This window comes from Phoca vitulina, unplaced genomic scaffold (genome assembly GCF_004348235.1).
Source record: "Phoca vitulina isolate PV1807 unplaced genomic scaffold, GSC_HSeal_1.0 scaffold53, whole genome shotgun sequence".
NCBI classification, from domain to species: domain Eukaryota; kingdom Metazoa; phylum Chordata; class Mammalia; order Carnivora; family Phocidae; genus Phoca; species Phoca vitulina.
In genome coordinates this window covers 7,593,444-7,665,052 of record NW_022589756.1, presented here as the reverse complement: position 1 = coordinate 7,665,052, position 71,609 = coordinate 7,593,444, and the positions used below count along the sequence as shown (strand labels likewise).

Sequence of the window (71,609 nt, the reverse complement as noted above, 5' to 3'; positions counted from 1 at the left end):
CTGATCTAGCTACCTTGTAAAGAGAAAGTACCTCTTTTCTAATATTTCCACTGAAAGTGTGGAGGCTGACACTCTTTGGTTAATTGGTCCTGCCTGGGTAACTTGTCCATTCCTGCACTGAGTGTGGACAGAGCTGTGGTATTCCCACCGGTCAGACCTGAGTCATTGGTCTGCTTCTGAGGGAATGTGGGTACCGGGGTCAACCCTATTTGAACCACATGGAGCCATTAGAGGTGTTTATCCAAAGGCATGGACAGATGGGCGTTGTTACTTGAAGAGTGAGTGGGGGTTCACTCACTCCAACAGCCATCTGCTAGAGTAGCAGGTGAGCTGGGGGTGCAGGATAGGCAGGACTTAGATCTGGAAAGACAAGCACAAAAGGAATTCTTCTGGGAGGAAGAAATGGTATAAGCAAAAGCCATGGAGGTGTGCTGGGGACCAGCAGCCTGGTCTCCCTGGGAGGCTCCGTGATGGCAAAGGAAGAGCAGGGCCTCTTGCCTTTTTTGTTTTCTTTTTAAAATAACATTTGTTGTTGTTACCATCATCGGCATTATTTGTCTTTTAAGTTGTTATTATAGAGGGTTTCCAACAAAGGCAAAGAGACTAGATAATGTACCCCCATGTACCCATGTACCACCCATCACCCAATTTTATAATTATCAATGTTTTGCCAAGTGTTTTATTTGTCTTATCTCATGGCACATTTTAAAGCAAATCCCAGACATCAAATCATTTCAGCTCTAAATATTTTAAGGTATGTATCTTTAACATATAGAGGTTTTTTTGGTTTTGTTTTTTTAAAGATTTTATTTTTTTATTTGATAGAGAGAGAGCACACAAGCAGGCAGAATGGCAGGCAGAGGGAGAGGGAGGCTCCCCACTGGGCAGGGAGCCCGATGTGGGGTTCAATCCCAAGACCCTGAGATCATGACCTGAGCCGAAGACAGACGCTTCACTGACTGAGCCACCCAGGCGCCCCCATATAGAGGTTTTTTTTTTTTTAAAGTAATCACAATACATTATTACACTTAATAATGTCTTAATATGGCCTAATAACAAATCTGTGTTCAAATTTCCATGATTTTCTCAAAAAATGTCTTTATAAATTGATTTGTTTGAATTAAAATCCAAAGTCCAAACATTGCACTTGGTTGATACATTTAAGCCTCTCTCTTTAATAAACTTTTACTTGAAGATTAATTTTAAACCTCTTTTAATCTGTAACATCCCCTCCACTTTACTTTTCCCGTGCCATTTATTTGTTGAAAAAATGAGTCATTCTGGGTTGACAACTCAAGATCATGAAGATGGCAGGTGTTTGTCTCTTTGGAGCTGCCATAGGTTGACTGGAAGATAGATCTAGGGGCGCCTGGGTGGCTCAGTCGTTAAGCGTCTGCCTTTGGCTCAGGTCATGATCCCAGGGTCCTGGGATGGAGCCCCGCATCGGGCTCCCTGTTCAGTGGAAGCCTGCTTCTCCCTCTCCCTCTCCCCCTGCTTGTGATCCTGCTCTCACTGTGTCTCTCTCTGTCAAATAAATAAATAAAATCTTTAAAAAAAAAAAAAAAGATAGATCTAGAGGCTTGATTACAATTAGGAGCAATTTTCTTTTTCTTTCTTTATTTTGGCAAGTCAACTTAATAGGTGGTGCCGTGTATAGTCTATTATATCATGTCAGGAGGTATGCGATGTCTGGTTCTCTTAAAGGGAACAGCTTCCATTTTTCACTTTTATGAAAGGTGTTTGCTGTGAACTTTTTTGATAGATACTACATTTTAGGTTTAAAAGTTCCCATTTTGGGGAGCCTGAGGGCTCAGTCAGTTAAGCATCTCAGGGTCATGATCTCAGGGTCCTGGGATGAAGCCCCCTGTCGGGCTCCCTGCTCAGCGAGAGCCTGCTTCTCCCTCTCCCTCTCCCCTCCCCCTGCTTGTGCTCTCTCTCTCAAATAAATAAGTAAAAAATCTTAAAAAAAAATTTCCATAGTTTGATTTCTTAAAAGTCATGAGTGGATGCCTTATTTATGAAATACTTTCTCTGTATCTATTCATCTATTCCCTTTTCTGATTCTGGTAACAAACTTTTCTATCCTCATGGAATAGGATAAAATTTCCCTATTTTATCTGTTCTCTGGAAGGGTTTGTGTTGGATTAGAATTGTCTTTGAATGTTTTGGTAGAATTTGCCTGTAAGTCTTTCCCCATGGGCCTGGTGTTTTCTTTGTGGGGATATTTTAAACATGGATTCAATGTCTCTAATGGCTTCAGAATATTCAGGTTTTCTACTTCTTGAGTCAGTTTTGATGAGTTACATTTTCCTGTGAATTTGTTTGGTCCATCTAAGTTTTCAAAGGGACTGGCACTAAACGTTCATAACATTTCCGTTTAATGTCATCTTTTTTATTCCTAGTATCTTTTATTGATGCTTTCTTGCATTTGTCTTGATAAATATTGCTTACAGTTTATCAGTTGTATTAGTCTTTTAAAAGAACCAACTTTTGGGGCGCCTGGATGGCTCAATTGGTTGAACATGTGACTCTTGATCTTGGCTCAGGTTATGATCTCTGGGTGGCGAGATCGAGTCTTGCGTGGGGCTCATGCTCAGCACAGAGTCTGCTTGTCCTTCTCCCTCCCCCTCTGCCCCACTGTGCTCTCTCTATCTAAAATATATAAGTAAAATCCTAAAAAAAAGAATCAACTTTTGGCTTTGTCAGTCCTCCCCATTCAAATCTTCTTTTTCCCATTTCATTAATTTCGGGCCTTCATTATTTCCTTCTTTCCACTTGATGTGTGTTCTGGCATACCTCAAACTTTTCAAGTGGGACATGTAGCTCATTTATTTTAGCCCTTCTTCTTTTTCTAATATAAGTATTTAAGAGCATCAATTTTCTCTTCAAGTATTCCCTTGACTACATACCTGAACTTCTGAGATTTAGACATTTCATTATAAAATAGCTTTGAAATATTTTCTATGTCTATTTCAACCTAATTTTTACTATAATTTCCTTTTTCTTGTTTTTTTTTTTTTAAGTAAGCTCCACACCCAAAGTGAAGCTTGAACTCACGACCCCAAGATCACGAGCTGTGTACTCTACTAATAAAGCCCCTATAATTTCTCTTTTGACTCATGAGCTTTTGGAAGTGAATTTCTATTTTTTTGAATAATTTTTTAAAATTTAGTGTTAATTTACATTCCTTCAGTTGAAATGCACAGATCACGTGTATAGTTTGATGAGTTTTTCCAAGTGCGTCCATCTGTGTAAGTCACACAACTGTCATGACACAGAGCATTTCCATGACAGTGGAAACTTGTCTTACAGTCTCTCCATCAGTCCCTGCTCTTGCCCTGCACACCTTGAGGCTGCAACTATTCTGACCTCTAGCATCACAGAGTAGCTTTGCCTCTCCCAAAATTTAATAGAAATGAAACCATACTATATGTACTCTTTGGTGTGTAGCTTTTCTTCAGTATAGTATTTTTGAGTGTTTTTTTTAATGTTGCTTGTATTTTTTGGTTGTTGCTTTCTTTCTTCTTCTTCAACCTCATCCTCCTCCCCTTCTTCTCTTTCTTCTTTTGAATGGCTCATAGTCCATTGCATGAAAATACAACAATTTATTCATTCCTCTGTTGATGGATATTTGGGCTCTTTCCAGCTTGGGGCAATTATGATGAAAGCTGCTGTGAATGTTTTTGTACAAGTCTTTTTGTGGAATATGTTTTTATCTCTCTTGGGTAAATACCTAGGGGTGGAAGTGTTGAGTCATAGCGTAAGTGCATGTTTACCTTTACAAGAAACTGCCAAACTAGTTTTCCAAAGAGGCTCTACCACTCATACTCCATTATTGCTGGATATTTAAGTCTTTTCAACTTTAATTATTCTAGTGAATAAAATATGGTATCTTAGTTGCTTTTTAAAATCAATTTTATCGATGTATAATTTAAATGCAATAAAATGCACACATTTTAAGTGTGTGATTTCTTGAGTTTTGACAGATGTACACACCTGTGTAATCACCATCCCTAATCAAGATATAGAACAATTCCATCACCTTGGAAAACTCTCATGCCCCTTTCTAGTCAATTACACTCCACTTCTGCCCCAGTAACCACTAATCTTATTTCTATAATTTTTTATTTGTTTTGCCTATTCTGGAATTTCATATAAATGGAATTATATACTATGTACTCTTTTTTGTGTGGCTTCTTTTACTTAGCATAATTACTTTAAGATTCATATTTTTGTGTCCAACATTAACATTTCCCTTTTCATTGCTGAGTAACATTCCATTGTATGGCTCTACCACAACTTACTTATCCATCGTCCTGATGATGGACATTTGGATTGTTTTCACTTTTTGGCTATTACGAATAAATGTATATTTTATACATGTTTTTATTTCTTTTGGATAAATTCCTAGGAGTGGAATGGCTGAACCATATGATAAGTGTATGTCTAACTTTTTAAGAAACTACCAAACTATTTTCCAAAGTGGTGTATTATTTTATATTCTGCCAGCAGTGTATGAGAGTTTCATCCTCACCATAATCTCACCAACACTTGGCATGGTCAATCTTTTTAATTTTAGCTATTCTAATAGGTTTGTGGTGATATCTCATTGTGGTTTTAATTTCTATTTCCCTGATCACTTATGATGTTGACCATCTTTTCATGCACAAATGTCTTTTGGAAGTCTGCTGAAATATTTCACCCATTTTTATGGGTTATTTATCTTCTTATTACTGAGTTGCAAGAGATATTTATATATTCTATTTGTAAATTATTTGTCAAATATTTTCTCCTAATGTGTAACATGTCTGATCATTTACGTGCCTGGATCTCTTAATGTGCAGATTTTAATTTCATGAAATTTAATTTGTCAAGGTTTTCTTTTATGGTTAATGTTTTTCTTGTTCTAGCTAAGAAATCTTTGCCACCCAAATATCATGAAGGTATTTTTCTGTGTTTTATTCTAGAAGTGCTATAATTTTTAACATTTATATTTGGTCTTCATCTATCTTGAATTAATTTTTATGTTTAGTATGAGTTAGAGGTCAAGATATATCTTCCCCTATGAATATTCAATTGTCCCAGTACCATTTTTGAAGAATCTTTCTTTTTTTTCATTGATTTCTTTTGGCTCCTTTGTCAAAAAAAATCAGTTGACTATTTAATATTGAGCTCATTTCTGACTTTGTTCTGTTCCATTTGTCTGTTCGTCTTTGTGCCAATACCATACTATCTTAAATACTAAATCTTCATAGTAATCACTGAAATCAGACTATGTATGTCCTCCAAATTGGTTCTTTTGTCAAGAATTTTTTCTTTTTTGCTATTTTGTGTCATTTATATTGCTATATACATTTTATTGAGATTTTATTTATTTATTTGAGGTGGGGGAGAGGATGTGCAAGTAAGGGAAGGGGCAGGGGGTAAGGAGAGAGAAAGGGAGAGAATCCCAAGTAGACTCCACACTGAGTGTGGAGCCTGATGCTGGGCTTGATCTCACCACCCTGAGATCATGACATGAGATGAAACCGAGAGTCTGATGCTTAGCCAACTGAGCCACCCAGGTGTCCCACCATATACATTTTAGCATCTGCTTCTCAATTTCTACAAAAAGATATGCAGGAACTTTGTTTGGGATTTCACTGATTATAGATCAATTGGGGAGAATGTCCAACATTAAGGCTTCCAGTGTGTGAACATGTATATGTCTCCATTTATTTTGGTCTTTTAAATTTTCTCTTAGCAACATTTTATAATATTATATGTAAAGATTTCACACAAATTTTGTTAAAGTTATTCCTAATTATTTTATGTTCTTTGATGTATTGTGATATTTTTTAAATTTCATTTTTTAATTCTTTGTAGCTAGTATATAGAGACATGACTGATTTTTATATTTTGCTCTTTGAACTTGATAAGTTGTGTTTTGGTAAAAGTAAGGGTTTTTTTTTATTGGATTCATTAGGAATTTCTATGTATACAATTATTTTGTTTGTAAACAGAGACAATTTTACTTCTTTCCCATGCTTTATATTTTCTCTGCTTGCCTTATTTCACTGGCTAAGACCTCCAGTATAATGCTGAATGCAAATGGTGAGTCAACACCCTTGCCTTGTTCTTGATTTTAGAGAGAAAGCATTTGGTCTTCCATGTTTAAGTATGATGTTAGTTGAAAGATTTTCATAAGAAAACTTTATCAAACTTTGATTCATAGTCTGTTGAGAGTTTTGATTAGAAAACGTTGAATTTTGGGGTGCCTGGGTGGCTCAGTTGGTTAAGCATCTGCCTTCAGCTCAGGTCATGATCCCTGGGTCCCAGGATCAAGTTCTGCATGGGGGGGGGGGGTCCCTGCTCAGCAGGGAGTCTGCATCTCCCTCTGCCCTTCACCCTGCTCATGCTCTCTCTCTCTTTCTCTGTCTCTCTCCCTCAAATAAATAAAATCTTAAAAAAAAAGAAAATGTTGAATTTTAACAGTTGATTTTTTGCATCTGTTGAGATGATCAAATGGTTTTTCTCCTTTATTCTGTATATATGATGAACTATATTAACTGATTTTCAAAATGTAAACTAAACTAGCATTACTGTGATAAACCCCACTCAGTCACAGTGAATTATCTTTTTTTATATATGGCTAGATTTGATTAGCTAATACTTTAATTCAATTTGTTAAGAATTTTTGTATTCATATTCATGAAGATTATTGGTCTATGATTTTATTTTCTTGTACTTTACTGGTTCCCTCCTTATCTTTTGAAAGAGTTTATGTAAGATTGGTATTTATTTTTTAAATGTTTAAAATAAATTGTCTTTAGGAAAAAGTTTTTGATTATTAGTTCAATTTTTTAAATGTATATATGGGGTTATGGAGATTTTTGATTATTTTATATTAGTTTCTGTAATTTTTGTCTTTCAAGAAATTTTTTCATTTCATCTAGATTTTTGAATTTGGTGGTATAACCTTGTTCACAATATTACTTTATTATCCTTCACTGTCTGTAGGATCCATAGTGATGTCTTCTCTTTCATTTCTGATATTGGTAATTTATTTTTTCTTCCTTTGTTTTTCCTGATCAATTTAGTTGGAGCATATCAATTTTATTCATATTTTCAAAGAACTAACTTTTGGCCGTGTTAATTTTCCTTATTGTTTGTCTGTTTTTATTGATTTTGGCTTTAATATTTATTATTGTCTTTCTTTATCTTACTTTGTGTTTACATTTGTTTTCTTTTTCCAGCTTCTCAATGTAGAAACATAAATCAATGATTTAAAAATTGTTTTTCAGGCACCTGGGTGGATCAGTCATTAAGTGTCTGCCTTCGGCTCAGGTCATGATCCCAGGGTCCTGGGATCGAGCCCCGCATCGGGCTCCCTGCTCCGCGGGAAGACTGCTTCTCCCTCTTCTACTCCCCCTGCTTGTGTTTCCTCTCTCACTGTCTCTCTCTCTCTGTCAAATAAATAAATAAAATCTTTAAAAAATAATAATAAAAAATAAATAAATAAAAATTGTTTTTCTTTTCTTATATAGTCATTTAAAGCTCTAATTTTTTTTTCTAAGCACTACTTTATCTGCATCCAACAAATTTTGGTATGTTGTATTTACTATATCAGTTAAAAATATTTTCTAATTATCTTTGTGAATTTTTTTCTCTGACCTATAGTTATTTAGAAGTGTGGGGTTAGAAGCATCTCTCTTTCAAACAGCATATCATTAAGTCTTACTTTTTAAAAAATCTAGTCTGACATTCTCTGCCTTTTGAGCATCTAGTTCATGTACATCTAATGTAATTATTATATAATTTGTTTAAGCCCATATCTTCTTTTTGTTTTTTATTTGTCCTATTTTTTGTTCATTAACTCCTCTTTCCCATCTATTTTTAGATCAATTAAGTATTTTTAGTATTTCATTTTACCTCTTCTATTTGCTTTTCTGCTATACCTCGGTTTTATTTTTTAGTGGTTGCTATAAAAGTTACAATATACATCCTTACTTATCACAGCCTACCTTGAATTAATTTTTTTCACTCACATATAACGTAAGAACGTTCCACTTATCTACCTCCCTTTCATTGTTCCACTAATATCACTCATTTTGCTCTTCTGTTTGTAATAACTTCACAATGCATTGTGATGATTTTCCCTTTAACAATACATTTTCTTTTAAAGAAATCAAGAAATAAAAAGAAAACGTATTTTATATACATAAACTTAGCACTTATGGTATCCCTCATTGGGTAAGGGAGTGTTACGTGTGGAACTTAGGTTTCTAACTGCTTTCAGCCCAAAGATCTTCCCTTAATATTTCTTTTTTGTGCAGGTCTACTGGTTATGAAATTGCTCAGCTTCATTTATATGAAAATGTCTTTTATAGTCCACGTTCGTGTGCTTTTACATGTTGACATGGTTTTAATATCATATTTAAGAAATTGTTGCTTAACTTACTAAGATTTTTCTATGCTTTTTTGATATTTTATATTTTAACTTTTACATTTAGGTCTATAATCCATTTTGAGTTAATTTTTATGTATGTTATGAGACAAGGGTCAAGATTCATATTTTGTATATTACTATAATACTATTGTTCCAGTACCATTTGTTGTAAAGATTATCCTTTCTCCATTGAATTGCTTTGGCATTTTTGTTGAAAATCAATAGACAATATATAAGTAGATCTATTTCTGAATTCTCTATTCTGTCCCATTGATCTATGAGCCTATCTCTATGCAAATACTACATTATTTTGATTATCATAGCTTTGTAAGTCTTGAGATCAGGCAGTATGAGTCTTTCAACTTTGTTCTTATTTTTAAAAATAATTTTGGCTCTTCTAGGTCCTTTGCATTTCCAAACAAATCGTTGAACAAATTTATCAACTTCCTTAAAAATTCCTCATGGGATTTTTGTTAGGATTACATTGAAGCTGTATAGAAATATGGAGTAAATTCATATTGTAACAATATTGAGTCTTCTGATCCATGAACATTGTATATGTACACATTTCTTTAGGTCTTCTTTAAGTTCTCACAGTAATATTATGTGATTTTCCATTTTCTAAATTTTAGGTATTACATGTATTTTGCCGAATTTATTACTGAATATTTCACATTTTGATACTATTGTGTTATTATTTTTTATTTCAACTTCTAATTTTGCCTTGCTAGTATATAGAAATATAATTGATATTTGTATATTGACCTTGTGTTCTGAAATTTTATTTACTCATAATTATTATGAATCACTTTTTTTGGTAAATCCTTAGTATTCTTTACATAGACAATCAAACTATCCTCAAATAAAGACATTTTTCCTTTTTCCTTTTTAACCTGGATATCTTCTCTTTTCTTTTACTTCCTTTATTGCATTGGATAGGATTGCCAATACATGGTTAACTCAAAGTGGTAAAAGTATGCATCCTTGACTCTTCTCAGATCTTAGGGGAAAGCATTAAGTCTTTTATCATGAAGTATGATGTTAACTGCAGGTTGTTTGTTTATTTGTTTCTTTGTCTTAGGATATTTTTTTATCAGATTGAGAGAGGTCCATTCAATTCCTAGTGTGATGTGAGGTTTTTCTTAATTAATGAATTTTGGATTTTTTTCAAATGCTTTTTCTGCATCTACAGAGATGATCATATTGGCTTATTTTCTATTAATGTGGTGAATTATCTTGATTTTGAGAGTTAAAACAACTTTGTATTCCTGGGATAAAACATTCATGATATATTATCCTTCTTATATATTGTTGGATTCAATTTACTAAAATTTTGTTAAGAAATTTTGCTTCTATATTCTAAGGATATTGATCTGCAGTTTTCTTTTTGTATAATGGTTTTCTTTTCCTGTAATATGTATTAGGTTTTGTTATCAAGGTAATGCTGGATTCATAGAATGAGTTAGCAAGTGTTTCCTCCTCTTCTATTTTCTGAAAGAGTTTGTGCAGAATTTGTATTATTTTTTTTCTTTAAATGTTTGGCAGAATTCATCGGTGAGCCCAGTTGAGTCTTGGGTTTTCTTTGTGGGAAGGTTTTTTTAACTAAAATTGTATTTATTTAATAGTAACAGAGTTATTCACATTTATTATTATTGATTTCTTCTTGAGTGAGCTGTAGTAGTTTATGTTTTTCAAGACATTTGTTTATTTCATCTAAGTTTTGACGTTATTGGCTTAAATTGGCTTAAAATTGTTCATAATATGTCCTTATTATTATTGTAATGTCTTTATGATCTGTAGTGATGGCCCCACTACTGTTGCTGATATTAGTTATTTGTGTCTTATTTCTGATCCGTATGATTAGAGGCTTATTCATTTCTTGATCTTCTCAAAGAACCAGTTTTTTTGTTTTATGAACTTTTCTCTGTATTTTTTCTTTTACTTTTTATCTTTATTATCTCTTTTCTTCTGTTTACTTAATTTTCTTTTCTTTTCCTAGTTTCTTAAGGTCAAAGTTTAGGTCATTGAATTGAGAACTTTCTTCTTTTCTTTTCTTTTTTTCTTTCTTTCTTTCTTTTTTTTTTTTTTTAAGTAGGCTCCATGCTCAGCGTGGAGCCCAACACACGGCTTGAACTCATGACCCTGAGATCAAGACCTAAGCTGAGATCAAGAGTTGAACACTTAACCGACTGAGCCACCTAGGCACCCCGAAAGCTTTCTTCTTTTCTAATATAAGTATTTAATGTTACAGATTTCCCTCCAAGCACTGCTTTAGTTATGTCACATGAATTCTGTTATGTTCTGTTTTCATTTTTATGAAGTTCAAAATATTTTCTAATTTCTCTCGCAATATTTTTCTTTGACTCCTGGGCAATTAAAAGTGTATTGTTTAGTTTCCATTTATTTGGAGACTTAGCTATCTTTCTGTGTTCATTTCTAATTTAATCCCATGTGGTCAGAGGATATACTCTGAGCTGTTTCAATTCTTTTGAGTTTGTTGATACTTGTTTTATGGCCTACAGTATGCTCTGTCTTAGTAAATGTTTTATCTCCCTTTGAAAAGAACAAATATTCACTGTTGTTGGGTGCAGTGTTCTTGTCTTATCATTAGCTCAAGTTAGTTGATAGTATTGTTCAAATTTTCTATATCCTTATTGCTTTCCTGTTTACTTATTCCATCAATCATTGAGAAAGGCTTGTTACTGTGTGTCTAAAATCAGTTCACAGTCAGCTCACAAACCCTGGGATTTTTGCCCTACACATTCAAGGAAAATCTGTGCCCAGCTTCTTCCTGCCCAGTACCCTGTCTCGTACCCAATTCCAACTGCCTTGGCAGCCCCAAAGTCTGACCTCTACTACTTCCAGCCAGTGAGACCACTACTCTCTCTTTGGGCCCCACCTCTCTGTGAGGTGCTTTGGAAAGTGTTCCTGGGCAGGAAGCTAAAATGAATCTGGAGCTCACCTCTTTTTTTTTTTTTTTTTTTTTAATTTTATTTACCAAGTACAGTATGTGACAGCTACTTGCAGCTCAAGAACTATTTGTTGAATGAGTGAACAACTTCAGTGGGATCTCCATACTACCTATTCCATTTTTTAAATGTTTCCATGTATGGAAGAAGGGAGTTCTATGAAGCTAAAATAAGGACAATGATGGATGATGGGGAGCAAGCAAATTTCAAGTTGTAAACTTAGGAATCTGGCTTGTCTAGGGCATTTAGAAGTTCTTGAAGTTCAGAAGAAGAAGGAACCATCAGACTACAAATCCAAAATCATCACATGGAGATTCTTTCTTTCTAAGTCAAGAGCTCTGCTTTATCACAAGGGAGAATGTCAGAAGCAACAGAGCTGACTTAGGACAGTTGGTTTCAAATATTTTTATCACACCCCCTTTAGTGAAAAAAAATTTTGAATTTTTAAAAATTTCCCAATATATGTAAATATATTTATTTGTAAATTATTTTTTATGTTTTATTATTGGCTAATGTCTCAAGGCATAATTGCACTTAGGGCACTGTTTATTATTAAAGATAGTGAATATGAATTCATTTTCAGATCATATTCTTGGTCACTCCAAACTTCCTGGCTGACTTCATGTCAGACCTGATTTCATGGAAACAAACTGTGACTTAGAATAGATGAAACACAATTAGTAGACATTTTAATATTTAATAGTTTGTTCCTCACCCCCGAGGATTTAGTTGGGTGCCCATTTTGGAGACCTTGGGCTTAGGGAGAAGGCCATAGGGAGGTGGGTGGCCTGGCTGAGGGTGGGCACCTGGCTTCCTTTGCAAAGCCTCCAGCTTTCACAGCAGAAAGCCTGCTCCTGTCTCTAACTCCTGCACTGCTCTTCCTAATCCCCAGATGTGTTTAGTGACAAGGCAGCTGGGACAGAGAGGCCTGGCAGCCCTGAGATCTGGGGCCTTATTACAGCTTTGTCAATAGCTTGCTCTGGGGCCTCGAACAAGTTTGTTTCTGCGGATCTCAGCTTTCTCAGCTGCAAAGCACAGGCCCAACTAAATTCCCGATCCTATCATTCTGTAAGAAGTATCTCACTATAGCTGGCTTCCGTAAATGCTGGGTTCAAAGCCACATAACGTCTACATGCCTTAAGTGAATTATTTGACTTTTCTGTGCCTTGTTTTCTGATGTATAAAATCAAATACTTCTAGTTTGTGAGACTTGGATGAGATGTTATACATAAATTTAAAAAAAAACATAGTTCACTTTCTGTATCTCTTACACATGTGGTTCTCAAATTTTATTTGGGGCATCAGAATTTCCTGGGGATTGCTCCTCGTCACTCCTCCTTTGATGCCACCCAATCTGTGCTTCTGGAGCAGTGGTGGAGCTTAGCAGTCTGCATTTCCATGGCCTCCTGGGTAGTTGTCCCTGCTAAGAACACTGCCCTCATCTTTGTGCATCTCCTACCACATCAAACACAGAGCCTTGCACTTTGGAAGTGTTCAAAAGAAAACAGAGGGACTGGACAGGTGATGGCAAGGAAAACAAACAACCGGTGCTTCTGCAGGTCAAGCCATCCCCTGGGAGGCTGCACGCTGAGCAGCCTGCCTGTGTGTCCCTCTAGTCCTTCCCCAGCCCAGGCCAGCCCAGCCCAGCCCTGCTGGAAAGCACGGCATGGTCAGACCATGTTTGTCAGTTCCCTGCTCGCCTCTCCTGCGGCTCTGTTTTGACAGGTGTGTCCAAGGCTGGCAAGCACACATAGCCAGCTCAGCCCTGGCCAGGGAAGAGGAGCCAGGCAAAGTTCTGGAGGCTCTGCTTAGGCCATGTCCTACCCCAGCTGGAGGGGCCGTGAGGCGGCGGCCCTCGCTGAGGAATGGTGGGCAGGCCTGGGGGGGGTTTAGACATATCCCAGTCCTGTGGCCTCCAGGAAACCCCTTTGCTCTCCTTAGAAGGAAGCCCAGAAGTTCCTTCAAGGCTTTGCAAATCTGGTGGGGATTAAAACAACCTGATGGCAAAGGCCATGATTCTAATCCAGTGACTGAGATCTCACAGGCTGTCACCTCTCCATCTGGGTTCAGACTTTAATGCCTTAGCCCTGGCAAGTTCCAGGAAGGCAACTAAGCAGGGCAGGAGGAAGAACACTTGGTTAGAATTGCAAGATAGAGGAATCCAGCATATTCCAGGTGACTCCCTGATGAAATGTCAAGACTGGACCACTCTCTTTGTTTCCTAGCAGAGGAACCAAAAGTCAGAGAGGGGCTTTGTCAGCCTGCAGTCTCACCATGAATGGAGAGCCCAGCGGGGCAGAAGTATGACCTGCTCCAGTTCCACGTCCGTGAAGGAACTCCATCATGGAGTCCACCCAGTCATCCCACTATGAAGTGGGTGGATCCATCTCACACAGTGTTTGCACAGAACAGTGTACTGATTCAGAGTGTTTGCTACACGCTTGATGGTTCCAGCCCCACCCCACTGCCCCCCCGCCCACCGTCACCTGCGGCCAGCTCTTGGGCTTCCCAGCAGCACCTAAAATGGTCTGGATACTATGAAGGGTCACATTAGTAGTAGGGGCCATTTGATGAGAGAAAGGGACTAGGGGGTACTTCCTGGGGAATGTGCATCAGGAGGTGCTCAATGGTTGTGACCAACAGCAAAGGGGCCCAAGAAGTAGAGTTGCAGCACAACCAGAGATGTGAGAAGTTGCGGGGACCAGGACCCGAGAGGCCTGAGTTCTAGTCCCAGATGGTGACAAACTCCTCACCTCTAGCAGTCTTTGCTTTCTGTCTTGGAAAGTAGAGAGGCTGAGCCTGGTGATGCACCAGATCACTCTTGGATCTAACAATGCAGAGAATGTGGGAGTGGGAGTTGCAGGGGCTGGAGTTCTGGCTGGTCATCTGCAGAGGACAGTGGTGAGTGCCACTGCTATTCAGGAAGCTCTGGATCTGTATAATGACCCTCGTGACAATGGCTAGTAGCATAATCACCACCGCCATGTATTCTACGGACTGGATTGTGTCTACACAAAATCCACATGCTGAAGCCCTAACCCCCAATGCAACTGTATCTGGAGATAGGATACTAGGAGGTAACTGGGGTTAAATGAGATCATAAGGTGGGGCCTTAATCTGTTAGGACCGTGGCCTTATAAGAAAAGGAAAAGTGTTCTCTCTCTCACTCCTTTTCTCTCCTCCCAGATACTTCTCTCCCCACCCCCGACCCTGGAACCAGATGACACAACAAGTCAGGAAGATCTGGCATCTTGCCCTTCGACTTCCTAGCCTCCAGAACCCTGAGAAAATTCATTTGTATTGGTTGCGCCACCCAGCCTGTGGTACTTTGTTATGGCAGCCTGAGCTGACTAATGTACCAGGCAACTGGCCAAGTGCATTGTTAAAAAGAAAACCATGGGCCCCAAATGGAGGTACTTGGGCCAGGCCAGGTCATCAAACCTGGGCTTCATACCTAACCTAACTGCAGTTTCAATCTCCCCCAGAAATGTAGGTCTCAAACCTGTCAGTCAGGAATTTTCTGATAAGCGCCAATGAGATTATCTGTGGACATGGGTCTTCTCCCTTCCCCAAAGGAAGATGAGGTAATCTGCGTCATAAAACCCCTGCTCTTCCCACCATGGGAAGGTGATTTTGCCAGCAATAATCCTTTCTTTTCTTTTGCTTGTAATTTTTTGCCCCCTCCATAAAAACTCTCCATTTTGTACAATTCCTCCGAGTGCCCCTCTATTTGCCAGATGGGGCGCTGCTTGATTCATGAATCATTTAATGAATCCAATTAGATCTTCCAACTTAGTCAGCTGAAATTTTTTTTTTTTTACAGTATCCTCTTACTTAATCCCCTCAATGACCTCAGGAGGTAGGTACAATTATAACCCCCATTTTACAGGAAGGGAACAGAAGCTCAGAGAGGGTAACTCGCCCAAGGCTGAGTTTCAATAGAGGTACATCTAAAAACTCATTATCTGTGTGACTTTGGGAAGTTAATCTCTCCAAACCTCAGTTTTCCCATGTGTAAAGTGGGAATAATAATAGTACATATGGACATAATAGCTACATTCTAAATTGTAGTGAGGATTAGATGTGTTATGATATGTAAAGTCTTTAGAATGGTCTTCTGTTGCATAGTAAATCCTCCACTGGGGTCTGTTACTATTAATGTCGTTATGATTCTCTTATTCCTTTATTACCAACCACAGACTTAATGGCCAGCTTTGCTCATAGTCAATCTTGCTCTCGTGTCTCTAATTTTACCACATGACCCCCTCCCTGTGTACCCCCCTCCAAACCACACGGCCAGAGAGGCTGGTGACAGTTGTCCAGGACACATGAGTTTTTCTTATGTGTTTGCTTCTATGCTCTCGAATCGCTCGGTTTTTGATCCTTGGAGCCTTGTCTCTCATTTTGGATCCCAACTCATCCCTTGGAATGGATCGCAGATCTAACTTTTCCAGACTTTGACTCCAGGACATTGGCTTGCCCTCGGGCTTGGGCTCCCCCAGCTCCCGGGACCCCTGGCTCATGCTGGGGAGCATGGCCCCTGCCAGACATGCCATCAACCCCACCCTGGACAGTGATTGTCTGGAATTTCCTGGAGGTGTTCTTGGGGACCCAGGCTGTAAAATGACACCACTGGATGGTCCCCACTGCTTCCTTCAAGGCCCACCAACTCTGCCACGGCCTGGGTGACGCCTTCCCTGGCCTACTCAGCCTCACCTGTCACTCTTGTCCCCAGGGCCCCCTTCTTCTCCCACCCTTGGCCTGCCTCATGTGCGGCTTGAGGTGGAGACCTATCATTCACTCTGTTCCACCCTCCCCTCCTAGAGGTGACCCCCACAGCACAAGGCCTCTGTGCTAAACATTATTTCTAGGTGTGTCTGTGAGGATGTTTCCAGAAGAGATTCGCATTTGAATGGGTAGATTGAGTAAAGAAGATCAGCTTCTCTAAAGTGGGTAGGTATCAATCATCCCATCTGCAGAGGGTGAGAGAGTAGAACAAAAAGGTGAAGAAAGGGAGAATTCTATCTCTGCCTGGCTGTGTGAGCTAGGACATGGGTCTTCTCCTGCCTTGGACTGGAATTTACACTGCGGACTCTCCTGGTTCCCTGGTCTTTGGACTCAGACTAGAACTACACCATTGATGCTCCTGGATCTACAGCCTGCAGACAGAAGATCATGGGACTTCTCAGTCTCTGCATCTCCCTCTGCCCCGCCTCCCCACCCCAATATATACACACACACACATATGTATACAGTAGTCTGCCCTTAACCAGAATTTTGCTTTCCAAGTTTATAGTTACCACTGTCAACCACAGTCCGGAAGCTGATGATCCTCCTTCTGACCCACAGGCAGAAGGTCAATAGTAGCCCAACACGTAGGTCCTAATGCCTACGTCCGTCACCTCACGTCATCCTATCACGTGGGCATTTTATCATCTCACATCCCTACAAGAAGGGTGAGTACAGTACAATAAGATATTTTGAGAGGAAAGAAAAAGAGACCACATTCACAGAACTTTTATTACAGTATATTGTTATAATTGTTCTATTTATTATTGTTGTTGTTAACCTCTTAACTGTGCCTAATTTATAAATTAAACTTTATCACAGGTATGTATATTTGGGGAAAAAAGCATAATATATATAAGGCCTAGTACTATCTGTGGTTTCAGGCATCCACTGGGGGTCTTGGAACATATCCTTCACAGATAACGGGGGGCTACTGTATGGTCTATTTGTTTTGTTTCTCTGGTGAAAATACAAAAACACAAAAGTACAAAATACAAAAGCAAAACAGGGCATAGGACTTACCCTAGGCCATGTTTTACCAGCAAATGAATACACTATGCTACCATACTGAATATTTGTGTCTTCCCCAAATTTATATGTTGAAACCCTAACCCCCAGTGGGATGGTATTAGGACGTGGAACTTTTGGAAGGTGTTTAGGTCTTGAGGGTGCAGCCCTCACGAATGGGATTAGTGCCTTTATAAAAGGGACCCCAGAGAGCTTCCTCCCCCGTCCTGCCATGTGAGGGCAGGGTGAGAATATGGCCAGCTGTGAGCCAGGAAGCAAGGCCTCACCAGACCCTAAAATCTGCCAGCACCTTGAGCATGGACTTTTGGCCTCCAGAACCTCGAGAAAGAAATATCTGCTGTTTATAAGTCAGCAGGCTGTGGTGTTCTGTGATAGAGGCCCAAATGGACTAAGACATTAGCCTGGTCCATCAGCCTGGCTGATTCACAGGGGACCCAGCTGTGCTCTGTTTCCTGTGGATCCTGGAGAGCCAGGCCCTCAGGGGAAGGTCTAGCCTGGTCTCTTCCTCCTTTTCTCTTTTATCCGCCAATTTTAGAGGCGGCAGAGGGAAGCCTCGGGAAGGTATCACTCAGATGTCCAGCTCACCTTGTTTCTCACTGGGTTCCTGCTCGTTGTGGGTAATTCCCCCACATGCTCTTGGTCCCTGGCCCCAACAGGACCACCATGAATTCCTGGCAGAGCTCAGTGTTTCTAGATGGAGGGGAAGGGGGTGAGACCCAAACTCCACAGTGAGTATCTAGGGGACCCCTCGTCCACTGGTTTCCCTTCGAGGGCAGGTGAGGCATTATGACCCTGCTGGGGCCGAAAGGACCAGAAGACACCTCCCTCCTGGAAAGAGCTCTTTACTGAGTCAGTAATACTACGTCGCATGATATCATATGTAGACAGGATTACACGGCAGTGGGGGCGGGCGGGAGTGCAAACCAGTTGCACACCTATTATGAGAAGGGAGGTGGCATGAAGGCTTTCGGAAGGCGGAAAGGGGCTGGTGTCTGAGTCGGGCCGGGGAGGAGACAGCTCCGTGCCCCGGCCCAGGAGTGGTCGGAATCTGTTGAACACAAAGGAGGGCAGCTCCACAACCAGTTTAGCCTGTGGGCTGCCTTCACCTTGCCGGGGGAGCTTCCCAGGACTCCGCCGTGCCTGTGCACGTAGGAAGCTGGAGGTGGTGAGGGGTGATGTCAAAGTGAGCCTCTTGTGCACGTTCAGGCCCTTCTGTCCTCACGTCCAGTCTTGCTGCCCATGCAGAGAGGCCTCGGGCCATTCTGAGTCATGGTAGGGTGAGGTCAGCGGGCACCTGTGGGCAGGAGAGCTGGGTGCAGGAGGGGAGAGCTGTTGTTACCCGGCTTGGCCTCCATCAGCCGCCACAGAGGGGCTCGTCCCAGGAGTGGAGCAGGCTGGCCTGGGGCAGAGCAAGGGAGCCAACTCCACAGACAGCCCGCTGACCCCGGCCTCTTCACACTTGCTTCTGTCCCCCCACCCCACCTTCCTCCAGCGTCCCAGCTGCTGGGCACCACTCTGGGAGAATGTTCCAGGGCCTAGATAGCCTTCCCATGCAGATGAGACTCCTCCTTGGATTTCTTCTAGGAAGCTCCTGGGAGAAGGAGGCAAGGATGAGGTGAGGAATTTTCTGGAGACATGAAAAAATTGCTGAACTCATGGGAGCACGGTGCGCAGAGCCTGGGGACGGCAGCCCAGGTGGAGTCCCTCTGGCCCGGGTGAGGCAGGGGCAGCTCCCGGGACTCCATTCCCACGGTTAGGAGGAGAATGTTTTGGTCGCCAAATCCCCCTTGTCCCTAGAGTTTGAACTACATCCCCTGCAAAGGTTTTCCTGGGTCTTCTCAAGCGCTGGGAGCCACAGGGAACTGCTGGCCAGGTTGGTTCTGAAGATGCTGGAAAGCTGAGTTGGTCGGGAATTCAGAAATAGATTCAAGACCTTCCTCCCAAGGTAGCCACCTCCCTGGCAGGCTCAGTCACAGGAGAGGGGGCGTCTCCCCCTGCCCTCTCCTCCTGCCCAGCCAGGGAAGCCTGGTTGGCCCCGCTGGGCGGCAGAGAAACGTTGTGTGCGTGTACGTGTGTGTGTGCGCGTGTGTGTGAGGGGCTGCTTTCTATGGTACAGTCAGGACTGGGGAGCCCGGAGGTGCAGGGACAGGCCCAGGGGGAGGCCCCTTTGGGATCAAAGGACCACAACTGTCTGTAGGTGTGGCTTGCTGGGGGGCTCGCTCTGCCCTGAGGCCCTTCCTGCCATCCTGTGTAGCAGTGTCCGGGACTGGGGCCCTTAGTAGCGGCTCTGGCTTCCTGGTGGGCCTGGGGGCCCTGGGACTCCAGGGGGCCCCTGGATCCCTGGTTCACCTTTAAGCCCCATGGGCCCCCGCTGGCCCGGGGACCCTGTCTTCCCAGCAATCCCTGGTTTTCCCTGAGGCCCTGAGGGTCCTGGAGACCCTGGGGGCCCCTCTGGCCCTGGGGGCCCCACATCCCCCTTGGGGCCTGGCTGTCCTCTTGGGCCTCCACTTCCAAAGCTTCCCTTTGAGCCTTTGAGGCCTGGGAAACCTCGAAGGCCAACCGGCCCCCTTTCTCCTACAGGTCCTCTGTCTCCAGGCTGCCCCTGAGGCCCCTGGGGTCCCGGGGGGCCGAAGCTACCAGGGTCTCCTTTTGGTCCTCTGCTGCCAACGGGCCCCTTCGTGCCCATGTCTCCTTTGAGTCCTCTTGGTCCTGGAGGGCCGGGGGCACCTAGGGTCAGAGAAAAGAGGGGAGAAGTCAGTGCACGAGGGGCAGGACTCCTGAGGCTTTCCCATGAAGCAGGTGTGGTGCCCAGGCCACAGGGACGAGCCCGAGGGTTAGGCAGACACCAAGGCCAGGTCTGCCAACTGACAGAGTTCGGGCTGATTCCGTGACTTCTCTAGGTCAGCCGGACCACCTGTGCAGTGGGGATGAGAAGCCTCACCTGCAGACCAGCAGGGATTCGGAGACAAGGCGTGTAAGTGTGCTTGAGGCCTGGTGCACAGTGAGAATTCATTGTTCCGACTTCAGGGCTCAGCTTGGGAACTGAGAGAGCTGGACAGCTCTGGGAAATGGCCAAGACTGTCCAGGTCTGGAGGCCGGCCTGGCCTTCTATACCTTCTTGTGGCCTTTGATAACCCCCCGCACCACGGACATCACACCGTAGACTCTGCGCATGACTGTTAGGGGACTAGACAGAGATGGAGTCAGGTGACATGGGGCAGAAAACCAAAAAAGTGAGGCACGAGAGGCAGACCCCTCCCAGGATGAGTGCATGGGCACAACAGCCCAGAGAAAGGACAGCTCTTCCAGGAGGCCCACCCTGACTACCCCAGCCTATTCTCTGAGCTCCTGAGGCTACTACTTGCTGAATCGTGCAGGTGACGCGTAGAAAAAAAAGTCACAGTACAGCGAAAGCAAACGCTTGGTGCCTATCTGGTAGACCCCCCTAGACTGTGGAACCCCAGGAAGAGAGTGAGGGTCACGGCTCACATCCCCCGCCCTGGGCATGGCGCCTGGCACGTGGCAGAGAACTCCCCCACAGCTGTGGCCCCCTGCTCCCACCCGGCTCTGGCCTAGCACCTGGGGGAGATGCCCAGATAAAGATGTGGTCTGTCCTTAAAGAGCCCAGGTTAGCTCCCAAGCCAGGGGTCAGATAACCATAATATCCTTCTGACCATGTGGGTCTGAAAGTCACCACCTCCCAGAGTTGTACCAACCCTGAGGACACAAAGCAGAGTGTGGCCATCACTCTGTCCAAGGCATCTCTCAATGCCCAGGGCGTGGAGGAAAGAGGACCCTCTGGCTTCATGAGGATCATGCAGCAAAGGCCCAGCAAAGACCTGGCTTTCTTCAGTGGTCTCTGCAAAGGATGCTGGGTAAGGTTGGTGGGAGCAGTGGGCCCCAGGGCTGGCCTGGGGAATGAATTCTCATGCCCGGACTCAGCTCTCCCTGAGAATTCTGCTGCTACATCATTCCTCTTGCAAAAGACTTGCAGCATTTTTGAGCGAGGTGGGAGCCAGTCCAGTTCCTGCATTTCACAGAGGAGGCAGCGAAGGCCCAGAGAGGTGAAGCAGTATCCTCAGGGGCCCGTGAGTGGAAACCAGAACCCAGGTGGGCCTCTCGGGGGGGAGGGATCCTGCAGCTGGGAGCTGGGAGCCCTGCCAATGGCCGTGACCCAGGCCTGCGATGCCAAGGCCTCCTCCCCAGCTAATGAGAAAGCAACTGCTGTGAATCCTGGTGGATGCTACCCGCTGCCCACCCTCACTACCCACCTACCCCCCATGCTCCCCACCCCTGCTGCTCCCTGCGTGTCTGCTTCCCAGAGTGTTTCTGTGGAACAGAGTGTCAGTGACACCATCCTCTTTAAGATCTAAATTGGGATCTAAACTGGAAACTGGAGCCCAGACAGAGTCAACCCCACGAGGGCCAATAAAAACCTTCCAGCCATTCCCTGCCCCCGCCTGCCCATGCCCACTTCCCCCACACAGGGGGATGTGGCCCCGTGTGGGCTTGGCTCACGTGGCCGGCCAACTGCACAGGCAGGGATTCCATCACCGGCTGGCGGGGGCAGGGGTGGGGCTGGAGGGGGCAGGGGTGGGGCTGGAGGGCTCTGGAGGGGACCTGGCCTGGGAGCAGCCAGGAGGCAGGACCTGCTCTTCAGTCTGCAGAGGGCCTCCCCCAGCCCCTCACCCACCGTGCAGCCTGCAGCGAGGCAGCCCAAACAACCTGGGACAGGGAGGGGCCCTGTCCCCACACAGGGACCCCCCCCCCCCCCCCCACAGCCTGGCAGGACATGCTAGGAGCTGGCAAAGTCATGGCACCAGTCGGTCTTCACCCCAGCTCTGGCCTCGGCACCTGGGCCAGCAGAGCCATCAGAGGTGGAGAGGCCTCTGGAGGCTGGGCGGGCAGATGGGACTCAGAGGGCCCTGGAGCGACGCTGGGTGCCTTCCCGCCCACTCTGGAGCTCGGCTCTCGTCTATAAAATTGAGAGTCACAGTTAACAGCTCCGAAGGGCCCCTGTAGCTCCGCCACCACCCCTCCTCCTGCCTCTGTCCCTGCTCCCCGGCCTGCTTCCCTGGGCTCAGCCTCTGCCTGCTCCCTGGTTCTTCACCCTCTCTCCTTACAACCACGGCTGTGCCTTCCATCCTTGTTCCCTGGATGGAGGGGTCCACAGTCCCCGTTTCCAGCAGAGACTCAGGAAAAGCACGAGAAGTCTCCTCTCGACCAGGGCGCCCTGCTCTGAGTAGCCTCCCGGTCCGGCAGGAGCCCCCTCACTCTCTCCCCGGGACCCCATCCTTCCCTCGCCACTGTCTTCATCAGGTACCCGCTCCTCTCTTGCTCAAGGGACACAGCAGCTGGCTGCCAGGACTTCTCAGGGTCTCTACGCCGGTAGTGAGGGAGAGAAGGCAGAGGGTAAAGGCCCCCTCTTCTGCCCATCCCCCCAGCCCTCAAAGCCTCCTCTTCCTGGGGGAGTTCCTGGCGGCTTCCCTGGATGGGGAAGGCTGGGCACCCACGGGCCCGGGGAGAAGGTGTATGCCCACCTCGTTGCCCCAGGAGATGGCAGCCCCCAGCCTGAGGGGGAAGGAGGACTTCAGGGAAAAGAGCCACCTCCCTTCTCCACACCACCAGTCGTGGCTGCCCCCACTGACCCCATCTCTGAGGACACAGAAGGGTGTCCTAGACAGTCCCCTTGAAGACATCAGTCGGGGTGGCTGCGTCTGGGGCTACTTACCAGGCCTCCCTCGCTGCCCACATCAGGGACCAGTGGATGGAGCCTGCCCCGTGTCGGTGTGCCTGCGACACCCAGCCCCCGGCTCACTCTCTAACTTCTCTGTGACCTGCCTTCTCTTGGAGAAGGGAAGGACAATGAGAGCAGCGAACATGTGTCTACCGAGTCTCTCCTGTGTCGGCGCCCACACGGAGCTTGCTGTCCCATTCTACAGATGAGGAGCGGGGGGTGCGGGGGCTGGCGGCTTGCCCAACGGGGTAGAGACAGGACTCAAAGCCAGGCCTGCAGCTCTGAAACCCATGCTCCTTCCCCCGACCCTGCCGCCTCTGGTCCTCATCACGCTGTGGCTGGGGCTCCTGGTCCTTTCCCCAGCCCCTCCCGGCCTCCCCCTGCCCGGGGCCTCCTGCCTGGTGCTGCCCAGAGGAGAGGGACGGTCCACACGGAGCAGGGAAGGGGAACCTGAAGGTGAGCCAAGCCTCAACTGGTCCCTCCTGGGCCGGCTGTGAATCATGCAGTCAGAGGGGAGGGCCGGCGGGCCCTGGGTCTAGCCTAGGAGGAAGTAAACAAGTGTAGTTTCGTGGTTAGCTTAGGAGCCAGGAATGTGGACAGAGGCTGACCGAGGCACTCTGCAGGACAGGGTGCCCCTGACGCAGCCCATAATCCAATCCTGGTATCAGTAGGGCTAAGGGCAAAGGAGGGGCGGGCTGGATCCTGCTCTGGGCAGCCGGGGGACATTTAAGGCAAAGAGGAAACTGAGCGGCAGAGGCGGAGGTGCAGAGTTGGGAGAGAGGCACGGAGCACCCTGGAGTTCTGGGGAGGCCCATAATTACTCAGGAAGCCAGAGACTATAATTAGGCCATCCCGGCCCATTAGGGTAGAGCCACAACTGACTGCATGTCTGGGACAAGTAGGTGGTCTGCTCCTGGTCCGCACTGGGAACCGGAGGGGTGTGTGTGTGTGTGTGCGTGTGAGCAGAAGCACCCAGTCTGTCAGCACCCAACACGGCCCACCCATGGGTGGGGTAGCGTGTGGGCAGGAGGGGCCCACAGTCCTTCTCATGGTCCAAAGCAGCAGGCCAGCTTACAAGGATAGAAAGAAGTAGAAACAGAAGGGGCGCCTCTCGGAAGACTGGTTCCACAGAAGGCACGCTGGCCTGGCCTTTGGGGGACCCGGGTTTGGGCCCCAGCTCTGATATTAACAAATCAGATAGCTGGGTAAGTGTCTGTCCCTCCTTGCACCTCAGGCTTCCCTCTATTCACTGAATACGTTGGCCTGGGTCAGGGACTGTCGGCACAGGCAGCTGTTACCCGAGGAACACGGGGAAAATGACAATGCACTTGTATTCTGTGGTACACCAGACTGCGGCAGACCAAACTTCCCACGGAGAACAATCCGAATCAGCAGATCAAGTAGCAAGACACCCTTCTGGTGGCTTGGCAGAGAGACCAAAGGCCAAAATCACAGGGAGAAGGGAGACCACTTAAAGCCTGGCTTTCTTTGCCACCTTTCTTCTCAAGGCATTTGTCAATTAGTGATTAGTGCGGGCCGAGCAGCTGAGAAGCCGCACAGAAGGCTGCAGCTGTCAGACTGAGAAGCTGAGCAAGGCTTTCAGCAGCTTCCCTGGGGCTCAGGTTCAGGGCTGCCAAGATTCAGGAGGATGCGAGGCTGTGAGTACATTTGCTGTAAGGACCACAGGGCAGAGAAGTCGAACAGAACAGTCAGTTTCATTCAGCAGTGCTGGGGAGACAATAATTGGAGTTCAAGACCGACAAGGTGGTAGGGCCCTAGTAAACAGTCCTCCAGGACCATGCATTGTAAGTACGAGTGTGTCAGAAACAGGCCAAGCGTCGGGCCGCCTGGGTGGCTCAGTCGGTTAGGTGTCCGACTCTTGGTTTCAGCTCAGGTCGTGATCTCTGGGTGGTGACACTGAGCCCCGAGTTGGGCTCTTCGCTGGGCATGGAGCCTGCTTAAGATTCTCTCTCTCCCTCTGCCCCTCCCCGCTCGAGCACATGCTCTCTCTCTCTTAAAAAAAAAAATAGGCCAAGTGTCACCTTCCTTGCCCACCCTCAGCTTCTAGCCTTGTTTATGCTTTCATTATGCATTCACTGAGCAAATGTTTCCTGAGTGCCTTCCAAGGGCAGGCACTCTGCTAGGTTTTTGGTGAGTGAGACAAGGAGCCCATCACCAAGCAAATTAGATTTGGAATCATCCCTGAAATTAGGAGACCATTTTATAGTTTACAAAAACTTGTTCATACCCGTTGTTGACAATGATACTCATGGGATATACGTAAGGCAGGTATTAATGTTCTTATTTGTGGATGAGGGAAACTGAATTGAAAGTAGCCAAGAGCCTTATCCCAGGTCACCTGGCTCATAAGCAGTGATGGTTTCCTGTCTCCAGTTCCCAAGTAACAGTCCTAGCCCAGACACTGTCTATCACAGACACAGAAATCATCCTACAGAGTAGGAAGTGAGAACTATCCTATGGGAGGCACAAAGACTGTGGAAGCATCACAGGCTTTCTGTTGAGCAAATGGAGCTAGAAGAGGTCTGAAGGATCAGCTGGTCTTATCCTTTCACTTACAGATGAAGAACAAAAACAAAAAACAGAGGCTGAGGAAGATTAAGTGATTCTGTCTACAGACTCAGAGCAAATTAGAAGTCAGACTTCTCTCCCATGTTGTTTAAGAGTCCAGCCCTTCAGTCAGCACTCGGCACTTTCCACACTGGCCGTGGTCCCTGCTGTCCCACCCCCGGTGTTCTAGAGAGCGGCTCAGCTCCAGGCAGGGGGAGACCTCATGGCCAGCTCCAACATGTGAGGCTGGCGGCCCCTGTCTGTGCAGGAAAGAATGAGAAACAAGTGCCTGTAGGAAAGGATGTACATTTGGTACCTGAAATCTTCTCTCTGATGAGAAAGCTTTTACCTGTGCTGCTTTACCAACAAGAGGAATGGAGACAGATGTGCAGGGGTTGAACCAAGAGTCGGGTACAGCTGAAACAAATGTCCACCTTGCTCACCAGCTAAGATGAGGTCCTTTGATGACAACTCTGCCATTACTACCACAAGAGCAAGTATAAATCCCCATGACTCCTGTTGGGTGGTACTTAGAGTGAGGTTCCCCTCCAACGCTTTGAGTATCATCTTTCCCTTCTTCACTCTCTGCCCCGCACCCCTACACCTAGGCAGGACCTGAGTGGAAAGTTGTTTCTGGTGCCTGCAAGCTCATGCTCTCAGTGTCTCCTCTTCAGGCTGGACACTGGACACGTGCATCTCAGAGCCACGGAAAGGGGTCAACACTTAAAATCATAGTGTGACCTTGAGTTAATGCCTTAGCCTTCCCCAGTCTCAGCTCACCTTTCTGTAAAATAGAAACACCAACTCCTTGGTGTTGCCTTGTCTACTATACAAAGGTGGTTGTGAGGCCAAAATGAAACAAAGCGTGTGAAGGGGCTTTGTCATTGGGAAAGCTTTATATTTCACTTGTTCTTGGGCTCAGTGCAACAAAAATACAAAATTACCAGAGAATGAACCATAAGAACTATCTAGTAATGCCTTTGCTGGAAAAATGCATCCTAGAGGATGTATCCTAGAGATACGTATGCTAGACGAAATACTGAGGGAAGGTTTCAGTTACCCAAGAAACACTCAGTACCTAGATTTGCTGCAAAAATGTGACAACAGGCAAACAAGACCTACCCCCACCCAACACCACCAATTTAGATTAAATAAAAAATTAACGCTAGTGGCAGTAGAAATGTTCACTGATGTAAAATAAAGGCAATACAGGTTTGAGACTAGGTTAAAGCAAAATAGAGAATCAGAGAGGTTGGTTCCAAGTCTGTGCTCTGTGGAGAGAACAGAGCTGTTTGGGATTGTGGGGCCCTCCCTCCTTCCTCCTTAGAGCTCCCCAGGTTATCAGGCCCAGATGTCTGGCCCCCCAAATGTAAACCATAAATTCTGGAACTGCCAGATCTCAGTGGCTAACTAATTCTATTATCTAGAGCGAAGACTAGTTATATTTTCAGGTTGAACATTCTTTCCACAAAGACACAGGCTTCCTCAGGAAGGGTCCAGGGAACCTGGGTATAGCCATCCAGATTCCTAGGATAAAAGAATCCCGATTAGGAGTCTTTTGGACTCCTTTCCAAGAGAAAAACTGTTGGGAATACTGCTGTGAAAGAGTAGAATGAAAAAGTAATAGTATTTGTTTGGGATTGAGTTGTGTCCCCTCAAAATTCATATTCTGAAGTCCTAACCCCCAGTACCTTGGAATATGACCTTCCTTGGAGACAGAGTCCTCACAGAATGAATTTTAAATGTGGCCATTAGGTAACGCCAAATCCAGTATGACTGGTGTCTTTATGAAAAGGGGAAACTGGATACAGAGACAGACCCGCACAGAGAGAAAATGACAAGACCCAAGGAGAAGCCGGCCACATCCAATTCAAGGCCTGGAACAGAGCCTCACGGCCCTTGGGAGGAACCAATCCTGCCGACACCTCGATCTCAGACTTCTGGCCTCCAGAGTTGTGAGACAATACATTTCTGTTCTTTAAGCCTCCTAGTCTGTGGTACTTTGCAACAGCAACCTGAGCAGATGAATACGGTGTTTATTTCACAATGAAGTTCTCATAAGCAGAAGCCATAGAGCATTTCAAGTGAACTGAAGGAGTAGTCCAGGGAACCCACCTTCGATATGGAATCTAGGGATAAGCTGGGGATGGAGGTACCCCGAGGGGAAGAGGAGGCCAGCCCCTGGCTGGGGAAATTGATGGGGAGTAGACAGCAATGCCGCTGAACATCCTGCGCTGTCACCGAGGAGCACATTGCATTTGCTCGGGTGCTTTTAGAGGGACAAGGTTTTATGTGACTTTGGAGAAGGCCATTCGAGGCAGGTTGCAACTTTGGATCTGAACTGCCTTGAATTTGAATCCTGTGTCCATTCCTTGATAGCTGTGCGAGTTTGGCTAGACCTCATGTGGTACCCAGTTCTTCACTGCAGGCTTTTTGGGTTTCAAGGATCCTGGGAATGAAAGAAGGTAATGTGTATGCCATACGCTTTCCCCAGGGTCTTTGTATGTGTCACTCTCTCCACCTGGAACTCTTCTGCTCATCCATGCTGACCCTGTTATGCTTGACTTATTCCTCCTTCTTTCTCAGATCTGATAGTTAATTTCATGAGTCAACTTGACCGGGCCATGGGGTGCCCAGATATTTGGTCAAACGTTATTCCAGGTATGCCTGTGAGGGTGCTTTTGGATGAGATTAATATTTGAATCAGTAGACTGAGTAAATCCACAATGTGGGTGGGCCTCGTTCAATCAGTTGAAGGCCTTACTAGAACAAAAAGGCTAAGAAGGAACTCCTCCTGCCTGACTGCTTCAAACTGGGACATCAGCTCTTTCTTGCCTTTGGGTTTGAACTGAAACATTGGCTCTTCCTGGGCCTTGAGCCTGCCAGCCTTCAGACTGCAGCTACACCATCAGCTCTCCTGGGTCTCAGACTTTTGGACTCAGATTGTAATTAAACCATTGGCTCTCCCAGGTCTCCTGCTTGCTGACTCACCCTGAAGATCTTGGGCTTTCCTGGCTTCTATACCATGTGAGCCAACTCCTTCAATTCCTTATAGTAAATCAATCTCTCTTTTCAGAGATCCTAATGGACACAGGATATATATATCCTGTTGGTTGGTTCTGTTTCTCTGGAGAACCCTGACTAATACAGACTTGGGTACCAAGAGTGATTCTAAAGGAACAGAATTTTAAAGATGAGTTTTCTAAATTGATCTGGGGTTTCTGGAATTGACTCTCTAAGATTTAAAGATGCTAATGACCTTATGTCTAAGTAGTAAAGATAGCCTAATAGTCCAAGGTATGATGTGATAATAGAGATATGAAAAGTACTGGAGACTCCTCATCAACCACTTATGAGAGGCAAGGATCTGGGTGACCATGTGTATGATACTTTCGAATACTTTTTGTCAAAATAATGAATATAATGAGGATTGGTTGCTCCTGATGTTACTGGACAAAGTACGGAAAGAAAAGGTTGAGCTTAGGATTCAAATTTCCAGCTCAAGTGTCACATAAATGACCTGCAAGCTTCTATGTCTGCCTTTATCCCCTGTAGATATGGGGATGAGATTGTTGAAAATCTAGCATATCTCATCCTGTGACTGGCCGAATTGCAATGTGGATTGAATTCCCAGCTTCCCAGGGTGTCTGCTGTTAAAGTAAAGGCATTGACTGGGAAGGAATGGGATCCTAAAAATTGGAATGGGGATATTTGGGGAGACCCTGATGGATCTGGGGACACTGGACTCCTAAATTATGATGAGTCATCTTTGACAGTGGAAACAGTTTCTCCACCCCCAGTAAAAGTGACTTCTCAGAACACCCAGGTGGCTCAGTCAGTTAAGCATCTGACTCTTGATTTTAGCTCAGGTCATGATCTCAGGGTTGTGGGATTGAGCCCCGCATTGGGCTCCATACTCAGATGGAGTCTGCTTGAGATTCTCCCTCTCCCTCTGCCTCTCCCCACTGCACTCTCTCTTTCTCTAAAATAATAAATAAATCTTTTTTAAAAAAATGACCTCTCAACCCCTGTCTGAAGCCTGCACTGCCTGAGGAGAGGGCAGTGGCCTCCCCCACTGCCAAGCAAGACAATGCTGATGCTCCTGAGGACGCACCTCCACCACCCCTCTTTGCTTCTAGACCTATAACTAGACTCAGTTCTCACCAGGACCCTAAAGGTGAGGTACAAAGTATGACCCATGAGGTGGTGTGCTATACTCCAAAAAAACTACTTGAGTTTTCTAATTCATGCAGATAGAAATCTGGGGAGTATTTGTGGAAATGGATACTAGAGGGGCAGGATAATGGTGGAAGAAACATAATGTTGGATCAGGCAGAATTTATTGATAGGGGCTGACTAAGCAGAGATTTTCTATGTAATGTTGCATCTTGAGGAGTTAGAAAGGGTCTAACAGTGTGTTTGGTTGGTTGGCTGAAGCATGGGCCAAAAGGTGTCCCACAGTGAGTGAGAGAGAAATGCTGGATCTGCCTTGATTTCATGTAAAGAAAGGGATTCAAAGACAGGGAAGGTGGGATGTTGGAATGGGTTTGTCATCCGAGACCCACTCACCTTCCCTGGGAAGGTCCAGAAGACATGCCTTTCACCATGACTGTGAGAAATAAATCTGTGAGGAGAGTCTTAGAATCCTTGAAGAGCTCTGTGATCATTCTTTGTAAGCCAGAACTTGCAGGGAGAGCTGCAGTCACTGAACTGGGAAACCTAACCACAATGAGAGTAAATGGGTCCTGGGATGGCAGATACCTAATGGTGGCACTCAACTGCCTAAGGCAAGGAGAGCATGGATACCATAATAGCAGAGTCAACGCAGTGATGGGGATAGGCTGACGTGCACAGACCCATGGCGTTGGCTAGTTGGTCATAGTGTGCCTAGAAGTGAAATAGATAGGAAGCCTACTAAATTCTTACTTGTTCTGAATAAGCGGAGAAGTTCTAGGTCAAGTGAACAAAAGTCTAATCCAAATTATAAAAACAGTCATGGCTTCTCCTCGGACTTGAGCCAGTTTACAAACCCAGAATGACTTAAATGAAAGGGAAGCTGGGTACCCTTGAGGAAGGACCCCAGTATACACCAAATATTTATTCTGTTAATCTTCCTAGCCTTCCCCAATGGGACCTACAGCTTTTTACCAGGATAACTGTACACTGGGGAAAAGGAAATAATCATCCCTTTGGGGGACTGCTGGCTCTGAGCGGACACTGATTCCAGGAGACCCAAACACCACTGTGGTCCTCCAGTCAGAGCAGGGGCTTATGGAGGTCAGGTGATCAATGGGGTTTTAACTCAGGCCCATCTCACAGGAGGCCCAGTGGGTCCCTGAATCCACCCTGTGGTTGTTTTCCGAGTTCTGGAATGCATGACTGGAACAGACATCCTGAGAAGCTGGCAGAATCTCACATTGGTTCCCTGATCTATGGAGTAAGGGGTATTATGGTGCAAAAGGCCAAGAGGCACTGCCTTTACCTAGGAAAATAGTTAACTGAACGCAATCCTGCATTCCTGGAGGGACTGCAGAGATTAGTGCCCCCACCAAGAACTTGAAATTTGCTGATTTGGCCGGTGCAGAGGACAGGTGGACCTTGGCGAATGACAGTGGATGTTCACAAGCTGAACCAGGTTGGGATTCCAACCGTAGCTGCTGTACCAGAGGCAGCTTCATTGCTTGAGAAAATTAGCGCATCCCCGGGATGCAGCTATTGATTTGGGAAATGCTTTTTTGTCCATACCTGTTCATAAGGCCCACCAGAAGCAGTTTGCTTCCAGCTGGCAAGACCAGCAATACACCTTCACTGTCCTGCCTCAGGGGATCTCGATGCTCCAGCTCTATGTCATACTTCAGTTCCTAGGGAACTTGTTCTCCTTTGCACTACATTGATGATATTACACTGATTGAACCTAGCGGGCAAGTAGTAGCTGGCTTTGTGAGACATTTATGTGTCAGAGCAGGGGACATAAATACGACAAAAATTCAAGGATCTTTGGGGCACCTGGGTGGCTCAGTTGGTTAAGCGTCTGCCTTCGGCTCAGGTCATGATCTCAGGTTCCTGGGATCAAGCCCTGCATCAGGCTCCCTGCTGAGCAGGGAGCCCCCTTCTCCCTCTCTCCACTCATGCTCTCTCTCTCTGTCTCTCTCAAATAAATTAAAAAAAAAAAATTCAAGGGCCTTTTATCTCAGTAAAATTTTTAGTGGTCCAGTGATGTGGCCATGTTGAGATATCCCTTCTAAGGTGAAGAATAACTTTTCCATTTGGCCCCTCCTACAATTAAAAAAGAGGCACACCTAGTGGGCCTCTTTGGATTTTGGAGACAACATACACATTCCTCACTTGGGTGTGTTATTCCAGCCCATTTACTGAATGATCTGAAAGCATGCTGGTTTTGAGTGGGACCCAGGACAAGAGAAGGCTCTGAAACAGGTCCGGACTACTGGTTAAGCTGCTTTGCCACTTGGGCCATATGATCCAGCAGACCCAATGGTGCTTAAAGTGGTGGTGGCAGATAGGGATGCTGTTTAGGGCCTTTGACAGATCCCTATAAGTGAACTGCACTATAGACCCTTAGGATTTTGAAGCAAAGCCATGCCATCCTCTGTGGATCACTACTCTCCTTTTGAGAAGCTCTTGGGCTATTATAGGGCTTGGGTAGAGACTAGATGCTAGCCAAGGACCATCTAGTTACCATGAGACCTGAGCTGCCCATCTTGAACTGGGTACTTTCTGACCCACCAAGTTATAAAGCTGGGCATACAGAGCCACATTCCATAATCCAATGGAAGTGGTATATATGTAATCAGGCCTGAGTAGGCCCTGAATGCACAAGTAAGTTACAGGATAAAGTGGCCCAAGTACCCATGGTCCCCCCTCCTACTATACTACCTCCTCTCCCAGCCTGCACCGATGGTATTATGGGGAGTTCCCTATGACCAGCTAACAGAGGAAGAGAAGATTCTGACCTAGTTTACAATTGGTTCTGCATGATATGCAGGCATCACTTGAAAGTGGACAGCTGCTACATTACAACTTGAAGGGACTTCCCTGAAGGACAGTGGTGACCGAACACCTTCCCAATGGGCAGAATTTCTGGCAGTGTACCTGGCCGTCGTGCTTGCTTGGAAGAAGAAATTATCAGATGTGTGATTATCACCTGCTTCATGGGCTGTGGCCAATGGTTTGGCTGGATGGTCAGGGACTTAGAAGAAATACAATTGGAAAACTGGTCACAAGAAAATTTGGGGAAGAGGTATGTGGAGAGTCCTCTCTGTAGGGGCAAAAAAAATGTGAAGACATTTGTGTCCTCTGTGAATGTTCTCCAAAGGGTGAGCTCAACAGAGGAGGATTCTAATAGTCAAGTGGATATAGCATGACCAATATGGGATACCAGTCAGCCTTCTGTCACCCCTGTCACCGCCCAATGGGCTCATGAACAAAGTGGCCACGATGACAGGGATGGATTTTGTGCATGGGGTCAGCGACATGGACTTCCAGTCACCAAGGCCAACCTGGCTATGGCTACTGCCAAGTGCCTAATCTTCAACTGCAGAGACCACCAACAAATCCCCAATATGGCACCATTCCACAGGGTGATCAGCCAGCTACCTGGTGGCAGGTTAATTACACTGGACCACATCCATCATGGAAGGGGCAATGTTTTGTTCCTGCTGGAATAGAAACTTACTCTGGATATGCATTTGCCTTCCCTGCATGAAGTGCTTGTGCCAAAAAATACCATACAGAATGCATTATCCACCATCGTGGTATTCCATGGTATTCCAGTGTAGCATTGCTTCTGATCAAGGAAATCACTTCACAGCAAATAAAGTTCAACAATGGGCCCATGATCATGGAATTCCCTGGTGTTACCACGGTCCCCACCATCTTGACACAGCCGGCTTGACAGAAGATTGAAATGGCCTTTGAAGACCCAGTTCCAGTGCTAGCTAGGTGGCCATGTCTTGCAGGGCTGTATATGGTCTGAATCAGTGTCCAGTATATATGGTGCTGTTCCTCTGATAGCCAGGATTCACTGGAACTGGGATCAAGGGGTGGAGATGGGAAAGACACCACCCACTATCACCCCTAGTGACCCACTAGCAAAATGTTTGCTTCTTATTCCCACAACCTTATGCTCTGCTGGCTTAGAGATCTTTGTTCCAAAGGAAGGAATGTTTCTGCCAGGAGATACAACAATGACTCCATTGAACTGGAAGTTAAGACTGCTGCCTAGTCACTTTGGGCTTCTCACGGCTCTGAATTAATAGGCAAAGAAGTTATTGTGCTGACTGAGGTGACTGATCCTGACTACCAAGGAGAAACTGGTCCACTACTCTAAAATGGAGGTAAGGGAGAGCATGTCTGGAATTCAGAAGATCCCGAAGAGTGTCTCTCGGTGCTACCATGCCCTGAAATAAATTCACTGGAAAACTCTAACGGCCCAGTCCAATCTAGGAAGGACCCTAGATTGGGAATGAAGGTTTGGATCACCCTACCAGGTAAAGAATAACAACCAGCTGAGGTGCTTGCCGAGGGAAAAGAAAATACAGATGGGTAGTGGAAGGAGGAAGTTATAGATACCAGCTATGACCATGTACTCCTTGTCAAGAGTATTTCCTCCTTGTTGTGTTATAAATATATAAATATATATATATATATATAGTAAGTATTTTTGCTTTCTTCCCTCTCTTATCCCCTTATCATGTAACATAAAATATAAAATATATTGACTTTATATCACAGTATTGTTAACTTTATGTCATAGTATATAAATTATGAGATATCAAAGGGAAAAGTAAATATCCCTCAAGGATTTTACCTTCTCTTCTGGGGAAGGGGTTAGTGTGGTTTTGATTGTACACAGGATACTCACATCATGAGCATTAGGCAGAATTGTAACCTTGTTAGTATCTCCATTTGGGGATTAAGTATTATTTAAGGAGATGTGTATGGGTGCCAAGTTGACTTGTGGTGGTTAATTTTATGTGTCAACTTGACTGGACCACAGAGTGGCCAGACATTTGGCCAAACATTATTCTGGATGTGTCTGTAGGAGTGTTTATGGATGAGACTAACATTTAAACTGGTACTGAGTAAAGCAGATTGTTCTCCTCAATGTGGTGGGCCTCATCTAATCAGTTGAAGACCTGAATAGAACCAAAGACTGACCCTCTCATAAGTAAAAGAGAATTCTCCTGCCTGATGGCCTTCAAACTCCCCATCATCTCTTCCTGTTCTACAGCAGCATCTGGCCTTCCGACTCAAACTGGAACATCAGTTGAGCAGATTTTGGACTTGCCAGCCTCCCTAATTACATGAGCCAATTTTTAAAATAATCTCTCTCTCTCTCTCAGTGGTTCTGTTTTTCTGGAGAACCCTGACTAATGCAGGGGTGAGAGGAGAGGAGAAGAGAGCATCAGAGTAATGAACATCCCAAGGGGCAGGTGGCTGAGTACCCCAGTGATGGGGTGGAAGGGAGAAAATGAGAAAACAGAGTTTCCAAGACGAGGTCTCTCTATTTCTCTGTGTGGACACAATCAAACACATCCATGTACGAAAATCCAGTTTTGTATGGCAGGCAAAGTTAGGAGTCATAGCACCTTTACAAAAGAGGTTTGTAGGTACAGTAGACCTCCCTTATCTGTGATGGATATGTTCCAAGACCCCCCTATATAGCCTGCTTTTTCCTATATATACTTACCTATGATAAAGTTTAATGCATAAATTAGGCATTTCGTGAAAGTTGTCTCTCTCTATCTCAAAATATCTATGGTACTGCATTTGCCCTTCTTGTGATGACCTAAGATGATAAAATGCCTAAGTGATGAGATGAAGTGAGGTGAAGGACACAGCCGTTGTGACATAGCATTAGGCTACTATTGACCTTCTGGGGATACCTCATTAGGAGAAAATTGAAACCACAGATAAAGGGGAGCAACTGTGTTTTAAAGCTTCCAGTTGCCCTAGGCATTTGCTACAGGATTGCATGAGCCTACCAAGACTTTTGCCTGAAACCAGGTACTTCTGCGTCGGGCAAGATCACCACAGCCCTCTGAGAGCTCCATAGCAGGTGTGGCCCAAGTCTGGCTCTTACCTCTTAGGATGGTGACGTTGCGAAGGATTTCTCCATGCTGCGTGTCCACAGCCTTCATCTCCTCCACGATCAATGAGAGGTTTCGGACGTTGAAGTCCAGCCGCGCACTGAGCAGGCTGAAGTGCTCCCGGAGCAGGTCTGTGGTGCCCAGCATGAGGGAGACGGACTTGTTCAGGTAGTAGAGCTCCTCGGCGTGGGTGTGGAAGCCCAGCGTGCAGGAGAGCCGCACATCGTCCAGGTACTTGAGCATGCTGTGCACGTGGTTGTCGGTGGCATTGATGTTGGTGAAGATGGTGCCGATCTCGATCTCATGCGAAGTCATGCGTCCTTCTAGCGTCTCGAACCTCTCCACCGTGCGGTTCTGGGCATAGCGGGTGTGGTATTGCAGATCATGCATGTTCTCTTCGTGGTCGTCCAGGAAGGACGAGATGTTATCCAGCTGCAGCTGCAGGCCCATGACCTGCAGCACCAAGTCGTGCATGCTCTCGGCATTCTGGCTGATGCGCTGGGAGGAGACCCCCAGGGTGGCCTGGATGTTCTTGACTGCTTCTCCGGTCTTGGCTGTGGTGGTGCGCAGGCTGCTGAAGAGCCGGGTGTAGTTTTGCCAGTCGGTGACAATCTTCTGGAGGGTCAGGGTCTCCTCGTCAGTCTTCCGCCGGATCCCGTGGATCCACTCCGAAGTCTGCCCCACAGTGAAGTTGATCTGGTGGACTGTAGCCTTGACATCATAGCAGTCCTGGGTGAGGTCCTTCAGAGAGAGGTCCAGGCCAGCCGTGGTGGCCTGCCAGCCTCTCACCTGGGCAAGAAAGAGCCCCAGAGACTGGTTGACCTGGTGGATGGAGAATGAACAACTGCCCATCTCCTGGGAGATCTGACTGCTGGTGGTGGAGAGCAGCTCGTGGGTCTGAGAGGTCTGGTCCAGCTGCACCTCCTGGGCCAGAAGCATCTTCTGAATACCCTCCAGCTCCTCCTGCAGTTTTCTGATCTCTTGCTCCAGCTGCCCAGCCTCGTGGCAGAAGGAACAGTTGTTTGGGGCTTTCAGATCTTCAGGGGAAAGAGACAACATTTTGAGTTGCAGAAGGATCATGGGACAAAGTTGCTTCTTTACCTATTTCAGAGCATAATGGATTGTCAAGTGGCTTCCTGATCCCTCTTCCTATCCTAAGCCTGCTAGGAAATCCTTTTTGGAAAAGCCTTATCATCTCTATGAAATATTATTTTACCAAATGTCTTTACTCTGACATGAAATGTAGAAGTGGGGACATTTTTTTCCATCTCGCCACCAAATTCTCGAGAATATATACCTTCATAACTTTCTAAGGTTGCCAAGAACCACCCATTTACACTTTATCTTAGTATTTCTCCAAATATTTTTATATTTGCTATCGATAAACTTATGGGGAAAAGATGGTGTGGGGATTATTTCTCCCTGTGACAGTCGAGAAATGAGGCACAGAGAAGAGGCTTGCCAAATATCACTCAGCTAGTACTTTCTCTTTCTGTTAGGGCAGGCCACCTCTACACATTCTATTGTGGCTCCTTCTGTCTCAGTCTCAGAACGAGAAGGTCCCTGGTTAAAGCAGGAGATAAAGAGTATCATGAATTGGTAGGGTAGGGTAGGGTAGGGTAGACTTATCAAGAGGCTTTGGAAGTTCTTAAAAATAATTTCTGGGTGGCTGGGTGACGCAGTCCGTTAAGCGTCTGACTCTTGATTTTGGCTCAGGTTATGATCTCAGGGTCCTGGGATCGAGCCCTGGGTTGGGCTCCTTGCTCAGCGGGGAGTCTGCTTCTCTCTCTCTCTCTCTCGGCCCCACCCCCTGCTTGCACTTGCGCTTTCTTTCTCAAATAAATACATAAATCTTTAAAAAATAATAATAATCTCAGATACATAAGGATGACTGAGGAATTGAGTGTCTTTGGGTTCCTTCTCTACCTGTAGGCTCCAGCTAGATCCGTACCACTCACAGAAGCCTTGACCCCAGTGCTGGGTGAATCCCAGGGCAGCAGCCCTCTCTGAGTGGACAGGGAGGAAGGGAGCCATAGCTGCCTTTCCCTTGTGCCTGGAAGGCTGGTGAAGGCTGCCCTACTCCAGGGCACCATGGCCTGAGGTGGACACTCGCCCCTCCCCCATTAATACTGGTCTCCCTTCATACTCATGAGCACACCTGGATACTGGACACTTACCCAGTCCTTGGAGATTTTCCTGCATAGACATAAGCTTCTTGTCATAAATGGCCTGGGCCAGGGAGATGTCTTCTGAGAGAGAGTCCACTTTCCTGAAAACTGTATGGGAAATACAGATGAGAAACTGGGGCAGGGTCTTAGTTCAGAGAAATGGCAATCATTTATTGAGAAGGTATTTTTACCAGCCTCTCTGCCACCAAAACCTTTCACCCTTCTATGGGGCTTTTCAGTGGTGGTAAGGGAAGATGCTTCTTATGGCCAGAGTTCGTCATGCATTCCTTAAAAATATATATCTACATCTATCTATAGATCTAGGCAGATCTATATCTCTTTATACATCTCCCTTAAGTGTTTACATGTATGTATACATATACTTGTGTGTATATATGTATATGTATGTGTGTGTGTGTGTGTGTATACATATATATATCCCCCTCCAGATTTTAAAACTAGGACCTGACCACAGGCTAGACTAGAATAGGGAAAATTAAGAAAAAAAAAAACACAAAAAGAATATAAAAATTATTTTTAATCCTACCACTGAGAGATAATAGCCATCAATATCTTCGTGTATCTCTTAGACTCTTACTTTTCTCCATAACCATTCTGTAGTTACATAGATATATGTATACTCTTTTAGAAAACAACAACAGAAACCTGGAATGTTTGGAATATCTCATCTATTTTCTTTCATTTTGCTTCACTGGTATCATGTCATGGACATTTTCCTATTGAGGTTTAAATCACTTTTAAGATCATTAATTTTAATGTCTGTATCATACTCTATATAAATGACTCAGCGATTATATAAAAATCCCCTGTGGTTGGGGGACCCTTCTGAGCCTACAAATAAAACTTGATATGTAAATATGAGTAACACTTGTTCCTAGAAATAATCCTTATATTTGATGGTTGTGTGTATATGGTTATTCTCTTAGGATAAATTGCTTGAAGTAGAATTAATGGGTCGAAGGGTATTAATATTTTTGAAGTTGGACACATGGTTCCAAAGTGACCCCTAGGAAAGATTTTACCAGCTTATACCAGCTTCTCAGGGGTCAGTGCTGGCCAGGGGTTAGAGCACATCTGGGCAGCAGCAGGATCCCTGGCTTTCTCTAGCAAATGCCTGGTTGGATGGGGAAGTGAGAGCAGAGGACGGGGTAGACAAGATGCTTCCCACAGAGCCTATGAAGGTAAGTTCCGGGGGATGGAAAGACCCCCAACAACAGAGTTAGGGAGTGCAACTTCTGGTCCACATTTGCCTCAGATTTGTTGGGTATCTTCAGGCAAGTCAGTTAATCTTTCTGCAGCTTGACTGAGTCATCTGTAGAAGGAAAGTATGAAGCTAGATGACTTCTAATGTTCTTCTCAGCTCCAAAATTCCATTTTTTTGGAATCTCTGGCTTTTAATTAACATTGTACATCTCAGAGCTGTTGAGACTTAAATACTAGCAGTGACATGTTGAGAGATCCTAGGAACAGTTCCCTAGAGTTTATAGTATTTATTATTCCATTTGAGCCTTACCCAAATTAAAATTGCTTATATAGATGGGGGGGACAGAGGCATAGAGAAGCTGAATGACTTGGATTCCTATCCTAATGCTTTATAAAGTCTACCTCCAAGCCAATAGCCAAGGGTTCATTCATGTAATTCACCCTGTTCATTTCTTCACTGTGCATTTCAAGATTTGTAATCACATATTAATTTGTTTACTGTTTTCCTTACTTTTTAGATCTTATTTTTTTCTCATCCTTTCAAAATTATGTCTTATAATGTATACTAAAAAAAGTACACATATATAATTTATAAATAAATACGTATATTTTACAGGTGTGAGATTATCATTTTTTTCTTTCCTAATATGTAAGTATAAAAATTTTCAAACACAGTAATCAAGGCTTGGACAGTGACTGTCCTACTCGTACAGTGGGCAGTAGTGTATCTACTGTCTACTTTCTATAATTAACATTTTACTATATTTACTTTCTTGTACATCTGCCCATTTTATCTTTTTATCCATTCATCAGCCCATCTAATTTTTTGATGCATTTTATTTTGTTTTTTCTTAAAGATTTTATTTATTTATTTGACAGACAGAGATACAGCGAGAGAGGGAACACAAGCAGGGGGAGTGGGAGAGGGAGAAGCAGGCTTCCCGCTGAGCAGGGAGCCCGATGCGGGGTTCGATCCCAGGACCCCGGGATCATGACCTGAGCCGAAGGCAGATGCTTAACAACTGAGCCACCCAGGCACCCCTGATGTATTTTAAATCAAACTTTTTATTGATGGGGTGCACGGTCAAAAAAAGTTCATAGGTTATTGCTCTAGGCCTAGGGTTGGCAAAGCAGGATCTGCATGCCGAATCTAACCCAGGGTCACTTTGTTGGAACAAAGTCATCTCCATTCATTTATGTATTGTCTCTGGCTTTACGATGGCAGAGTGGTTTTGACAATGACCATGTGTGGCCCGTAAATCCTAAAATATTTACTACCTAGCCCTTTACAGGATATTTGCCAAATACCTTGCTCTAGATTATAAGCTCCATAAAGACAAGGCCTATATTTTATTAAGCAGTATATGCCCAGTGCCTATCACAGTTCTTGGCTTATAGTATGCATGCAACAGATAATCCAATTAAATGAATAAGTGGATTTTCCAAGTCCCTATGAGGAAGACTGATTTTGCTCAACCCTCTGGACTTTATCCACAGTCCTGACCATAGTACCTTGACAAGGACGGTCCACATATATACTCACAAATCTCTAGTCATTCATTTGACGAATATTATTGAGCACCTACCAACCAGGTCAGGATGGTGTCAGCTCTACTCTAGGGACTTGGGATACCCAGGCTGGAGACAAAAACAAAAAGGAAGCCTAAAATTCTCCCTGGATGCCCCGAATGCACTCCTCACCCGCAAATTATTATGATCTTCTGCTCATTCACTCTGGATCTTAGGGCAAATCATTTCACCTTCCCAGATATGTGGAATGAGGTCGGCCTCCCATTTCGGGGCTCGTTGAGATGATTCGTGGATATCATGTATGCGCTAGGACCTGGCACTTGGTGGGCACTCCATCACTGTCCACACCCTCTGAAGCGGGTCGGCGCCTGTGTTCCACTCTGGGCTCAGGCCTGTGGCTCCCGGAGCTTTATTCATGGTCCTGCAGGTGTGGAGAGCTGAGGCCCTATAAGGCCTGGCCAGGAACAGACTTGGGAAGTTCAGTCCTGTTTGCTACCTCATAATGGTGGACAGCAACTCCTCCCTCCTTCCCGGGCAGGATCTGGGCCCCTTTTCTGAGAAGCCAAGCCCCGTGAAGTGATTTAGTAGAAAGAAGTGGGGCTGAACGGGGTGAGGCGCTTGGAAAGTTCTTGAATCAACGGTCCTCAAACCTGGCTGCACATTGGGATCACCTGAGGGACTTTTATAGACTAGCAAGGCCAAGGTCCTACCCAGAGATTATGATCTCACTCATCTGGAGGGAGGAGCTCTGACGTCGGTATTTTCAATGCTCTTTGAAGGGTTAGAATCCCCCAGACAAAATGGAGAATTGCTCTCTCTGATGGTGAAATGTGAGGGACTCACCTTGATGTTCCTATCACCTGGTACAAAGTAGGTGCTTGGCTTCTGTTGGATTAGTTAAAACCGTCAGGACTCCTGGGACATGACTAGAGTGTCTATTCTAGTCATTAGCATGCTGGCCTCTTGCCCTCAAGCCAAGAAAGCCAGTTGCTGAATATCTCTAGCCAGGCCCGGGAGCAGGTGCCTCCTAGACTGAGGCACCCCCGCCCCCCCATTCCTCACTTGTCTCACCTGAGTCCCGGCCTTGTCCCCAGTGTCTAGTCCATCGGAACAAACAAACTACTGGCCTCCCTTAGGAAAGACATCTGGATTTTCTCAATCTGAAGCTGACTGGCTTGGGACTGCAGCGAGAAGCCGTCAAATTCGTTTCCCTCCGTTTAGCATGATCTATTAGCATCCAGAAGGCAGAGGTTGCCCGAACCTGGCTGTGCGCCACCATCTGGGTTGGCTACCATAGCCATACAAGCTGTGGTGTGTATGACAGCCACCACACTCCAGGTCCCTGGCCTTCACCTGCAGGGCTCCGCTCTAACCAGCGAGGTCCAAGTGAGACCCAGGACTTTGCATTTTAACAAAGACTCGGGATGACCTTGACGCAGGCAGCCATCCGACCTCACAAAGACCATGGAAGGGGCTTCGAAATCGCCCAATCCGGGGATCTCAGCCCTGGATGTACATTACCTGGGCGGGGGGCCCAGGCACCAGTATTTTTTCAAAGCCCCCAGGTGATTCCAACGTGGAGCTGAAACGGGGAAACACAGGGCTGGTCCTGTCCTCTCATCTTACCAGTAGGAAGACAGAGGTCCCGAGAGGGGAAGTGCCTCGCTCAAAGCCACACAACTACTTACGGACTGGAAATCAGAGGCCAGTCTTTGAAGTCTGAATCAAGTATGAAGATTCCCCAGCCAGAAAGATGCTGGCCTACCCCGAGGCTGCGGGGCGCCTGCACTCACCCAGGGAGGCCAGCACGGCCACGGCCACTAGCAGCAGGGCCAGGAAGAGGTAAAGAATCCGCACCGATGTGTGCAAAGACAGGTTCTTCTGGCAGCGGCTGCAACGGGGCCCCGGCCGGTCTGTTGGGGGACAAAGGAGACCAGTGGCTGAGGCTGCAGGTGAAGGTCCAGGTTCATGTTCCCGCTCCGACCTATCTCATCACCTCTCAAACCAGCCTCAGAAGGGGAGTTGTTCCCCATCCTCATGTCTGCCCATCTCACCGTGTTCTCTCTAGGTCCTCGAGCTTTTAGCAATAGAAGAGACCGGAGTCGGGGTCTTCAAAGAACACCCCCATCAGTGCCATCCTCTCTCTTAGGGCAACATCAATGGGCCCAACCTCTTCCTGACACATTGGCCTTATGATGGTCCACAACATGGGGCAGCCGGCCTGTGTCACCATTGGGTGACTAACGTGTCCCACTGTGCCTAGGATATTCTGGGCTTTAGCCTCGAAAAATCTCCTATTGTGGGAATTCCTCAGTATGGGGCCGACCAGTCACACACCCTGGGAAACCCCTCAGCCCCCAAACGTCTCAGGTGACAAGGAGTTCTCCTGGAAACGGAACGAACGGTTTTAGCCCACCGGCTGGGTCCCTGGTATGGAAGAAGAAGGAAGCCAGGTGGCCAAGGTCCAGTAGGAATGCAACTGTGAAACTGTTGTGACATTTCTAAGGCAGATTCGACTTCAGCTGCACATTATGAGTACTGGGAACGTTTAAAACTCCTGATGCCCCTTTCCTACTCCAAACCAAAAGGAATCAGAATTTCTGAGGGCTGGTCACAGGCTTCCTGGGGTGATTACAATATACAGCATGGGTTGAGAATAGCTATGCTAGTCTATCCTGAAACCCACCCAGAAGCCCTCCTCTAAGTAACAGTTCAGGTGGCATTGGTTTCTGAGATTATCCATTATCCATCAGGTGGGTCCAGAAGGTCAAGGGGATGAGCCACTTGGGTGGCATGGGATATGGTGAAGGGGACAGTTCTGGGCCAGTTAGAGGACAGGCTGTGGGGGAGATGGCAGAGGTCCCTGACTGGTCTCAGGAGGAGCCTGGAGACAGATGTCACTTGTGTCAAACATTGACGTCATCTACACCGCATAACCCAGGCCGATGCAACCCTGCCCTTCTACCCTCCAGGGAGCAGTGGAGAAAGGACAGCCAGGATTTTGAAGCCATGTGGAGAAATAAGTCACCAGCCTAGGGATGGGGACAAGGAGATCAGAGGGCAGCCCCAGGGCCCTTACCCTCTGGTGTGCATGGGAAGGTCGGCATGTCCTCGTCGTCACCAGCCAGCTCCTCTTCTGTAACACACAACGCATCTCCGTCGCCGGTGGGCGACCTCACTGTGATGGAGCCAGTGCGATCAGACCCGGGGTGGGAACCTGGAGCCACACCCACCCCTCTCCAGCTGCCCCAATCCCCACACCCCAGGCCCACTCCTGCCCTTGAATCCAAGTCAGCCTGCTGGAGCTCCAGGTGGCCGGACAGTAAGCAGAGGAAAAGGGAAAGGAGGTAAGAATCAAGTGACTGAGGAACTGAGATATCCCAACACATGTGGGTAAGGAGATGTTCTGATCTCCCACAGGCTGGTAAAGATACACAGGCCAGCTCAACTGCCTGTTGTCTTCTGCACCTTGCTCAAACCCTTGGGGTGGAGTAAGAAGGAATAAGAGCCGGTTGTTTGATCCAGCTCAGCATCCTTCCATTTCCCGGCACGTGGTAACACAAGCAGAATTCCTTTGCTCCAAGGTCAAGGGTGAATCTGCAAGACTCTGCATCCAGCCCAGCTGGGGGCCTGCAGAGAGGAGGAAGTGGGAGCGAAGAGGATAGGAGATGGTCACAGACCTCTGCCTCACACACTGCCTCATCCGGGACCTGACAGGGTGTGGAAGGGACCATGGGAGGAGTAGGTCTCATGTGGGAAGGCTGATCTGGTACTGGTTGCCTGGGATCATGTGTTCCTTAAATAAGACCTAGGTGATGGATTCCCTCATTCAGAAGAGTGCTCTTGCCCCCAGACACCTCATACCTCCTCCTTACAAGACCTGGTCTTGTGTAAATGAGGAGGAGAAAGATGCCCAAAATAGGCAGAGTGAGCCAAATTTCCAAGTGGGTGTTTAAGAATTGAGCTAACCAGTGCTTTTGCCCTGGGAAGTGTGTGTGGGGCAGGGGGATGTGCAAGCTGATCATGACAACCAAATTCCCGGGAGATGTCTGTTGAGGGGATTTTTTACAACTATGCCTCAGGGCACCTGGGTGGCTCAGTGGGTTAAGCGTCTGCCTTCGGGTCAGGTCGTGATCTTGGGGTACTGGGATTGAGCCCCACACTGGGCTCCCTGATCAGCGGGGAGCCTGCTTCTCCCTTTCCCTCAGCCTCTTCCCCCACTTGTGCTCTCTCTCTCAAATAAATAAAATTAAAAAAAAAAAAACAAACTATGCCTCAAAATCCAGAGGCAATAAAAGAAAAAACTGATATATTTGACTATATGATAATAAAATGCTTCTGCATGACCAAAAAACTGGGAGAAAATATTAACAGTACATATTACAGATAAAGAGCTAATATACCAAGTTTATAAAGAGCTTTAAAAAATTCAAGAAATGGAATGAATTCAGTAGTCACAGGATACAAAATCAATGTATAGAAATCTACTGCATTTTTTTAAATGTAGGTTCCACACTGGGTGTGGAGCCCAATGCAGAGCTTGAACTCACGACCCTGAGAGTGAGACCTGAGCTGAGATCAAGAGCCACCCAAGCACTCCTGTTGCATTTCTATACATTAATAATGAAGCAGCAAAAAGAGAAATTAAGGAATCAATCTCATTTACAATTGTGCCAAAACCAATAAGATACCTGGGAATGAACCTAACCAAAGAGGTGAAACACCTATACTCTGAAAACCATAAAACACTGATGAAAGAAATTGAAGATGACACAAAAAAATGGAAAGACCTTCCATATTCATGGATTGGAAGAACAAATATTGTTAAAATGTCTATACTACCCAAGCAATCTACACATTTAATGCAATCCCTATCAAAATACCAACAGCATTTTTCACAGAATGAGAATTAACAATCCTAAAATTTGTATGGATCCATGAAAGACCCTGAATAGTCAAAGCAATCTTGAAAAGAAAAACAAAACTGGGAATATCACAAAGCTAAATTAATCAAAATGGTATGGTACTAGCACAAAAATAGACACATAGATCAATGGAACAGAACAGAAAACCCAGAAATAAACCCACAATTATCTGGTCAATTTATTTTTGACATAGGAGGAAAGAATATGCAATGGGAAAAGGAGAGTTTCTTCAACAAATGGTGTTGGGAAAACTGGACAGCTCCTTGTAAAACAATGAAACTGGACCACTTTCTTACACCATACACAAAAATAAACTCAAAATGGATTAAAGACCTAAATGTGAGATGCGAAACCATAAAAATCCTAGAAGAGAACACAGGCAATAATTTCTCTGACATCAGCTGTTACGATCTTTTTATAGATTTGTCTCCTGAGGTAAGGGAAACAAAAACAAAAATAAACTATTAGGACTACATCAAAATAAAAAGCCTCTGCATGGCGAAGGAAACAATCAACAAAACTAAAAGGCAACTTACAGAATGGGAGAAGATATTTGTAAATGACATACAGATAAAGGGTTAGTATCCAAAATATATAAAGAATGTATAAAACTCAACACCCAAAATATGAATAATCTAATTAAAATGGGCAGAAGACATGAACAGACATTTCTCCAGAAGAGACATCCAAATGGCTAACAGACACATGAAAAGATGCTCAATATCACTCATCATCAGGGAAATGCAAATCAAAACCACAATGAAATATCACCTCACTCCTGTCAGATGGCTAAAATCAACAATACAATAATCGTTAAGTGATGGTGAGGATGTGGAGAAAAAGGAACACTCATGCACTGTTGGTGGGAACGCAAACTGGTGCAGCCACTGTGGAAAACAGTATGGAGGTTCCTCAAAAAGTTAAAAATAGAACTACCCTATAACATTATGATCCAGTAATCACATTACTGGGTATTTACCCCAAAAATACAAAAACACTAACTCAAAGGGATATATGCACCCTGATGTTGATTGCACGTTATTTATAACAGCCAGATTATGGAAGCAGCCCAAGTATCCATTGATAGATGAATGGATAAAGAAGATGTGATAGATAGATATATATGTCACATGGAATGGAAAATCATTCAGCCATAAAAAGAATGAAATCTTGCTGTTTGCAACAGCATGGATGGAGCTAGACAGTATAATGCTAAGACAAATAAGTCAATCAGAGAAAGACAAACGCCACATGATTTCATTTGTATATGGAATTTAAGAAATAAAACAAATGAGGGGTGCCTGGATGGCTCAGTTGGTTAAGCGTCTGACTTTGGCTCAGGTCGTGATAGCAGAGTCCTGGGATTCAGCCCCAAGTCGGGCTCCCTGATCAGTGGGGAGTCTGCTTCTCCCTCTCCTTCTCCCTCTGCCCCTCCCCCTGCTCATGCTCTCTCTCAAAAAAATAAATAAAATCTTGAAAAAAGAGAAAAACATCCCCTAAACAAATGAAAAGATGTTCAACTTTATTCATAAGATAAATGCAATTTTTAATTTTTTTAAAAAGTTTATTTATTTATTTTTTTTAGAGGTGGGGGAGGGACAGAGGGAGAGGGAGAGAGAGAATCTTAAGCAGCTCCACGCTGAGTGCAGAGCATGATGTGGGGCTCAATCTCACAACCCTGAGATCATGACCTGAGTGTAAATCAAGGGTCAGATGCTTAACCAACTGAGCTACCCAGGTGCTCCAAGGTAAATGCAATTTAAAACTACAGTGTGAAAACATTTCTCACCCATCAGATTGCCAAAAATGCAGAGGCTGACGATATACTCCATTGGTCACACTATGGGGAGTTGGGGTGGGAATGCAAATGGCCCAGACCTGGTGGAGGGGAATTTAACATATACATTTGCCCTTCGACCCCACAATCACACTTCTATGAATTTATCCATAATATACACCTCCAACAATCTGAAAACATATATGACAAGGTTATTCACTGCAGGATTATTTGTAATTGCAAAAACTGAGAATTATCTAAATGTTCAACTATGGGAGATTGGTTAATATACTATGGTTATATACACACAGTGGAACTCTGTGCAGCTATACAAACAAATAAGGAGATCTCTATTCACTGATATGGAGTCATTTCCAGGGGATATTAAATAAAAACAGCAAAGTGCAAAGGAGTATATATAGTATGCTATCTTTTTTGTGAGAAAGAAGGGAAAATAAGAAAACATGCATATATCTGCTTATCAGTCAAAGAAGAAACACAGGAAGGAAAAAAACAAAAGACAAAAAGTTGTTTCCTATGAAGGATGGGGTGGAGGAAATGGGGTGGTAGGGACACAGAAGGAGTGGCATTTCTCTGAGTGAAACTTTTGGTATAGTTTTGACTTTTGAAAACATATTAATATTTTACCTTTTCAAAAAATTAAATTTTATTGATCAAAAAAAAAATACCCCACCTAGAACCAAATGAACTTTACTTACATTCTGAAGGAATACAATAAGCATACTGAAGTGGGGGGGGGGGGGGTTGGGAAGGAAAGAAGAACTAATCTAATAAATGGGCTAAGATTATTTAATCTAAGTAAACTAAATTAGTTTTGACTATGCAATCTCTGGGATATGGCAGGGTATAATTGGGGAAGAAGTGCAAACAAATCTTAAATTTCTAAGGTAATTTTATTTATTATTGTAGCATGGGTAAAGCAATTCTGAAACTATTTTAGATTAATTCAAGACTGAGCAAACGAGGGATGCCTGGATGGCTCAGTCGGTTAAGCGTCTGCCTTCGGCTCAGGTCACGATCCCAGGATCCTGGAATCAAGTTCCTCATTGAGTTCCTTGCTCAGCAGGGAGCCTGATTGTCCCTCTGCCTGCCGTTCCTCTGGCTTGTGCGTGCTCGCTCTCTCTGACAAATAAATAAATAAACTCTTAAAAAAAAAAAAAGACTGAGCAAATGAGTAAATGCTTTGATGTGGTTTGGACCCTGGGTTTTTCATTATGGAAAAGGGAACCCAGAATTACACTTCCAGAAATTACACTTCCAGAAACATGGAACGGGGAGATAAGAAAGAACCCTTGGGAATGGACTGAAATTGAAGGTATCGACATAAACTGATAAGGTGCTATATGTTAATTAGCATGTATATATTCACGCTTATGTGCATATATAACATGTATATGTATCTGTATGTGTAGGTATACGTATACATAAACTTTGCTGAAAGGTCTAGGAAGCAAAGACACTGAAATCGCAATGAACACTCTGAGCAACCCAGATATTGGTGGTTAATACCATTTCCCACTTGAAAAAAGCCAGGGGTCCTTGGAGAAATGGCTGATTCTAGGGTTGGGGTAGAAGGTAGGTAAAAGATGAATCTGGAACATCTTATTTCAGAAATTAAAAGAATACTAAAAAAAATGATAGGGGCATGTCATAAAGAAACAGAAACCATCCTGAAGATGTCCTCACTGGCCAACTCTGGAATAATTTGAGCCCTAAAATAATTAAGTATAATAATTCTATTGTAAGTCATTGAAAAAATAGGAATTCATGAATCCATACCACTGATAGATAGATAGATAGATAGAAAGATAGATAGATAGATAGATGATAGAAGGAAGGGCTCTTCCTTTCTTTTTTTTTAAGTTCTTAGTTTATTAATCCTCTCTTGAAAAATCTGCACCATCACTGCAGATAAAGTCACCGCGGAATCTTTACACCTTCTGTTGTCCCGTTCCCAGCTCACTGTTTGCCAGCACCAACCCTGGCTTTGCAGTCCCTCTGACTTTCTCCATTCTGTTCTTGGACTCCTTTCCTTCCCATTTTCTCGGGGTCTTTTTCTCCTCATACAGGCTGTATCTTGCAAGTCTATGTTTGGGTTCATTTTTCTTTGCATAATCCAAGGACTCACAAGTCATGTCAACACCAGTTGTCTTACCACCACCAAAATGGGTTCTGAATCCAAATATAAAGAGGCTATCTGGTGTGGTGTTGTATATTTTGGCTAGATTTTCCCCAAATTTCTGTCTTAGGTACTGTTGCCTTTCCTAGGTGAAGAACATCAGTGGCCATTTGTTTCTGCTGAAAGAGTCAGTGGGTCAAAAACTTCCTAGTCTGGCTAGTTAAGTGTGTCGTTCATGATGGCGGCCGAGTTTTAAGCAGCCAGGGAGGAAAAGGGAAAGGCTCTTTCTTACAGTAGTGCAGGAGCTGGGAAATCAGCACTTTGCAGCCATTATAGTAAAGACCAAATCAGGTAAGAACCATCAACAGATCCTACCTTTAGGGAAAATTTTGACGAAGAGCAATATATACGCATGGTCTTAAAGTGTCTTCTTACAGACGACTTCTTAGTTATGAGGGAGGGGGGAAGCCCCAGTAATTATTTCATGGGGAAATCAGGCAACACTCCGACCAGGTGATCAAAATGAACATCACCTATGAGGGACAGATGGACACTGTGTGCCTCCAGATGGGACAGCTGAAGCAACACACACCATCGTGCATGCAATTTATTGGCCAAGAATGCATAATCCCCAATCCAATCGAGCAAACATGAGAAAAACACAAAGTGAGGATCATCACATTAAAAGAAAGTATGTGGGAGGGGGGCTGTCTTTGGCAAAAAATGTCAGTCATAAAAGACAATAAAGGTGAAAGAGACAAGATGACGAAATGCAATCCTTAACATTAGACTGGATCCTGTGCTGGAGAGAGAAGGCAATCCGCAGAGGAGAGTGTTGGCCAGCGATAACACTGGAATGCACACTGTAGGGTAGATAAAGTATTAAAGCAAGTTCATGACGTTTACGACTGTACTCTGACATATTCCTATTCTTAGGAAATCCACCCTGAATGTTTAGAAGGGCCATGAGGTATGTGCTTCAGAAAAGATTATGTGTGTGTATACGTCTGCTCATATGCGTATGCGCGTGTGCATGGACACTTCACTGAACATCCTTGTGCATAAAATGTTACGCACATGTAGGATCTTCTCAAGATAACTTCCTAAAAATAAATTGACTGGATCAGACTGAAAGGACATTTTAATGTTCTGGAAACAAACGAACAAACTGCCATCTGGAAAGGGCATGCGAATTACACTCCTGCCCACGCAGCATATGATAGACACTGACGTTCTGGTCCCTCCCCGGTGGTTCTTACCATAAAAATAAATGTTTTTACAAGTTTAACTCAAAGCCTCTCCGTATTTTATTTTGCACATTTAAAAGCGATTAAGAGGCTGACCATTATCAAGTGCTTACAAGCCATTCTTTTCCATGCACTGTCTATATGTAGCCTTTGCCCATTTTTCTGTTGAGCTGTGGATTGTGTGTGTGTGTGTGTGTGTGTGTGTGTGTGTGTGTGTGGCTTTCGTAAGAACATAACTTTTTTATCACGTGTCTTGCAGATGTTTCAATATATTTATTTCTAAAAGTGTTAAAGCTTGCGTGTGCACAGGTCCCTGGCCACAGTGCCTTCCCCGGGTGGGGTGGGGGGCGGGGGGAGGAGCGGGGAGGTGTGGAAGGGCATTCACATTGTACCCCCTGATTAAATGGCAGAATCCTGAGGAGTCTGTCTGGATTCAGGACTCTTTCTTCCAGAGGGGATTTCCTTGACTTTTGCCAAGTGCCAGGGGAACTACCAGTCTGGGACCACTGTGGTTTGAGTGATTAAACTGGGTTGCCCAAGTATGCGCACTGAATATAAACTGGACCCCTGGCCCATGTGAGGGCAAGCTTGTATTTACCTGGCACAGCCCTTTCCACCCTCTGGACTCTCTGGAGACGTCTGGTTTCCTAGTCAGCTCTCTGGCAGGTGCACCCCCACCTCCTCCAACCTCTTGCCCCTCCCCTCCCCTTTTTTCCAAGGAGCAGACTGGGTCGGGGGGGAGCTTCAAAATCTTTAACCAGAGGTATGGGCTTTGACCAATCAGAAAAGACTGGGACAAGAAAACAAAATAAAACAGGTAGAATGGCTATCCCAGGGCTTCACAGGGTGACACAGTGTGACAGGCTTTCTGGTGGGGGTCTTCGGGCCGGCTGCCCCCCTCCTTGTGCCATTCGTAACCTTGTTCCTCCTGCACCCAAGACTCTAGGTTCCTGACATCCAGCTTCTGTATTTGTTGAATGTGGGTTTCAGCTCCTAATTGGAATTTTTTTTTCTTGGTCTTCAGAAACTTCCTCAGTTTTCTTTCAACTTTAGCTATGCATTTAGTAGTCCGCTTGTCGTTTACTACCTAAACTTCATAATCCAAGAATATTTTAAGCTGGGAACGCTAGAAGTAGAAGCTTGAAGTTTTGTTTTTCTTTCTTCCCTTTTATAATGTGATAAAAATTTGGGTCCTGCCCTGTGGCAATCTTCACAACAACCCTATAAACTTTACAGTCTAAAGTGTCACTTCTATGGACAAAAAGACTGAGGTTCAGAAAAGTTAAGACTGTTGCTTAACAGCACACAGACTATGCGGTGAAGCTGAGATCTGAACTCAGAAATATTCCCTGCCATACCAACTGCCTCCTCGGAGAAATGAGCGAAGGTCCCACAGGTGCAAGAAACCTGGCTTCTGCAACAAGGTGAGCGGGTAGGATTGAAGGGGGCTGGTGCCGCCCGAGCATGTGATGGCGGCTCAGGGGCTCTGGCCATGACCTGGAAGCAGCCTGAGTGGCCCTGAGACCTCATTTCCCAAACGCTGTGCAGCTGTGACCACTGATCAGGACGGGAGCCAAGAGGCAGAGGGGCAAGGACACTAGGTCAGTGAAGGCAGCCCTAAATGGGCTCAGGAGGGGAGGGATGGAGGGTGACCCCAAGTTAAAGATGCCGCCATCATGCCTTCTGCTTGTCCTCCAGGTCACAGTTTATGCGTCACTTCCTCAGTGGCCTTCCTTGAGCTCCCAGACTGGACCCGTCCCTTGTTATAGATTCCTGGGCATGCTCTGTGTCGTCCCATTGTAGACAGCAATATACCTTTTACTATTTCTCCAACAGCTCTCTTCTCCAGTGTTTAAGATCTGAGGGCAGGGGATGTGTCTGTCTTGTTCTCTGCTTTATCCAAAGACCCGAGTGCAGTGGATGGCACTGCAAAATGCTCAACAAACACGATTTTAAAGGAATCTATGAATGATTTTACATGGTATGTCCAGTCACAAGTGGGTCTGGGCTTGCATGTGGACTCAGCGGGGAGCTGGGTCAAGAGACCAAGGCTAGTGTCCCACTCTCAAAGATTGAGCTAATTTGGGGGGGGAGGGTGGAGAGCTGGGCTCATAGCCAGTATTGCATTTGGTCCTTATGACTAGCCTGAGAGATAACAGGGTGGGAAGTCATTCTCCCCATTTTACAGGTGAGGAAACTGAGTTGGGGGCAGGGGGTTACCTTTTAACGCCTGGCTACAGTCACAGAGCCGGCCGTTGGCAAAACCTCCTGAATCCTGGCTGTTTTCCTTTCCACTGTAACAGCCTCCAGCTAGCGTCTCTCCACTAGAGCGAGTGTGTTCTCATGTGTGCATGAGCGTGTGTGCGTGCACGTCTGGGGAGGGGGGGTCCACCTGCAGAAGGAGGGCTGACATGGCAGCTACCACTGATCCCCTCATCAATAACCTAGGAAATCAACCTTGCCAGCACTGTGTTGTCTCAGGCTGCCATCCTGTCATCAATCTACCAACAGTTTACAAGGGTAACTATGCCTGGGGGGCGGGGGTGGTTACCAGGATTGCCATCCCTTTCCCATAAATGTATGCCTCAGACGAGGCAGGCTCGGATCCCTTGGTACCTTCTGCGCTCCGTCTGACCAAAACCTCACCCTAACCACCCTCTCAGCCCCAGATGATCTCAGCCAGAACCGCGCTGCGTGCTGTCAGATTTACCGCCGCCTTGGTCCCCAGGGGAGGTATTCCTTCCATCTGTCGGAGCAGAAAGGCCTTCTTGCCCCTGTTCTTCATTTCTCCCCACCCCTTGATGGTGCTTCTCTGCCCTCCCTTGGGACTCGGCCTCCTCCCTGTTCTGGCTCCAGGGCCAATTTCACCACTTGGCTGTTTATAGCCTTTGCAAGGGAGCTGGGAGGACTTAAATCAAGCGAGGCTGACACTGACCTTCAGCAAACGCCCTCACAAAAGCACACAGCTTTGTCATCACTTTGCTCTCCCATTGAGGGCCCCAAAAATTGGCAATCGTTAGCGAGTGGGAATTAAGAAAGACCTCGTTCTGGGACTTGGCGGCCCATGGGCAGGGAAATGACAGTTGCCAGCCCGGAACTTGGCTCTCTGTAGACGAGGGGCTCACAAGTGTTTGGCGCTGTTCCCTCTGTTGACATCTCAGCTCCGTAGCTCACACCCTCCCTGATCCCCGAAGGGGTCTCCTCCTTTTTCTAATCCTTTGGACTTCCTGTTCACCAGCCCTGCGCTGCAGGCCTTGGGGACCCCTAATTTACCTATGTCTGGAATGCTCTAGCAACTCTCCACTTTAGCCTTGTTCGTGTAAATGGGAACATAATCCAAAGCATTTGGGAGGCTTTTATAAGCCAAGCCCTTTGCAAGCCCAGGCTCATTATATTCACATTACACCAAGATTGTTCCGGTCGGGGACAGAGGAAGAAACAGACGGGGAGCACTGGGGAAAGCTTGGCTTGAGGATACAGAGGCTATGATTGATCAGAGGATGATTGATTAGACAGGAGTCTGTACTCCCTCTTCTTGCTGGGCCAAGGGGTGGCGGCGGCTGGATAGAGACAGGAAACGAATTTGCCTTCTGCTGCGATCTGACTTAGTGTTGGGTACACCCGCTTTACAAAGGGTTTTCAGAGACAGGGAGTGTGGGAAGGAGCTGACAATCACAGAGCCCATCTGTCATGGTACAAAGGCTTGGAGAGGTGAAGTGACCCGCCAGCTAGTTTGTAGTTCCTGAATGTCCAGGGATCGGAAGGCAGATCCAAACCCACGTACAGAGTATTCACGGGACTGCACACAGCTAAAGCTCAGCCAGGCTGCAGAGCTAGGATAAGCCCTTTCCATCCAGGCCGGACATCTCTTTACATCTCCTTGAGGTCTGCAATCTTCCTCAAGCCTCAGTCAGCCCCAGGCTGATCGCAGAGTGGGTGTTTAAGAAAGATGGGTTTGCTGACCCTTCGAGAAGGCCCGCATCCCTAGTTAACTCTTAACTTCCACTGTCTTGATTAAGAGCTCATTTTTATTAAAAAAAAAGAAAGATTAATGACTTCAAATATGGTTTAAATTTGGTTTATTTAAGGTTCTCCATGACTAGGGGGCGTTGGGGAGTGCTAAAGCATTGAGGATGCAAAGGCTTAAAGCAGCAGACTGAGGCTTGGCTTAGCATTAACATCCGGGGGGCCTAGTGTTTGAATTGAAAAGGCACAAAGCGGGAGGGCACAGGAGAATGTAGGGTCTGCTTCCCCTGCCTTTCTCAGAACTAGAACAAGGCATAGGATATTCCTCTCCTAAAGCTAAAAGGCCTCTTGGGGGGAGGGTATTTTTTTCCAGTGGTGTCCCAGTTAATTACCTTAGAATACCAGCAGCATTTTACGGCCCTCTAAAATAAGGCTGTGGCTCTTCCCTGTGCCATACATAAGTTATCAGTGAAATCGAGGACTGCCGGCAATGCCGAAAACCGAGGGGACCTGCGTGTCAGACATCACGGACCGCCAGGTGTTTGCAATGGCTGAAGGAGAGGCCATGTTGCAGGCGATGGGCAGCTAAAGGGAGGTTATGTTTCCAGAAAGGGAACTAGGCTCCATTGCCTTCTTTTTTTTTTTTTTTTTTAAGATCTATTTATTTATTTGACAGAGAGAGACACAGCGAGAGAGGGAACACAAGCAGGGGGAGTGGGAGAGGGAGAAGCAGGCTTCCGGCTGAGCAGGGAGCCCGACGCGGGGCTCGATCCCAGGACTCTGGGATCATGACCTGAGCCGAAGGCAGATGCCCAACGACTGAGCCACCCAGGCACCCTGGCTCCGTTGCCTTCTATCTTTTTTTCCTTCCTTTTCCCATTTTGCTGACTCCAGGATAAATTATGACAAGAGGGGGTGGGCTTGGGAAAGGACACTAGAGAAGAGATGATGCCTGGACTGAAAGTCTCTGGGAAGTCCCCGCTCTCACGGCAAACTTGGGACAGCAAGCTGTTCCAGTTAGCAAACATCTAAGCCAGTTTCTGCCTCTCCTATTCCAGAGGCCCCAAGGGATTATAGCTGTCACGAGGGAATATCGCGGTCGCTGTGATAAAGAAGCCAGGTCTGTGAATGACCTACCAAAGGCACAGCCAGGCTCTCTACTCTTCATCTAGTGCTCTCTACACAAATTGCAGGCAGTGTGCTTTAAACAAACAAACAATCCAAGAGCCTTCGAAGGCCAGTGCTGCAAGCTCAGACTCCTAAAGCAGTGGCAACCACTGAAGATCTGAAAGAGCCTCTGTTCCTCTCATTCCTAAGGTCATAATAGCCGACTCAAATGTCAGGACAGCCACAAGGGAAACCACTTTTTTTTCTTAAGCCTCTGCTCCCACAGAGCCACGTAGAAAGTGTGATCGAAGGTGCATGTCTTGGCACGTTGTTAGGGGTGACTGCTGACTCTGTTGGGGTTGAGCTCTGTTCCCTTCTCCCGGGGGGTGGAAAACAGCCCGGACCTGTGAACAAACTGCTAACTTGCCTGTGGTTGCCGACTCCGGCTTTCTTTCGGTTGACCAAAAATATGGAGTTAATTCACTCCTCAGCCTTTCTGGGACTGCAATCTTCCGTCAGAGTCAGCAAGGGGGAGAGATTCGAGGAACTGAATAAAAGGTCTTTCTTTGGGAACTTCAAGGAACATATTTTGATGATTATCTTCTACGGAGTTCACAGAGTGGGTTTTCAAAACAGCCAATTGGGTCGGTAAAAATAAAGATTTCAGAGTCTTCTCAGGAGCCAATGCTATATTTAAAGTTGCAAAATAGCTGTAGTTTAAGGTCGGAGAATGTTATAATTAAGGTTGCAAAATTGTTTTCATTAGAACCCTCCCACCATTACCCCCTCCCCGCAGGCTTCCTGTGTGGATACATCTATAGTCCGGTGGGAATCGGTCTGCCCCTCTCTGCTCTAATGAATCTGGTCCTTCCCTTTCAGATTCTCCTGCTCATCAAGTCGTCGTGATCTGCTTCCATATAACAATCACCTCTTTTCTGCTCCTTCATTCCTAAAATCCCATTCGATGCTCTGGGACAGGTTTTCTCTCTCCTGCCACCTCTGTCTGAATCCTCTGAGCCAGCCCACAGCCTGCCTTCCACTGTTCTCCTGGTCACCACGCAGGCTGAGGGGAAACTCGCCCTTTCTCCTAAGCCCTCTCTGTCCCCAGGGACTTCCCTTCCCTTTCTCACCCTGTGTTTCCAACAGGAGCACTCAGCCTCTGGGTGGCGCAATTCTTCATTAGACAGGATTTACCCGTGCTATGTAGACTTTTGGCATCCTAAATGTCAGCAGTGGTCCCTGGTCATTGTGATAACTCCAAATGCCCACCCCATTTCTAGATACCGCTTCAAGGGGTGGTGTAGCCTCCAGTCGAGAAAACAACCCTGGTTATTCACTCCATGCAACAGACCCAACCCTCCCCCATCACATACACATTAGTCCTCCTTTGTGTAGACAGCAGCTCCTCTGGTCCCCCTGAACCCCCAAATCCCATGGGAATGGGGAGGTGGGGTGGGAATCATCAGTTGCTTGATCTCTGTTGTCATTTCTGGATCTTTAAGCCCCTCACTCTCCTTGTGTTTCACCGCTTGAGGTCTCTGCTCTCTCTCTCGGAGACTCTCTTCCCTTCTCTCAGCTTCATGTGCAAACTAGAGAGCCCACCATCTACTCAAAGAGCTGCTGTGGAAACCCAACGAGGTGACAAATGACAAGTACCTGGCCCACAGTAAATACTTGATAAATGGTCGTAGCTATCATTTTTATTGGGATTTTTTTTTCGATCCTACTGGACTTGCTACTGTCATTTATTGTCCTTTCTCGGTGCCCCTCATGCTCAAGACCGATTTCCAACTTTCACGAAATCCATTTTTCAGGGCATCTAGGTGGCTCAGTCGGTCAAGCATCTGATGGTTAAACATCTGACTCTTGATTTCGGCTTAGGTCATGATCTCAGGGTCATGAGATCGAGCCCCTTGTCGGGCTCTCTGCTGGGTGTGGAGCCAGCTTGGGATTCTCTCTCTCTCTCTCCCCCTCTGTCCCTCCCCCCCCCAAAAGAAAGAAACCCATTTTTCAAACTATGTCCTGTGAACCACTCTGGAATTCCAAATTATTCTTTGTGAAAAAAAAGTTCTTTGATCAAGTAAGTCTAGAAAATGCTGCATATTCTATTACCATCTTAGAAACTCACATTAACATAGTGAAGATTTTGACAAGTCCCGCAAAAAAAAAAAAAAGCCCACTTCAATTTGTGTTTATTTTTATGTTTCTCAAACATTTGATGGTAGAACTTCCTGCCATTCTTGAAAAAAAAAAGATGCATTAAATCCCATGGAACTGGTATTCAGAGGTGCACCAGCTTCGGGGAACACTGTTCTGGATAAGCACATCACCTGGACTGGATTATTTTTTTTATCCTGTCTCCTGCCATCAACTTTAATGGAGGCAACATTTGTTGAAAGTCCACTGGTTCTTTGGACCTCAGGGCTCCTAGGCCTGGGATCTATGGGTCTCTTCTCCGCCTCAACCACAGTTCAGCCACTGCGCCCTCAGGAACAGAAAGTTCCCTGCGGTTCCCTCTGTAGGATCTCAAGGACCTCTCCCACTGCTCTTCCCACTCCCCGCTGCACTAAGCCTTTTCATTCCTCACTCCATTCTGCCATCAGTCTAGCCCCCCAGGATAAGCTTCAGCTCACTGGAGCCGTTAGCTTTATCTTCTGGCCCTTGTGCCCTTCACCCTTTCAGCCTGTCTTCTCTGCACTGCTCGGGGTGGCGGGGGGGGGAACCCAGCCCGGGGGGAGCATGTCGGAGAGCAGTGTGGATTTGTCTTCAGTCAAGTCCTGCCACCTGGATCCTTGCTCGCTACTCCTCCTCTTCTCAGCCCACTATTCCCCAAAGATGAACCTACTTCCTCCTTTTCTGAAAAGATCAAAATTCTCCACCTTCCTCAAACTCGCTGCGGGTGTTACACCTCGAGCCCAGTGGGAATGAAGGGCCCGCTTGTGCCTTTGGAGCAAACTTCAGATGAGCATGCCTTTTGACTCCCCAAACCCCCTTCTAGGAGTTTTTTCCTCAGGGATACTTACACAATGAGGCAAAGATGGTTGTGTAAAAATTATCACTGCATGCTATGATAACCCCAAGGAAAAATGTAAATAACTCAAATGCCCATCAATAAGGGGTTAGTTAAATAAGTGATCATAAAAGTTGTATATGGAATATTATGCAACCATTTAAAAAATAGTGCAGCTCTCTATTTTTTGCCCAGGGAAGATATCTATATTCTATTGTTGAATTTTAAAAGTACATATACAGAATAACATGGAAAGTATAATCTTATCCATATGAAAAAAAAAATCTGTGTGCAAATATACCCAGAAAGATTTCTGGAAGAATGTTCATTCAAATCTTGTCAATTATCTCGGAGGGGTAGGAGTTCCTGTAAGTACTTTTTTTCCCCCCTTTACTGAATTTTCCAAAAATTTTCATAAGGCGTATGTATTAAAAAAGATTAAATGCAACAAGCTTATGTCTGTATATGTCGTTTCTCCCTTCCCTCAGGTCCCCAAAAAGAGAGGCTTTCTTTTCTTGGAGGCAAAGCTTTCCTGCTGCTACCTCCTTCCTCACCACGTGACCCTTTCCCTTGTCTTCTCTCCCTCTTCCTTCCAATGAGCATAGGCCGGCCCCACCTCAAAAACCCCTTCTTGCCTGGCCCTGCTTCTTACGGTCACTACTCAGTTCCCTTTTCCTGAAACTTCTCTAATGCGAGGTCTCCCTGCACCTTTGCTTCAGACCTACCCATTGCCCTCAGCCTGGGCAGCCTGGCTTTCTCGAATCAATTGACCCTGTTGACGAACGGTCAACGTTGTTGGCCATTTCCTCCTTCTTGGAACTCTCTCCTCTCAGCTTCTGTGACATGACCCACACAGTTCTCTGCCTGTGTCCCTTACCAATCCTGGCTCCTTCCTTCACTCATTTTCTTCCTCCCATTCTCTGGAAGTAGAGATTTTCGAATGTGCGCTGAAGTCCTTAGAGCACGTCCCCAGGGAGAAGCAGCAACAGGGCTGTCTCCTGACAAACCCTTCCAGGGCCGCTCCAAAATCAAAAGGACACAACAGGAAGTCCTTGGCATGGCACTCGAGGCCTCCTGGTCTTGTGGCTCCCCGAGTCTCTGAACCGACTCTCAACTCCAGGCAAATCTCCCTACCCATCACTAAACAGTTACAGATGAGAGAAGCCCAGCTTTTCCCAACATTATTTCCTGTCTCTCCTGACAATCCCCTGAATGACCTCATCCAAGTTTTGCCCACCCTTCAACTCCTCCTGAAAGCCCCTCCAAGCAGCCCCAACTTGTAATGCTCTTTCTCCCCAGGATTCGTACCGAATCCACTGTATATGCCATTCATCTGTTCTGTTACTTCTCCCTTCGTTATCTGGTTTTCCTCTTAAGTGTGTCTGTCTCATCTGCCTGAGGGCAGAAACTATCAGAGTGTGGGGCAACATCCCAGAATAACCGATAGCTTAGCTGTAGGTTCAGGTGGACGTGAAGGTATCTCATCCAAGCCTTGAAGGAGGTGTCTGCAGGTCTCTGTCGAGAGGTGGTTCAGGACACCGTCAGAAATACGCGTCCGGAGCCCAGTGTTGTAAACCTGGTATCACCAGCCTCTCCCCACGTGTCAAATCCACACGGCTGGGTAAGACCGTTCAAGAATGGGTGCCCCCTAAGAACCAGAGTCTCCACAGCTGATACCAGACTCATCCAGAAGAGGAGCAGCAAAGGAGGGAGACAGGAAAAGAACCAATCCTGGCAAAGGGTAAGCTCCTTGAGAGAAAGGATGTTGAGCTCTTTGCATCTTTCTTGGCCCTTAGGCGTAAATAGACATACAAGCTCTGACATTTGGCAGATGGTCAGTAAACATGAAATGGAAGCACGAGTCTTTATTGGAGGCCTACATTAGGTTCTGGGGATCCCATCCATGGTGTTCCTTTTGCCTTTCAGGATTTCAGCCCAGTGGGGGACTCAGATTTACCCACTGGCAGATGTAGCGGATACCTCCTAAGTGCCAGGCACTGGGAGAGAGTGAGGCAAGAAAAAGGCAGCCTGGGTCACCACATTCATGCACCTCACATTCTGACACTACCTTGTGGGCTCCACAGTCTTATTCTGAGAGAAAAATAGATACAGATTAATAGATAGATGGATATATATATATATATATATATGTACACACACACCCTGTATGTACAGTGGAATATTACATGACCATGAAAAAGGATGAGACCCTGCCACTTGCAACAACATGGATGGACCTAGAGGGTATTATGCTAAGTGAAGTAAGTCAGACTGAGAAAGACAAATACCATATGATTTCACTTATACGTGGAAACCGGAAAAAAACCCCAAATGAATAAACAAAGAACAGAATCAAATCTATAAATACAGAGAACAAACAGATGGTTGCCAGAAGGGAGGTAGGTGAGGGGGGTGGGCAAAATGGGCGAAGGGGTGTAGGAGATACAGGCTTTCGGTTATGGAATGAATAAGTCATGAGCATAAAAGGCACAGCATAAGGAACAGAGTCAATGACATGATAACAGTGTTGTGTGGTGACAGATGGGGCGACACTTGTGGTGAGCCCAGCTCTGTTGTACACCTGAAACTAAGGTAACGTTGTGTGTCAACGCTACTCAAATAAAAATAAATAAATAAAGACACGCTCGCAGAAGGAGAAACAAGAGTAGAATGTTAGAGCTGGAAAGAACATTAAAGCTGATCCAGTCTACTTGCAGATGAGGAGGGCCAGGGAGTACCAACGACTTCGTCATAACTACTAGCTTATAAAGCTGGCGGGTGAGCGGGCTAGCTCTAACCCTGGGCTTCAGTGCTCACAGCACAGACACACACACACACGCACACACACACACACGCACACACGCACACACGCGCGCACGCGCTAACCGAAGCACAATCAAACACGGGCAGCGCATCTATGAGTGATGAGGGGCACGGTCCGTCCTGCAGCTGTGCTCACAGGCCTCGCACCCAGCGCAGCTGCCTGGCCTTCAGGAAGACTGCTAAGCTGTTCCAGCAAACATCTACCGAGAAGCAGAATTCTTTTTTCTCTCAAATTAGCTTTGGGATGTGAGTCTTCGGTTATCAAAATTACCCCAGCTGGATGGCAAGGTGAGCTGTGTGTGTGTGTGTGTCTCTAAGGGTTTGGAGCTAATCTCCATCATCTGAGCCCTTGGGTCCCCCCGAATTGAGCTGTTTAGTGGCTCTTTACGCCCTGCTCTTTACACATCAGCTCCTTTTCTTCTAGACTCAGGCTCCTTCCAGCGCCCGCGGTCTGGGGATGGGGGTCAGGCTTTCAAAGGGGACCCAGTTTACCCGCTCGTGAGTGGGTACAATCCCCTCTGCCAAGCTGTGGGTGACAGCTTCTCCTGGGACCACACGGCTGTGCTCTGCAGCCCCGGCCGCCCTCTGTCCACGGAGTGTGGGCAGGGGTCTCTGGTTCTGTAGGGAGGGGCTGATCCCCCCATGCTTGGGGACCAGCGGGCTGCGCCTCTGCCCTGTATAAGCGGCTGAGGACAAGTCTCCCAGGGGCACAGAGTCGCCCTGCAGTGGGACTGCTTCCAGCCACCTCTCCACCGAGTCACTTCCGCTCCCCGAGTGGCACTCAGGCTCAGAGTTCCTGGGCTGAGTCACATTGCGTCAGGGCAGGATGGGCCTCAGGGACCACCCAGTAGGAGGACGAGGCCCAGAGAGGGAAACACTTTGACCAGAGCCTCACGTGGGGCCACGAATAGAGCCTGTGTCTTTGACTCTCAAATCACAGTGGACCAGGCTGCTTCTAAAGGTGGGGGGGGGCACCTCATAGAGCTGGAAGGGCCCCCCCACAGGACCCTCTCACCACAGGTGTGTAAACCATCGCACAGGTGGCTGTTAAGGGCTCACACAAGCCAGTGGGAAGCTCCAAGATGGGCCTGTCACCAAGGGCCTGGTGGCAGCTTTTTGCCCCCTCGGGTATGAGAAGGCCTACACCTGGGGCCAGGTACTAGCTGGTATCGAAAGATGTGGCTGCCTGGGAGTCCTGGCCAGAGGCAGGCAGGCAGGCAGGCAGGAGGGGCCCCGGGGTGGAAACAGCGTGGCTGGCAGAGTAGGCCCTGGCGCCTGGCCACCGGTGGCCGTGCTCCTCAGCAAATGCATTTTCTTGTTTAAGTACCGTCCTCACCAACGCCCCTCTCCCCCACAAAGCATAACATCACCGTGTTTTGCTTTGAGGGGGGAGGTGACTCTTTGCCAACAGATGTAATTCTCAGATTGGTGGGGCCTTTGGAGGAGGGTTGGAAGCCAGTTCCCCTTGGGGAAGGGCCAGTCTGGAAGGGCCATCCTGCTTTGCTGGGCACTTTCCTTTTTCCATGTGGGTGAAAAAACGTCCTGATTTTTCATACTCCACAGATCCAAAGGCCAAATATTTGCTGTCTGCCCTGCTTTTTCCATCTCAGGTAGAGGCGGCAGCTCTTCGTGGCTCCTGGGGAGGATGAGGGAAGACCCTGGAGGGAGCTGTACTGGAAATGAACCTTTGTCTTCCCCTGCAGCCCTAGAGCCCGTGCCCCTGGGATGTTATGGGAGATCATGGAAGGCTTCCCAGAGACTGGAGGAAAAACACATGGGAGCTGTCCCCAAAGGCCTCAGTGAACAGGAATTTGGCCCCACGTGGTTGGTGAGGTTGTTGGTTGAGAATGGGGAAAAGGAGGTGAGAGGCACAGACCTTGGGAACCCAAGGAGGGAGCCCAGACTTCCAGCCAGCACGCCAGGAGGACCCGGAGACCTGCTAACATGGTACAGCCCGTCCTCCTCCAGATACTCATCCACACCAGCTTGTTTCTCTTCCACTCAGAGGAGTGGAATTGCCTCACTGAGTTTCAGGAAGGCAGGTCATATGCTCCTAACTCCCTCCTCTATGGGAGCAGGATGTCTCCTCCATTTCAGAGGACTTCTGTCCTGTCTTGCCCTCACCAGATTTTCTCTTACTGTGTTTGTCGGGGATGTTGGTGGAGCCAAACCCTCCGAGTATGTGTAGCATCTTACCATCGTCACTAAGGTCCAGAGCAGTGTGGGCCCCAAGCCTGTGGTGAGATGTGGTCTAAGACCCTTCCAGAGGCTTCTGGGTACTGACCTACCCCAGGCCGGCTAACGGGGGTGGGTACAGCTCCATAGATGTGGTAGCTGAGAGCAGGAACTTCGTGGGTGAGGCTCCTCTCTGCAGCCAAGGGAACTCCCTGGCATTCATTATAACTGGCTTGCCTCATCCCAGACAGCCCAAGACACGGTGAGGCCATCGGGAAGCCCAGACAGAGGGGCCAGAGGGAAGGACGCGACAGAGAGGCAGGGACATACTAGCCAGTCCTCCGGCCTGGAAGTCAGGCCCCTGGGCTCTGGTCCCCCTGACTAGCGTGACTCGTAAGCACGTTCCTTCTCCTATCCACAGGATCAGCAACATAATTTGTAGAGCCCAGTGCAAAATGAAAGCGTGAGGGGACCCTGTTTAAGAGTTATTAAGAATTTCAAGACATTAAACCTAGTATGTATGAGGCCTTCCGAGTGCAGGGACCTGTGGGGAGGCACAGGTTTGCACACCCAGGAAGCTGCTTCTATCTGTTTGGGCCTCAGTTTCTTCAACTATACAACATGGCAGCTGTATTCAGTCAGAGGTTTGTCTGTGAGCCCTTTCTTCACAGGAACCCTCAGTCCCTTCTATGTAAAAGACGCAAACAGAGCTGCTTCTTCAACAACACCCGAGAGTAGAGTTTCAAGCTCTTTAGATGATCTCGAAGGTCTTTTTCAGTCCCCACATTCAGGAAGTCAAAGAAGTGGGGAGGTTCTCACTGCCAGGAGCCCAGCACCTGCCCGAGGTGCTAGGGAAGGATTACTGACAAGCACCGATGAGAGCATTCAAAACCTAAAAGGTTCCCTGTCCCATAGGATGATTCCAATGTCTGCTGCTCCCCTGGCCTGAAAATGAGTGTTAAGACAAAGTGTGCTCTTTCCCAGGCCTGAAGAAAGCCAGGCCCAGGTATGAGCACCTGGGACCAAGTCCCTTTCTTGTGTCCATCCCAGGACCTGGCTGCAAGGGCTACGGTGGGGATGATGACCCAGTGCCCTGGGGAGAGCTCAGGCCTGGACCACACGCCTTCCCTAGCCGCTGTGTCCCTGGGAGGTCAGAGGGTGGGTCAGCCAGGGTTCAGAGGCAGGAAGGGCAGGGTCTGGCCTGAGGGACTTGGACCCAACAGGTCTCTCCTGAGGAAGGGGTTGAAGTTCCTGGAGGAGAATCCTAGGCCTGGCGCCCGACAGAAGGCTAGGTAGGGGCTGCAGGAGCCTCTGAGATGGGTCCCCTGGATGGGGCTTTAACGCGGCCAGAAGGTTGGGCTAGTGGCATCTTTTTGCGATGACCGGTTAAAGGGATCAGGAACTTCTCTGGAATTTACAACTGTTTTTAGGGATAGAGCAACGCACAGTGAGAAGAAGACTGTGAAGGGAGCTGTGTGTGAACTTTCCCCCGCTCCTTCTCCTCTCCCCCTCCTCTAGACTTCAGGGCTCCCTCGGTCCTCCCGACCAATGCCTTCCGCAGGAGGATCAGAGGGGCCGGGAGAGCCCGGAGCTCGCTCCCGGGGAGACGTCCCCTCCGCAGCCCCGCCGGCAGGAGAGGCGCCCGCCGCGCCCCGGGCGGGGTCGGGGGTGGGCGCGGGGGGCCCGCGGGGGGTCGCCTCGGGCCTCGCGCGCGCGGGGCTTACCTTTCATGGTCCCTCCTGCGGGGCCTCGGGAGCGCCCCGGGGCGGCGGCTCGAGCTGCCGAGTGGCCGGGGTTGGGGGGGTTGGGGGGGGTTGGGGGGGAACCGGCGGCTCCTCGGCCGGAGCCCGCTCGCCGCCCTACGCGCCGCCCGCTCGAGCGCCCGGCTGCGGAGGCGGTGCGCCGAGGGGAGGGTCCGCGGGGTCGCAGCCGGGGGGCGCCGGGCCGCCCATCCCGCCGCCGCCGCCGCCCGCGCGCTTCCCGCTGGAGGCCGGCGAGGTCTGCGGCCGGCCCCGCGCCCCGCGCTCCCCGCCTCCCGCCTCCCGCCTCCCCCTCGCTCGCTGGCGCGCGCTCCCTCCCTCCTCGTCACTCCCTGGGCCCCGGCCCAGATCCACTAGCTCGGTAGTTTCAAAAAACTGCCGCGGCCGGGCCTCTTTGTGCCGCCGCGGGTCCCCGAGCCCGGGCCCGCCGCCTCCCCCCGCCCGCCCTGCGGCCGCGGCGCCCCCGGGGGAGCGCGCGGGGACCCCCCCCCCACCTCCCCAGCCGCCGCCCGCACGGGGGGCCGCCTCATGGCTGGGCTGGGCCGGCGGGGGAGCGGGTCTCAGCCCCGGACGGACTCCTCACCCGTCTCAGGGGTAGAGGGGACTGGGGGGAAGGCAGGATCCCCGGCTTCCAGCCCCAGGCTGCCGGGGACTGGCCCCGCCTCAGCCCTGAAATTCCGCGTCCCCGCCAGCCCCTCAGTCTCGGGAAGGCCAGCGAGGTTGGTCACCCTAGCTCTGCCGCGCTGGGTGGGTGACTTGGGGCGGCCGCTTCATGTCTCCAAACCTCGGTTTCCTGCAGGAGGGCGTTGGGCCCCAGGCGCTCCCAAATTCTGTGATTTTGTACAATGACATCGGAGGGAAACTGACGTCAAGCCAGGAGTTGTGACTCTTGTCAGAGGACTCCTCTGGGGTCCTCACATGTCATTCTTCATTAATGGAACATTTCCTGCCCACCTTCCATGTACCAGCCTCTGTGAGGGTGAGGAATACTCCATGAGGTTGCACCTGGTGAAGAAAGCCAACAAGGAAACTAGAAATGGTGCGGAGGTGTGATGAACACTGTATCGGGGTAGTGCAGGGAGAGAGGGGACCGCATCCCAGGGGCAACCCAGCCTGGCCTTTCCCCACATCCCCACACTTCCATGCCCACCCCTGTTTGGTCCTAAGAGTAAAGCAGGTAGGGCCAAAGCAGAGACACTTTCTTCTAAGCCAGGAGCCGAGAAGGGGCCACGAAGCGGGGGGGCGGGTGGCAAGTTTCAGTTTGTAAAGCACATTCTCTCCGCTCTCTCACCACAGCCTCTAGAGCAGGAGCCAGGACCCATGGTGCCCATTTTACAGAGGTGGAGCCTGAGGTTCAGAGAGGCTGTGGCCCACCTCGTAGTAGGTCACGATGTACTCCTTGAATCTGGATTCCGAGTCCACCTCAGCCTCCTGGGATTGCGGCATGGACCAGGAGAGCTGCTTCCTAAATACCAGGGGGATAGTCACATCAAAGGAATCCTTACCTAGTTTCCTCTGTGTTCATGTATTTCATCTTCCCTGCGGCCTTAGGAGACAAACACTACAAATGTCTTCATTTTTTAGTGGAGGAAACGGAGGGAAGGAGAGATTAATCATGTGCTCACTGTCACGTAGCTAGGAAGTGGAGACCTTGGGACTTGAACCCTGCGGGCTAAATCTGGCGCTGTGTGGATCGCTACAGTATACCACACTGCTTCTCATGGCAGACACTCAAATACTTATTGACAGAAAGAACAGGCAAATGACCTTTAGTTTTCTCCATGCTTTCTTTAGCTGGCTTGATCCAAGACATTTAGTGACAAAAAGGGCCTAACCCTGATGTGAGGGAAGGCCCCCACCCTTCTCCCTGACCCTTTGCATTTGGAGGGTGTATATAGCCTCTGGTATTGCTATGATATGCAAATGCATCAGCAAAGAAATGAAATAGGCCTGTGTCTGGCTGCACATGGGCCCTGAGTGAGCAGGGCTGGACCCCAGCCCTGAAGAGGTTCAGAGGATGAGCTCCAGTTCCGAAAGGATGCAGTTGGAGAGGGGACCCAGCAGTGTGGAGTGGTAAGTAAGAGCTGGAGGTGAGTTGGCAGGCAGGAGGGGTCAAAGCACTGAGATAGTTCAGAGGGAAGGCAGAAAGATGAAGATAAAGGATGATCACAGATCGCAGATCAAGGGAGGAGCCAGGGATTTCCTAGAGATTACACCAGCCCTTGGGTGAAAGTCTTCAGCTTCAATTTCAGGCATCTTCTACCAACAGCTGGAGGGACGGACCCAGGGTCAACCAAAACAACCTCCTAGCTCTCCCACCCCGGCCCCGTGCCAAGAGACCAGATGATGAGGGGCTATCAAGATGGGGCTCAGGCTGGGACTTGGGCACAAAGGCACAGACGACACAGGCAGGGTGGGGTGGGGCGGGATAGAGAGAAATGCTTAATATTGTTTATAACTTGGGCTGGGGGTGGGCGCATCTGACTGTGACACATGAGCCATACTTCTGTTGGAAGCCAGAGGAAATTGCTATAGGGCAGAGGTCATTTAGAGGGGAAAAAACCCAGAATCACTAATGGTGGAACCCTCTGTGTATTAATGAAGGTAGAGTCTCATGTCAGTTCTTGAGCAGTGCTGTGGTTTGCTCAGAACAGAACCCCCCAGGGAGCTCCCCCAGACTTGCTTTTGTCTTTTCTACTACAGACACAAAACGTCTCCTTCTCCTAAAGCTCAATTCCTCCCTCTGTGCCTTTGATCCTCTCCTCTCCCATCCTGTTCTTCACCAGCATTAGGACATTGCTTCCACTTTTCCTTCTTCCGCTGTAACTTCAACCCCCAATGTTTGCTAAAATTGCTTCCTTCCTCTTAGTTGCCAGAATAATAGCCTTTTTGATACGTGTATCGTCTTCAACCATTTTGTAGACTTAACACTGTATTAGTCAGGGTTCTCCAAAGAAACAGAACAAATAGCCAGGAAGAGGAGACCCAGGGAAGAATTAATATTGCAGCTCAAGTCCAAAGGCAGTCTACTGACAGAATTCCCTCTTTCCCTGGGGAGGTCAGTCTTTTTTTTCTATTAAGGTCTTCAACTGATTAGATAAGGCCCACCACAGGATGGAGAGTAATCTGCTTGACTCAAAGTCTACTGATTTGAATGTCAACGTCAACTGAAAAAACACCTTCCCAGAAGCATCTACAATACTGTTTGACTAAATACCTGAGTACCGTGGCCTAGCCAAGTTGACATGTAAAATTAACCATCACAAACACGGTTCACAGTTCCTTCTTAAAGCTCTCTTCTCCCCTGGTTTCTCTGATCTAACATACTTCTGTTTCTTCTAAGCTTCTTTGACTTCTCTTTCTCTAATAGCTTCTCCTATTCAGTATATTTTCTAAATATGGGCATTCCCTAGCCTGACACTAGTCAGTATAAGTAACACTCACTGCTGTGACAACAAACCCTACATCCCACTATCTTAATACAACAAAAGTTTATTTCTCACTCACATCACAATCCCAGGTGGGCTGGGCAGTTCTCTTCCAGATGGTGACCCAGGGACCCAGGGACCTTCCATCTTGGGAAGAGAGGATGGAGGGCCATGCATAGTAGGATTTTACGGGTTGGGCTGATGTACAGCACTTGGACCCATATTCCACTGGCCAGAGCCTACCTAACAGTGAGGGGGCTGGAAAACACAGTGAGCTGTGGGCCCCGGATGGAGAAGAGAAGCACCAATCAGTAGGTGCTGGCATTCTCTGCAGTCCATTCTCCCGGCCACTAAATATCTGTTTGCTTCTTTGTCTTCACACATAAAGCACATTCACTCCCCACCTCCTGCCCCAGGGTGGGGCTGTTCAACTCCACGTCCCGCCCGGACATTGCATCGAGCTCACAGTCCAGGCTCTCCCTGTGATTCTGTCTTTTCTGTCAGCTCAAGTAGCTCCAATCTCAAATGGAGGAGCATGGATCAGATAACCACAATTAAAACGCCCATTTGGAAAAGGGAAGAGAGAGAGACACAGAGTAGCTTTAGGTCTGTGGATATTTTGAGACCCCCTCAGTTGCTCTAAAGGCCCCTAACCCCAGGATAGGGGAAGGTCTTTGCTTAGGCCCTCGTTCAACTCTCTGGAGGAGCTCTCTTGTTTATTATACCCTAGGCTATGCTCTCTAGAAGAACCTTCCCGGCCTGCCACCCTCTTTGTATACATCTGAAGTGGGTGCTGGGGGCTGAGTCTTCCCTGGAGTTGCTCAGTTCTCCCAGCTCACTTCCTTCTGGAGCAGGGTTATTTTACAGCTCCCATAGTTGAGATAAAAGGTAAAAGTCTGGGCATGTGGGGTTTTTTATGTGTTCGGTTGGTTTTGGGGTTTGGGGTGTGTGTCTGTGTATGATCAAGTCCCTCAAAATTTTAGCAAAGTCTCATCTATTTGCTTCTAGTCAATTCCATGGGCTAGTGACCACACCTAGAGTTTTTCTAGACATAGTTTCCAAACCTGCTTTATTTCCTTGTTTCTGTCCCCTGTGCCTCTTTCTGTCTCTCAAGGGGCAGGTTGCTACCTTGATGCTACAAGACTTGACTGGGAAGGTCATATCCTTAATCTGATCTTTTCACCAAGGCTGGGTCTCAATGGGCCTTTTCTGCTGTTTGGGATCTAGAAGCCGTTGGTGTTTTCCTCCCTATCAGGCTTAAATTTTCTGAACTCTCTCTGTTCCCTTTTATTTCTCTTTGCAAACCATCCATTTCTCCTGAGCTCATCTTTTTCTAAGATTGCTTTGCCAAATACCGCCAACAGCAGAGAACATAGGCTATCACTTTCTTTCCAACCAATGCCCCTGAGCGTCAGTAGGCATGTGGTCTGCTGTCCTAGATAACACGGACACAGGTTACCAAATATGTTGCCACTGCATAATAAAGATTTTCGTATTTTCAGCCTCTATTTGCAGGTTCTTTGCACCCTGCTACACAGTTGCTAAGCTATGCCACATATTTATGTTTTTATGACCGTGGAATCCCATTTCAAGAGAGTTTCTGTAGTAGTCAGAGCAAGTAGGGCTGGCTCTGATAAATAACTGCAAGACTTTAAAGACAGCACAGCAGTGGTTTATTTCTCACGTATTTCACAATCCATTGCAGGTTAGGTGGCTCACTTACAAATGTTGGCTGGAGGATCCAGCTTCTTCCGTCCTGAGATGCTGCCATCTTCAGTAGGTGGCCTCCCAGGTTGATGGAGAATGGAAAGAGAGGTCGGAGGATTGTGGATTGGAGATGAGCATGGCACAGACCTAGAAGAGGCACACAGTCACTGTCAGCCCCATTCCACTGCCAGATCTCAGTCACATGACCTCAACCAAAGGCAAGGGGGCAGGGAAATATCCCTTAGCTGGGTTACTGCGAGGGAAGGGGGAAACATGGATGCTGGTGAGACCTTCGGTGCATTAACAAATCCCTCTCCAGCCCAGACCTTAGCAAGGTTTTCGCCCTTACTCCCCCAGTGAGCTCTCAAATGCCATGGATTAAAACTCCTCGCAGTGTGACCGCCTTGTTCATGCTGCCTTGTTAATCACCCAAATAATCATTCCTGGGAAGCTAAAGAGAGAAATATTTTTGGAAGGCAGGTATGCTCACCACCATACCATCAATGCTGCCCAGGAGTAAATTTTTGAAAGGACACAGATGGCCAGTCCACGGTATTTCATAACAGTGTTCCAGCAATGTCGGCCATCCAGGAAAATGTAAATCCCATTTTCCTATTGGACTCCATTTAAAATAAGAAATAGAATTTCCTGGGGGAAAAAAATCCATTGATATTTTCAGTTGAAGAGGTTTGCCTGGAGAAGTGTTAAATTGGCCTTCTTTGGCCCATTCTCTGAATTATGTGCTATTTTCACAATTCTTAAGTTTCCGATCTTTTATTGCTTTCCCCCAGAAATTCACCTAAGATTTCTCCCATGTGTATGGATTCTTGCCTCACTTCACATTTATCAGTATGAGAATTTTTGAGAATGTATAGTGGCTAAGAGGCGCCCTGCAATACCACTCTTTACCAGTGGGTGATGCTATATAATATGAATTCTTCTAGCCGGCAAATTCTTTTTTTTTAATTTTTTTATTGTTATGTTAATCACCATA

The 71,609-nt window shown here is 46.7% G+C and overlaps 1 protein-coding gene across 2 annotated transcripts; it reads right to left on the bottom strand.

Moving 5' to 3' along the window:
* Positions 1-17,021: 17,021 nt before the first annotated feature.
* SCARA3 (scavenger receptor class A member 3) lies at positions 17,022-65,544 on the bottom strand. 2 transcript variants are annotated; one of them, XM_032389003.1, is made up of 6 exons: positions 65,445-65,544; positions 43,630-43,728; positions 42,344-42,463; positions 37,806-37,904; positions 35,622-36,665; positions 17,022-19,941 (listed from the first exon to the last, which is right to left on the bottom strand). In XM_032389003.1, the coding sequence occupies exons 1-6, from the start codon at positions 65,449-65,451 to the stop codon at positions 19,490-19,492; spliced, it is 1,821 nt and encodes a 606-aa protein (XP_032244894.1). In that variant the 5' UTR covers positions 65,452-65,544; the 3' UTR covers positions 17,022-19,489. The 2 variants fall into 2 exon arrangements, with proteins under 2 accessions (XP_032244894.1, XP_032244895.1); XM_032389004.1 differs by having other exon boundaries at positions 43,630-43,686; positions 65,445-65,521.
* Positions 65,545-71,609: the final 6,065 nt, after the last annotated feature.

Excerpts from the sequence above, each read along its gene's own strand:
- SCARA3 (XM_032389003.1), bottom strand. Across the intron at positions 42,464-43,629 it reads CTTCCCATGCACACCAGAGG|ACCGGCCGGGGCCCCGTTGC; the intron begins GTAAGGGCCCTG and ends GTCCCCCAACAG. Across the intron at positions 36,666-37,805 it reads GGAAAATCTCCAAGGACTGG|ATCTGAAAGCCCCAAACAAC; the intron begins GTAAGTGTCCAG and ends TTTCCCCTGAAG.